Raw genomic sequence first — 72089 nt, forward strand, 5'->3', positions numbered from 1 at the left:
GGCTTTGAGTACTGGCTTTAACCCACACAGGTTGAGCAGTTGTGCAGGGGGTGACACCATGGAGCGGGAGACACTTGAGTGAGGCTCCGGTGTGCTCTGAGGCCAGCAACCACTATGTCAGGCTTGGGGCTGCTTAGTAGGAATTATGTTGCAAGCTAAGACTGGATGTCACTTGTGCCAGGCTTGGTGGGAGCTACACTGTGTTGAGGCTGGCCACCACTTGCGTGGAGCTTTTGGGAGATTGTAGTGTGCTCTGAGGTGGGCTGCTGCTTGTGTGGAGGTCTGGAGCTGCACGAAGAGGATACGGACAGATGAGCAAATTGGGCATGTTAGCCAGCAAGAGAACTGACTTTACACTCGTCTGCTTTGGGACAGCTGGGTGGGAGGGCACAACGAAGGAAGTGGTTCCCACCAGCGCATCCCTCCTGAGTCCCCTTCCTTGCCCCTATATAGTCCTCTCCTTAGTCAATTTAACTCTTCCCAATATGACCCACATGCTTCTGTGCTAGAGCCTGGAGCATGTTTGAGTCCTTTATCAATCTCTCGCTCTCCTTCATCTCTCTTGACTGTAATTCCCATTGGTTTTCAAAACCAGATATTATGGGGACTCTTCTCCGTGGCACAGATGTCCTGGGCTTGGGAGCTCCGTGCGAGGCTAGGATCCCTCACTTCTTGGGGGACCTCTGTAGCCAAGCTATCCTTCCCGTTTATAAATTGTCACACGGTGGGTGTGACACCTGCCTGGATCAAGTCTGTGCCCCTTACCTGTCTCGAAATGGCTTTTTTTTATGTCCTTATAGAAATTCTGTTCAGCTAGTCATTCAGGTGGTTCTCAGTTCTACAATTTAGTTTTAATTTTGATGTGTTCACAGGAGGTGAGTCTAGGATTTACTCACTCCACCTCCTTATGTTAACTTTTTAATATTGTTTTATAGAAGTATTATCAGGGAACTGGCTGGAAAACTCCAGATGCTAAGTGGTAAAAATGTAGCAACTTCACTACTTTAACATAATACAGAAGAGATGGATTATTTTCTATCAGCAATGCGGCTTTGGTTAAAAAGTTGTTCTGGTGAAAAGTTGTTTTTTGAGTCAGTATAGGCATATGTCGTTTTACTGCACTTCACAGATGTTGTGGTTTACAAATTGCAGGCAAGAGCCTCCATCAGCAAAAAATACTCCTGCTTTACTGCAATACTCGCGTGATTGTGGTGGTTGGGAACTGAACCCACAATATCTTCTAGGTATGCTTGTATTCATAGCCGTAACACTGATAGAGTAACACCAGCTTTTCTTATCTTCCAAAGCTGTCATGAAAATTATATTTACAAGTATGTTAGATAAGCCCATATCTGAAAGGCTTGGGCTAAATGATTTGAATTTTTCAGATTTTAGGCACCCTATATCATTAAATAACACCCTTAGCAGGGTCTGTTGTAATATCAGATAATCAAATCATTTCTCTAAGAGGAATAAATATACTAAGAGGGATCAATCAGGACCATAGAACCTCTCATCAGTTCAGGCCATATTTGGCCATCAAATAAATTTTGGTGTCAAACTAAAAAAAAAAAAAAAAAATCAACATCAAAAAATTAAAGAGATGTATATACAAATGAACCCAGCAACTGTAAAGCGTGATGCAAATATAGCTTCAAATATGTTATTTAAAAAAATAAAGCCTGTTAATATTTTATTTTAAAAACAGAAATAACATTAAAATAGATGTTTTTGCAGTACTGACATATAAAAAAGTGCAAGAACCCTCCCCCATCTCCAAAGCTCAGAGAGCAGTTATCCAGCTGTAATCTACTTTCCTGAATTTTCTCAGTTCTCTTTCTTCAGATTTTGACAACTGATATAAAATGTCTTCTCCCAGATCTGTGTTACTTGTATCCTGGGCCTTTTCAGTAAAATCATTTTCTTCATCTGAATTGTCACTTTCTTTTTCTTCTTCCATATCTACTTCATCAGGAATTTCTTCAGCACTTTAAATAACAGAATAAAATATGCATTTACTATTAAATATATTTCTAAAAAAATAACTTTCTAATTTAAAACATTTATGTAGAAATATAATCATATATACAAGGTAGACAAAAAATGTTATCTAGTGCAGTTTAAAAACTATGGGCTATTCTTTTAATAAAAGAACAGGAATTTACAAAAGTGTAATTTTGAATTATATATCAAATCCTTTAAAGTACACACAAAAGATCTCTTTTCTAATACTTATTTTTCAGTGTGTTTTATTTACTTAACTTAATAATCCTATATCCTTTAACTACACGATAAAGCTAGAATACAGAGTAATACAGTAGAATAATATTCTAATAAAGGATAACAAAAACCATCCTGTTTCCCAAGACAGAATATCTAAACATATGTTAAGAACTGCATTACCTCTTCGTCTCCTTTGACAGCAACAATGAATTTATAAACATGGAGCATAGAAAAGAAGCAGATGGCAGTACATGGGCTGGAGTGTGAAGAAGCTAGTGTGAAAACAGAAAAAGAGTTTCATTTTAAAAGATTAAATGTCAAGAACCAAACACAATAGGATTTCCCTACAGAGAAACCAAACCTAAAGAAAAATCTATTCCTACCTTCCTACACTTACACAAACAACAACTCTTCCCCTCATCCCAGGCCAAATAATCGTATCATAAGTTTATGCTATTTGGTTTGGGTATTAAAGTTACATAGTATACAAATGATTATTCAAAAGTTATCTTATAGATTGACTGTATAAAAAGTCTAACTTAGGGTGCTACAGTGCATTTAATGTTTCACATTGTTTGCCTTAATAATTACTTACCTCACTAACTGCAGGAATGTTTTCTGTTAAGGGCAGTTGTACTAGTTCATTCTCCATGGCTTCATTTAATTTTTCATCCTGCTGTTGTCTGTGCTTTCCCAATATGAAATAAAATGGCGTTGTTGGAAGACTTTCTTCTGCTAGTAGCTATAAGAATTTGAAACAAAGGGAAATGGCTTTAATTAAAAGGAGGAACTGCCTTTGATTCCATTAGTACTATAGAACAAGGGTCTCAACCCCTGGGCCTCGCTCCAGTACTGGTCTGTGGCCTGTTAGTAACCAAGCTGCACAGCAGAAGGTGAGCGGCAGGCTGGTGGGCTAGCCAAGCTTCATCTGTATTTGCAGCCACTCCCTGGCGCTAGCATCACCGCCTCAGCTCCATCTCAGATCATAAGGCATTAATTTTCATAGGAACACCAGTCCCTGTTGCCAAAAAGGTTGGGGACCACTGCTATAGAGTCCTAAAAGGTCAAGAATGGAAGAACTTTAGAAGTTATCTAGTATGAGTCTTCATTTTATATGTAAAGCCGGAAGCCTAGCAGCTCAATTACTAATGGAAAGCTAACAGTAGACACTTAGACGACATAACAAAATACCCATTTATCACTGTTTCTCCCCTAAATCCTACAAAATGACAGCAAAGGGCTTTTCAAAACAGCATACACCACAGTGAATGGGTGAAATTGTAACATATTGAAAGCTGAATTCTAAGCTGGGGAAAGCCAAGAAGCATCCCAATTTATACTGCTGAATCCTGTAAATGCTGAGGAACTGGTACTAATTGTAATGGTACCTCTGTAAAGGGCTAAAAAAACCCAGGTAGTCTGGCTGAAAGTCTACTTAGAGAACATTCAGATTCACAGCTCGCTTCTGCCCCAACAGAGGGCTGGAAGTATAGTCTTTGAAGAGTGAAACAAAAGTGTGTTTCTGGACTGCTTGGTGGGGGTAGAGTCTTCACAGTGACGGCAGCTTCACTGTGCTTTATAGAGGATGCTTCTCAGAACACTGGCAGCCAGGCTGACAACCTTTCAGGTTAAGAACTTAAAAGAATTTTATTTGGGCAATCTGACTAGCATAGGAAAAAATGACCAAAAAATAATGACATTAAAGATTTTCTTAAAATAGCTCAGACAGTGGAGGCCAGAGAATAAGTTCTACCCAGCAGAGAACACCCAAACAGATGTTTTGCTCATGCTCACTTCAGGAGAGAAAGGGAGGAAAAAAAATAGGTTAGATGGTAAAAATGAAATCTCCCAGAAAACAGGAGGAAAAAAATAAAAATATTTGAGCACCCAATCTAGAAGGTCTAACATTAAATAACAGGTGTTGGGGGGATTGGGGGGGGGAGGGGAGAGAGGAAAAAAAAAAGAAAACAAAGGCAAAGAAATAACTTTTCCTTAGTTCTCTGATCAAAACCCTTCAAGAGGCTTCACATTTCCTGAGAAAAAGCCAGTCTTTTCATTCAGGCTGACTTTCACCACCCTATTTAAAATGGGAAGCAGTATCCCTTACCCCCTTTTCCTCTATTCTTTCCCTCGTAATTCTTATCACCTTCTAAAATACTATTTACATATTTCATGCTTGTTATTTATTGTCTGTATCTTCCTACTACACTATAAACGCCACAAGTTTAGAGACTTGACTATTTTGTTCACTGATGTATGCCAAGCATCTAGAACACAGTAGATGATCAACAAAAGGTTGCTGAATGAATTCAATGAGTGAAGGATCAAGAATAAGAATGGTATTGGACTTCCAATAACATGGGAAGCTATAAGAGTAAAATACCTTTGAAGTTCTAAGAGAAAATGGTTTTCAACCTAGAACTCTATACCCAACCAACAAATCAAGTGGGAGAGAATAAAAACATTTCCAAACATGGAAGGTCTTGAATTTACCTTCCATCTACTAACAGAATGTGCTTCACCAAAGCAAGGGAGTGCCTGAAGGAGGAGGAAAACTGTGGGTTTCTATTATAGTAGAGGTGAAGCAAACACCCTGAACGATAGCAAATGTCAACCTCAGGATAGCTAAGAATTGCACAACTTGGATAGAGTTTGGGATGAATTAGGTGGGAAATAAATAGAAAACTAAGCAAATGAAGAAAGAGGCAATTACTCACTCCATAGGAAAAAAAGTTGGTCACAAAGGAAAAATCAGTCTGTTACTACGTGGCTATGAGTTGTGTTTAATAGGTTACAACGATGAACATGGACCGGACCAATTTTAGGATTTTCTATGTTGAAAAACTGGAGGAAGGAGAGTGGTGGTGTGAAAAAGAACTTTAACTTCAACAGATAAAATCTAAATCTGAAAATCCAGAATCAGCAATATAAACATGTTTCTCAGGGATATAGAGCAAATGTGGGCAATGGCAGTGGTGTTGAACAAGTTTTTCCTGAAAAGTCTTACAGAACCACTTGATTCTTTAAATCACAAACGTTTCTTATTGTATTACAAACTAAAAATTTAGTTTAAAAGAATAATATAAACTCCAAAAGAGGCAAGCAGTTTTATAAATATAATGTTAAATTCCATTTTAGGATTATGTAAAACATTTTTCTCATAGCCGAGTTCTAAAAGATAACCTTATCTTTGTAGGGAGGCAGTGCAATCTGTACCATGAGTGGCTAAAACATACCTGTTTGCTTGTCGGTGTGAGTTTCTCTTCTGGAGACTGTGTGCTGAATGTTAATAAACTCTAAAAAGAGAGATCAGTTAATGATGCAAAAGATAAACTGTAGAATGTAAATCTAAGAAAGATGTTAAAGTCAGAAAATGAGAAGGTCAACTTTTTGTCCTGATACAAAAACGTACATCTACTTAAAGAGCCTCAAAGGTGTGGGCAAGGGAAGTGACGCTCTCATACACACACTAGTAATTACTGCTGTCCTGAGCATATTAGACAATTTCTGTTGGGACATAATCCTTTAATAAAACTATTCCACCTGTCTTGGGCTGATGAGTACTCTAACTCTAAAATATTAAAGCAACTGAAAATTACATATACAGAGTGATTACCTTTTTTGAGGCCTGGTTACCTGTGATTTTGTTAAGAAGTAAAACTGGGATCTGTTCAGCCACTGGTAAGCTTCTGAGGTGAATGATTCAGGGACATCTCGTGGAACAAACACTCCCCACTGGACTTCCTCTCTACAGATATTCTTCTGAATATACAATGGCCTTGGCTCACTAGGTTTAAATACAAACACTAGAGGGAAAAAAACAGACAGACAATAACATTTTGCCCACAAATGTTAGTTCTAGCTTCAGGCAGACCATACTCATCTTGGGACTTATCCCACTGAGTAAATAACCCAGCTCATGATTATCTTAGTTTTTGATTCAACAAATATCTACTGAGCACCTACTATGTGCTGAGCATGTTAGGAATGAGGGCCATGAAGAGAAAGGGAATCCCAGCTCCAGAGGTCAGGGCCTACTATGGAAGAGAGACACCAAAATATCAATGCAGTATTTTGTCCTAATTTTGTCCTAATTACTATAACATATGTAAAAGTGCTTCAAGATCATAGGAGGAACAATTAAAGCTTCTCAAAGAAATTCAGAATCATTCAATGAGGTGAAATCTCTCATTCTGAAGGCCGAGTAGAAACTGGCACGTTGAAAAATGAGGGATGTGCTGGTGCTCTCCTAGAACTAAGTATGAATGCCTACGTAACGAGGTACTGCAGCAAGAACTCAAGAAAGGGCAGGCAAAATGGCGCCAAACACACATCCGATTTAAAGGCAGGTTGGACTCAAATTATATTAAAGACATTAAAAAGAAAATTCACTATCAAAGTAAAGTATGATCTGTACTTACAGTCTGAACCCACTGAAGACTGAGAGACTGCGGCAACATTCTCAGAATTAGAATCAGGTTCCATAACTCTAATATTTAATTTTGCACTCCATTCCACTGGGGGAGAAAAAAAGCGATTCACTTTTAAGAAGACATTTACCAAAAACTTTAAAAAAGTTATTTTAAGTAAGTAATCTTAATCTTTATTAGGACGATCAATTGTATTGTTCTCAGGAAGAGGGATTTTACGTTTCCAAATAGCACACAGAGACAATGAAGTTATCTGTGGAAGGCTGCACTAAAGCAAGGGGCAGGAAGGAGAAAAGTAAAGTATTCCTTCCAGATTCTACAAAATGGTTATTATTTCAGTGTGACTACTGTCAGGTGCTTTTCAGCTGCTGTTAAACATGGCCAAAATGTTAGCCAGAGTCACTGCAGAGAACATTAAAAAATGTTATCACACATATTCATTACTAAACAAACACTATGCCTCCCAAACATATATTTGAATAAGTAAAACACATTAAGTCCACATCTGTTATGAGGGCAACAGAAAGTCATAGGTACTGAAGATACTGGAAAAAGATGAGGCTAATGTAAGTCTGTTTACTGACAATTAGGCAGTTTATAAATAATCTAAGTCTGTTACAGGCCTAGTCCTCCAAATTGTAGTGGTATAATGTACCTTTAAAAATTACACATTCTCTGAGTAGAGACCTGAAGATGTAATCCAGAAGTCCTAACAGCCAAAGTTTAATGGCCACTTTCTACTTGCTTTTCCAAAGTCACTATACAGTAAACAAAAAACTTACATGCACAACTGAGCAGATTCCAACAGCAAAGAATGCCATTTTCAGTAGCACCAAGAAGATATTTCGAACAAGTCAGTCTCCCAAAGCAAAGGTGCCTAGATTAAAACCAGAAGGAAGTTAGCAGCGGTCGGTTCTATCATACTTACAAAAGACTGCAGACTTTGGCACAGTTTTATGCAATGCAGAATTTTAGGTAGGCATGTATGTTTTTGTTCATAATTACCTTGTAGAAAAAAAGGACTAAGGAGTACAAAAAAAGGTTTATTTAGATATGTTGTTTCTTAGGAAAACAGGTTTGATAACTAATTTTCTCTAATATTTCCTGTGTGATATAATAATTAAGATACATGCAGAGAACATATGTGAAAAAAAGTCATTTTAAAAGAACTCTTCAACAATCATTTACCTCAAGAGAAGAGTTTGCAATATGAATTCTGAAGAAAGTTTTACAAAGTAAATTCAGAATCAGAAATGTTGGGAATTAGAAACAATTTAATCAGCCATCTGCCTTTCTATCCCCAAATGCTGTTATGTGAAGTAAAACGGAAGATATTGCTGTTATTTTCATTTGCCTTACTTAGAAACAATGGGGTTTTAGCATACCATTGTTTTTATGAGAACACACAGAAGACAAGCATTGTTCGGATCCACTGAGGCTTAAGTATAGCTTCTATTACGTAGTACGACCATAAAAAAAATGTGGTATTACAAAGAAAATCTGTAGTCCATGAATTAAATGTTAATCCTGATTTCAGAAATGGGTAAATTATAGCACATGGTTGATATGCAAAGAATTTTTAGCTTCTAGCACTCTGGTTAGCTACCTTTGGAGAAAGCATAAATTATTACTAAAGTTATGTAGAAAGACTTATTTAAATTTTTTAAAAAGTACTTTCTACTCCCAAATTATTTACCTACCTTATTTTCCCAGCTCGTTGACAAAACGTACATTTAAGTTCCCATGTCTCTGAGTCCCATATTGTAACAATTTCCTCAAAACTAACTGCTAGTAAAGAGCCATCTTCAGAGAAACAACAGTCAGTTGCTTGGTATTTGTGGTAACTTCCCACAAAGTCACAGGTCCAACCAACAGCTTTTTCTGTGGAAATATAGACCACAGGGTTCATAAATGGTAAAGATAACATTTTGGGGAAATTATAAACAATAACGATTAAGAAAGAAACAAACACAAGAAAAACCTCTTCTCAAAATTTTAGTTAGAAGTGCTACAAGGCATTGACTGATTTAAAATTTATGCCTCTTCCTGGAGACCTTGACCTCCCTCTAGTGGAAGAGTGAAAGGACTATCCACAAAAGCCTTTTTTACTGTACCCTTACCAAATGGAATGGTCAGCACACATCAAGAATGTCATAAAGTACTGATTTGGTTAAAAATATAAAAATATAATCTCTTAAATCTTTTAAAATTAGGCAGTATCCTATAAAATTAATCAAGGTATAAAATGTCTTCCCAGCATGGATACAATTCATGAGATAAAAATATATCAATTCTTAAAATTGTGCACTCCTTAGATATACCATATTTAATTAACTTACTATATATATCAGAATCATCTGTCAATATCCATACTTTGAAGTGACCATCTTTACTAGCTGTAACCAAGGTAGGGTTTTCAGATTTTTCTGCATTACTGAAACAGAGAGCCGTGATGTGGTCTTCATGTGGCATGTTAACCTTTGTATTAAGAACAAACCTAGTAGGAAGGAAACCACAAATTTATTCTTACACCAGGACAACATAATATACTATCATGTAAGTATTTCTTACATATTGAACATCTTACAATAGAATCTTTTAAGAAGATCAACTAATATATTATCATCTAGAATGACAAGAATTGAGTGCTCTATTCTCTAACAGCCAGAGTGCAAAAAGTTCTAACACATTATGTTTTTTGTGTAACTTATGTAATATAGAGATGATTATGTATATGGTCAACTTACTGGTACAAAATAAATATAAAACAGGAATCATCAAAAAATGATACTTGAAAGCCTACTGTACTAAACTCAGGAAAGCTGTATAGAACATAGTCGTCTCACTAGCTACTTTTGAAAATAACAGTGGAACGACTATGAAAACCCCTACTTTTGGCAAGAAAATACAGAAAGAAAACTACCCAAACAGCCCTGGACAATATTTAATATTTATAATCATCCAAACTACCTCTCGAAGCTTGTTTCCAGCTTGACAGGGCGCATCTGTGAATGAAAGACAACTGATGCTAGCTAGCACTGTGTTCTTTGAAGAACATCAGGGCAAGATAGTGTTGTGGTTTTTAAAAAGTTCGGGTTACAAGAGGGATGACTGGAAATAACCCCTCTGGGACTGTTTCCTCATGGACAACAGGTTTAACTTACAGTGTTATTGAGAAGATTACTAAGACACTGGGTACAAAGCACTAAGCTAGTTCTTGGCTCATGGCAAGGACTTGATAAATGGCTATTATAGCCATGGTATCAAAAACTAGTGGGCTCCTTATTTAATGTAAACATATGTTACACTACATTACACCTCTGTGGTCTACCACTGCCATTTTTCCAAAGAAGGTAGTACATGTTAATAAAAGATCAAAGGAACTTAAGACATTTGGATTCTAATCCCAGATTTGCCTGGAATTACACATTATGTCCCTGGAGATGTCACTTTTCCATGTTTTCTCATTTATGCAATGAGACGTCATTTTAACTTGGAGGATACCAGTGTTTTCTCAGAGCAGAAAGTTTAAAGGCTTTATTAGATAAGTAACATCTTCATTTCTCTAAATCTAAAACTTAGCAAAATAAAACGTCTTAAAGACCAACAACTGAAACTATAAAAGTAAAATATTTTCTACTTTAAAATTATATAGCTATATAAGTAGTTATTACCCTTGAGTTTTCTTATTATATGTCCATAATTTCATTTGCAATTCAAGCTCAGTTTCCTTTTCTTGACGTTGTTCCACTGTTGCAAGCCAGTTACCATAGCAGCCAAATGCAGCCTTTGTTAGTTCAATTTGGATAAGACCGTAATCATTGATATATTCTTGCTGTACAATATCTAACTGATGGGTTTAAAAAAAATCCAAAATGTTTATTAATGTAAATACATAAATGTTAAAGCATTCAAGGAATGGTAATTAACCACATCACACATAACTAAGATCTACAGTCACAGATGTTTAGATAAAGGGAAAAATTAAGTAATAGTTATGGACATTCAACCTGCTATTAAAAACATGGAGTACATTATACAGTACTAAATCAGTGGTGATTGTTCTTCAATGACCTTGAATATTAGAGATGACTATGATGCATTTATATGTTACAACAGAACCTTTAGGTTATAGTAATGCTTTTCTCTTTTTCCTGAGAACAAACAGCATTATATAAAATCTCAGGGCTACATTCCACATCACCAGAAACATGAATAGAAAAAATAAAACCTACAATTTTTAAGAAGTAAAAAAATACAGAAATGTTGTAAGTAGGCCAGCATTTTAATTAAAGTTCTTTCTTTTATCCCATTTCCTTGTCTATTTACTAAACATGTATTAAGTGCCTACTATTCCAGGCACTGTAGTAGAAATGTACACAGATCAATAAGTTTCCTTTCTCTGAGGGGTTTAAAGGTGATGGAGAGAAAGAGATAAGTGTTAAGCTTCTATGATAGAAATGCATGAGTACTGTGGGGAACAAAGGAAAAAGTGGGAAGTCTGGATTGCATTTATCAGGCTTACAGGAAGCATTCCTCTTTAAAGGTTGAAAATTTTATCTTTAGTATGTTTACAGGACACTGGGTTCACCACAAAGGAGAGGCACATTTGTATTGTCAACCAGATATTCTCATTTCCTATCCTTGTGACTCAAAGGAACAGATATGTGACAGATGTAGTCTAAATAAAATAAAACAGACAAAGGAGGCTGCACAAGAGTGACATCTGGCTTACATGCAGACCTAGTCTGCAACTGGGGCCTTAATAAAATTATGATATAAACAACTGATAGTACTGACAGTTCGAGTAAGCACAGGCATAGGATCTTGTTTTAGAAGCCCTAAATAATTCACTTGATGCTGGTGGTGCTGTAAAAAACTTTCATTAGTCCTAAGGCTAGTTAATGAATCAAAATCTTACATTGTACAACTGTTTATCACTCTGGAGAGAATAAAACTGCAAGTGGCCAGGTTTTCCATTCAAAACCAAAGCTTTAGTTCTTGGATCAATCATCAAACCAGTAAAGATATTGCTGTCTGCAAAAGAAGTGACAAACAATAGCTGAAATCAGACAAATATTCACTTTTAAAGTGTACATAATTCCAAATTCACTGTGTTTTGCCAATACCTTTAACTAGACCTTGAATTACTGCGGATGCCTCAAGGTTTCGGTGAATAACTATTATCTCTGTGGATAAAAAAAAATAGTGACACATAAATAGTTCAGAACTTAAAGTTAGAAAAAACTTGAATTTATATTATCCTGAAATATATCAGAATACAAACAACTGAGTATGTTCAATTTACTTTGAGTGTTTTTAGAGAAATCAGGAATATATTTTCTGATTTAACCAAAAAGTTTGGGGTGGAGATAGAGGGCTTTTCTATTAGAGTCTCTAAGTTTTATGAGTTGTGCCTATGAGTACATTTTAAGTGTTAATTCAGAAACTTAAAACACCCTGAAGGAGACAGATAATATACTTTGAAATATCACTAATGGATTGCTCAGTTACATTCTTTTTTGAAGGGAAAGGAGGTAATAGGCCATGGAGTCTACATCCAGTCTGAATTCTAACAGGATGAGCAAAAGTTATGGAGGAACACAAGGCTGCCTCCATTTCTGCTGGAATCTACATGACTCTCATACTAAAATAATGACTATCTCAAAGAAGAATTCAATGTTCTTTTAAAAATGTCATCATATTGTGAGAGCATAGATAGGTACTTCAAAACCCTTCCGTTACTTCCCCAAATCGTTCTACATGAAAAAGTTTTGAAATTTAAGTGGCACAACAAAACCCAACAACATTTAGCTCTCTATTTTCTTAATACTCCTGAAAATGATGAATTCTGGTAGAATCTAGGGATAGAAAGGGGCGAGAAAAAGAGGTGGAATGGAAGGGAAAAAAATGCTCATTAAAGGTGATGCTATTCTTAATTAGTCTGAGGTCTCTTATTTTTCATTCCCTACAGATGCTAGGTAATTTAGGCATTAAATTAATACTTCCTCACAACAACGAAGTGAGACGTACTATTATCAGAGTGAGAAGTGCAGAACAAATCCCCTGCCGGTGAGACTGAGATATGTTCAATAGTAGCTCCTAAACGGGGGAGGAACTCCTTATTCTTCTCTGTTGCATCACGCCACTCTACAAGGACAGATTCGCGACCACCGCTCAGCAGACTGGTGCCTTCTCATTCAGCCAGCAAATGAAGGGACAGTATTTGGGGGAAAAAAATAGAAATGAAAATATAATTAACATTTTATTTTCCTGTCATGTTAAAGAAATAAACTATTTTTAAAAATACACAAAAAATGTGTCTTCATATTTTTTAATATACTCTCAGGACAAAAGATTTAAAGATCATTGGTTCAGGAATTCTCCTTTCCAGTAGTATCTGACTAGTCTGTTGCTGACCAACTCTTCTGCTGATAACAAGAAAAACTGAATGAAACAAACATCCTCTAGGTCCAAATGGCTTCACTGGTGAGTTTTTCTAAATACTGAAGGAAAAAATAAACCTATTTTTACTCTTCCAAGTAACAAAAAAGAAAGAACACTTCTCAATTTGTTTCACAAGACCAGCATAATCCTCTATTAAAACTAGCAAGCCAGTTTCATGGCAGATGAAAATTCCCAAACAAAATACTATCAGCAAGCTGAATCCAACAATATCTTAAAAAGATAAGACATCATTGCAGTTAGTTCACTGCAGGAATATGAGGTTATTTTAACATTTAAAAAATAAAACAATGCAATCATAGAATAAATTTATAGAATAAAGGGAAATCATAAAAAGCAAAGCAAAACAAAAAAAACCTAAAGGAAATTTATAGCAAAAATCATTTTAAGTGGTAAAATACTGAAAACCTTTCCCTTGTGACCGGGAACATTATCAGTTTTATTCAGAGTAACTGGAGGTCCCAGTGCACTGGAATGAGACAAAGACTTAAATATTGGAAAGAAAATAATCATTTCAGAGTTCACACACAGCATGACTGGGTTCAAAACACAGCCGAATAGTTTATACTGTTCATATTTACCTTAACTTATAAACAGTTTTCAAAACAACTATAATTTGTTTTATACAGATAACTAATTTTTTTCTTCAATGCACTGTCTTATACCTATACAGGGTCAATACTGATATTTCACTGACAACCATGTACTATATTTAACCATAACTTCTCATTTGTAAATATTCACAACTTAAAATATAAATTCAAGACTTCAACTTCTTAACAGGCAAGATTAACTGCAGTACCTTCTACAACAAAGCTTTGACTCAGGGTAGGGGCACTCTGTATTCCTCCTTTGCCTGTCAATTAATATAACGATTTATTCCTTCTTCTCCAAATCCCACCTGAAAAGGTCCATCTTGAATGTACAAGGGCTTAAAGGAAAGTAAGGCCCCCAGAGAAAGCTATGGCTGCCAAGTAGTATGAGAAGAGATGGATAATGGCAACAGAGAAAAGTCACAGTGACAATAAATATCAATTGGTCTTGACCTTGACTTGGGCAGGGGCCACAGAAGAGAAAAACTTGAGGAGGAAGGGCAGGAGAAATGGCCTTAGGTTAGGAGAGAACAAAGGCATTGCCAGAACCTTACTTATGTAAGTACATATGGCAATCATATATGCACTCATTTCTATTTTGGGGAGTTAGGCCGGGGAGAAGGGCTGAGAAGAGTAGCCTATACCTTTTATGTGCAGCATTAATAGCCTCTTCCTTTTCTATTCTAAATTCCCACGTCGCAAGTGTATTCCCGCTGTACTACTTTAAGTGTGTTAGGTTGAGCCCCACCTCCATATACCAATCACTGTTCCCCAAACTCAATGCATAAATAGGGTGAAGATGTCTCCTACTACTTCTCGAGGCTCCAGAAGTTAAGACCAAGCAGCCCAGTAATGATCCGGATCATATGACATTATATTATCTAAGACTTATCCTGGCAGTCTTTAGATGACCTACAGAAAGAAAAATCACTTTCTCTAGGCACATACTCTTTTCTAGTATCCAGCTCCCTTTTTTCAAGGCCAGTCAAAAATAATACTGACATAATTTTCACCATATAAGTGTGAGGGTGCTAAAAGTAACCAAAGACAACATACTCCTCTAAATTTCTGTTAAAGTTCATCCTATTTTCAAGGAGTTATTTTTACTCACTATAGCCACACTGTTATGATGCTTTAATGGAACAAGGGTCTGAATTAAAATAAAATAGTAAATGTGAAGGAGGCAATCTAACAGTTAAAACATAAGCATTTGAATTAGACCTATGTTTAAATCTCACTTAATAACCATGTGACTTTAGGTAAGTTAGTTCTTAACTATAAATCTCATTTTCATCTACAAAATGAGAATAATGTTACCCATTTTACAGGGTTAAGGGTTAAGTGGGATAATGCAGGTTGAGCACCAGCATAAACAGTCATTTGCTCCTGATGAACTGTAGCTACACTTATGGACAACACTTAGTCACGCACACATTCATTTAAAAAATATATATAACTTAAATAGGTTCTTTCTTAATAACAGAGACTGTATCACAGCTGTACAGGATACTATGAAAGGCTCTGAAACTTAAAGTACATGGTATTGTGCTGAGCAATGCCCAAAACAAAGGGTGATTGATATACAAGAGTTCAAAATTCATTTGGTTCATGCAATTCTAAATATTTCACATTATAAATACAGTGAACTAAAATACTTGATTCACGTACTTCAAAAGTTCATTTTAATGATTAAACTTGTACTTACCCGTTACTGAAAAAGCCAAATCCATAACCATATCATGGTGCCAATGTAGACATGTGTATGTGTATTTCTTATCATCATCAAAATTTCTCCTATAGGAGAAAATCAAAAAATTTAATTTCATCCAAGTCCTAAGTTAGAAAAATGGTATGCCAAATATAATATAATGAACATAATATATGCTCAGAATAATCATGATCAAGCTTATAGGTCTTGGTATGTAAAAAGTACATTTTCTATTTCTACAAACAACTGGACATTGAGGTACCCTACAGGTATTTAGGTATTCCCTATTACCACTTTTTACTTAAAGGCTGACAAAAAACTGTCTTCAATAAAACTATTTTGCCTATAGGCAAAACCCAATTTTTCACTCCCCCTAAAAGCCCAAGGTTAGAAATCTTAGAATAGTTAAGTCTATTCCATGAAGAACAGAATGATATAAAAAAGGGACAATGTCTGCAAAGCCTAATCTCTACTGTCAGCAGTGGCTTTTCAGTGCTATCATTTTTCCCAGACCCAGAAGCAGCCCTGTTCTACAGGGCTAATATAAAATAGTATATAAGTGATCACCATGCTATTCATGAATTAACTGACCAAAGACGAATTTTGCCATCCTTGTGACCAGTTGCTATGCAATCTTCCTTTGGGTGGCATGCTACACATGTAAAATTGTTCTTAGCATGTTTCTTATTTCTTGATGATGATAAAGTAAACCTAAAAAAAAAAAAAATTTTTCTTGATTATTAGTCTCTTGGTAAGTGGTGATGTAGTTAAGTAAAAGAGATTTCCCAGCCTTATCTACCAAAACTGGAGAGCTCTCAAAATTCATATATTTCAAATATTCTCAACACTAATATAATATTGAATATAAATGAAGAATTTTAAAAAAAGTTGTGATCAAAAATCAAGAATTTTAGTTTGTAAACATTTATTAATATACAATGTATGCCTCAGGTGACTAAAACATTCTACCCTAACTTGTCTGTTGAGGCCACTGACACTGAAATATAGAAAAGACAGTCCTTTTAGTGGCTTTTTGCCTTGACAAAGTTTGTTCAAATTTCTTAGTGAAGCTAAGTTTTAGCACGAGATCTGCACAAGCCTAAGAATTTATGAGACAACTGGCTAATGTGTGCAGAGATGTCAGGAACCTCATTATACTGCAAAGAAAACAAATGCTGATACTGACAGGGTAAAAAGGAAGAGGTGACAGTGTCACCTGAAGAGTGACTATGCATGCTTAGCACTAGTCTTTTTAAACATGTTACCTCATTCATCCTTACAACTCTATTAGGAAGATATTATCCCCATTTAAAATACATGTTAACTTGAGGTACAACAAAGTTCAAATGGACTAATTTTGACTCATTTTAGATCCAGATATTCCAATGCCTATATTCATTCCTGCGGCTATAATATAGCAACGATAATTAATTACCTGGGGAAGCCTTTTCAAATCAAATCCAATTTAGACACAAGTCTGCATACTAAAATCTAGGTGTACAAAGGGTTTTGGCTAGAAAGTCTCCCCACGTTTTTGTGATTCATGATCCCTCAACCCTATCCATTGTAGGTTAAAAACTGGAATCTAAAAAACAAAATAAACATAATGATGGTTGCCAGAAGGGAGGGGATTGGGGTTGGGTAAACCAGGTGAAGGGATTAAGAACTACAAGCTGGCAGTTACAAAACAGTCATAAGGATGTAAAGTACAGCATAGGGAATACAGCCAATAATATTGTAATACCTATGTGTGGTAACAGGTGGGTACTAGACTTAGGGGATCACTCTGTAAGTTACATAAATGTCTAACTACTATGCTGTAAACCTGAAACTAATATAATATTGAATGTCAATTGCAACTGAAAAATAAAATTTTAAAATGTGACAAATAATAATATTTGTCTTGGAAAGTCAAGTCACAGATCAAATAAAGAAAATATGTCAGAGTCTGCCATAAGACATAAATTAAAAATATAGTATATTATAATTAAAAGCTGACACTTATTAAATGTCACTAGGTATCAGGCCAAAAAAACCCCAATAACAACAAAACTCAATTATCTTGTAGTTTCAAAGCATTTATAACATGAAACTACTCAACGACTTTGGATTACAGGTATGAGAATAAAATGAAATTATAAAAAACTCTTGAGTAAATAAAATAACGCTATCAAAAAGGAATTCTTACCTTGATGTTTTTTTCTTTTTTAAAAAATAAACGGATAAGTAAAAGTCTCGTACTGCAGCAACATATTCTCCCTGGTATTTCAAAGAGAAGATAACATTCACATAAATAGTTAACACTCTTTAAGAAGAAATATTGTCATCACAAAATCTAATATAGCTAAATGGCTGAGTAAGTGAATGCTGTGCTCCTTTTCTCCCATGACCACCTCAAAATATGACTGAACTACAGAACCACCAGAATTGAGAATCACCTGAAGTCTAGCTGAACAGAAGTCCTATAATGAAGGATATCTAGAAGAGGCCACAAGACTAGCATGAGGGGCAGAGATGTGGAATAGCTGGCTAATCCCGACCCACATGTGGCGGTTAAAAAATCAGGAGGGATATCTGAGCTGAACAGGCCCCCCCCCCCCCGAAGACTGAAGGGGTCCCAGTCTCATACCAGGCTGCCTGGCCCAGGGTTCCAGTGCCCAGAAGAAAAGTCCCCATAACTTCTGGCTGTGAAAACCAGTGGAGATTGTGCTTACTGTAGTCCCGGGCATTCCTTTAGTCTGGTTTAAGGGTGAGGACTGGAGGGGAAGCTTTCTTCCAGATAGAAGTGCTGGCAGAGCCACTGTCCCTTTGTTGAGTTCTCCCCTCATTCAGCATGCACATGCAGGCAGGCGCCATACCTGGGTCTCCAACATGGCTAACATCATTCACCCTGTCCTGGTGCTTCTGAGACCCTGTCACACTCAACTTGTTGGCCCATCCAAGCCTCTTCCAGTGGCTTTTCCATACAGATAGCCTATCTTGGCTCATGCTGTGGGCTTTCCTAAAATGTCTTAAATGTTCATAAGCCCCAAACAAGCAGGATTTGGCCTTGCCATGCCCTGTACCTCTTACTTAGTGGCAGCTGGCCTGTTTGCAGCTTAGCCTCTCCAAAGGCACCTCCGAGAGCAGCACAAGCAGCCAACATCTGCATTATCACCTTGTAGCTTATACCAAGTGGCTCTGGGCAGGGCACAGGCAGTGGCTGACCCTGGCCTGCACCAAAGCCCCTCAAAGAGGCCCCAGAACCAATTGTGGGGTGGGCAGCTTCAGACCAGAGCAGCGCATCACCCAAAGACCTCCACAAATGAAACATCCAAAGGGCAGACTTGGCAGGCACCAAAGCCCTGCTAAAGTAAATCCTGTTCGGTAGGGTCAGCCCCTGTACAATAGCTCCTCCACTGCAGTGACTGCCAGTCCTCACGACCAATCAGCCTGAGGGCCAATCCCTCTCACTAGTATGCAAACACCAACCAAAAATCAACTGCAAAAGGGCACACATGACCCACACAAAGGGCACACCTGGAGCACCCAGCTTAGGTGACCATGGAGACTGTGCCATTGGGACCCACAGTACACCTACTATATAAGGATATTTTACTAAAACTGGAAGACATAGCAGCTTTATTTAAAACACAGAAACAAACACAGAGAGGTGGCCAGAAAGGGAAGACAAAGAAACATGTCCCAAATGAAAGAACAGAACAAAGCTTCAGAAAAAGAGCTAAATGAAATGGAGGCAAGAACCTACCACATGCAGAGTTCAAAACATAGCTATAAGGATGCTCAATGAACTCAGAGGCATGGTAGATAAACTCAGTGAGAACTTTAACAAGACGATAAAAAATATAAAAGCGGAGACAGAAAACATAAAAAAGAACCAGTCAGGAATGAAAAATACAATAACTGCAATGAAGGGAATCAACACTAGATTAGATGAAGCAGAGAATCAAATCAATGACTTGGAAGATAAGGTAGCAGAAATTACAATGAGAACAACAAAAAGAAGAAAGAATCCAAAAATACGAGGATAGTTTAAAGGGGCCTCTGGGACAATATCAAGAGTACCAACATGCATATCATGGGGATACTAGAAGAAGAGAGAGATCAAAGAATTAAAAACATATTTGAAGAAATAATGACAGAAAACTTCCCTAACCTGGTGAAGGAAATAGGCACACAAGTCCAGGAAGTGCAGAGTCCCACACAAGATGAACCCAGAGATATATGTCAAGTTACATCATAATTAAAATGCCAAAGTTAAAGACCAAGAGAAAAGCTTAAAAGCGGAGTAAAGCAGTTAGTTACCTATAAGGGAGCTCCCATAAGGCAGTCAGCTGATTTCTTAACAGAAACTTTGCAAGTCAGGGGAGTGGCACAAAATATTCGAAGTGATGAAGAGCAAGGACCTACAACCAAGATTACCCTATCCAGCAAAGCTATCACTTAGATAGAGTTCAAGGACAGATAAAAAGCTTCCCAGATGAGAAAAAGCTAAAGGAGTTCACCAATACAAAACCAATATTACAAGAAATATTAAAGGGACTTCTTTAAGAAAGAAAAAAATAACATAAAATGAATAATAAAATGACATTACACATCAACAGTTACTTTTCATGTAAATGCATTAAATGCTCCAATAAAAAGACACAGAAGGCTGAATGTATATGAAAACAAGACCATTACATATGCTACCTACAGAAGACTCACTTTAGATTGAAAGACATAGACTGAAAGTAAAAGGATGGAAAAAGACATTTCATGAAAATGGAAATGAAAAAAAAAAGTTGGGGTAGTAATACTTATACCAGATAAACAGACTTTAAAACAAAAGCTATAACAAGAGACAAAGAAGGACCCACTAATTCCACTTCTGGGTATTTATCTGAAGAAACCTGAAACACTAATTCAAAAGAAATATACATTCATATATACACTGCAGAACTATTTATAATAGCCAAGATATTTTTATATCTAAGTGTCCATCAATAGATGAGTGGATAAAGAATTGGTACATATACACAATGGAATGTTACTTAGCCATAAAAAAGAATGAAATCTTGCCATCTGTGACAACATGAATACACCTAGAGGGTTTAATGCTAAGTGAAATAAGTCAGACAGAAAAAGATGAATACCATATAATTTCACTTACATGTGGAATTTAAAAAAGAAAATAAATGAACAAATAAAACAGACAGAGAATGTTTTGATGGTTGCCATATTGGGGGTGGATTATAGGGTATGTGCAAAAGGGTAAGGGATTACGAAGTACAAATTGGTAGTTACAAAATAGTTATGGGGATGTAAAGTATAACATAAAGGATATGGTTAATAATATAATAACTATTTATGGTGTCAGATAGGTATCAACTTAATTGGTGTGATCATATCGTAAGTTATATAGATGTCTAAGCACTATGCTGTATATCTGAAACTAATACAATATTGTATGACAACTGTAATTGAAAAATAAAGTTATTTTAAAAAATGCTGTTCCAAGGCAGGGTGGGGGTATAGAATATATTAAGAGGAAAAAAAGTTAATACAGCAGCAATAATTTTTTTTTGGATATTAAGAGTATATTAATATACTACTGTTTAGCTATAGAAAGGGTAATCCTACTTTTAAAATAATCATAGAAAATTAAAAGACGAACTGAGGTCCTAAATCCTAAAACTAGGCTATCTAGGTTTAAGTATAATGATTTAAATTTTTCTATTAAGGCATAATTTACACGTAATAAAATGCAGTGTTTTACATGTGTGTACATCCATGTAACCACCACCACAATTAAGAGTTAGGACATTGTTGTCTTCACCTCTGGAATGTTCCCTCATTCCAGTAATTCCCCAAAGCCCCCATCCCTGCCAGCAACTACTGATTTCTATCACCATAGTTTACTTCTTTGCATATTATAGACATCAAAAATATAGAATCATACAGTAAATATTTTTTCGTGTCTGAACTCTTTAGCTCAATATCACCTTTCTGAGATTCATCCATGCTCTTACGTGTATCATTAGTTCCTTTTCATTATGAAGCAGCATTCCGATGAATGAATATACTGTATATCACAAACAGTTTATTCTCTTGTTGATGAGCATTTGGATTATTTCTATTTTGGAGCTATTGTGAGCATTAATCAATCTTGTACTTGTCATTTTGTGGTCATATTCTTCTCCACTTAGGAGTGGAATTGCTGGATCACGGAAAAACTGTATGTTTACCTTTGCTCTATATTCTGCCAACACTCGGTACTGTCAATCTTTTAAATTTTAACTGTTCAGGTTATGAAGTGATATCTCACTGTGGTTTTAATGTGATGACGGTAAGGCTGAAGAATGATTTTATGAAGAGTTTTTTCTACTCTTAAGAAATTAACCCTTTTCAAAACAAAGCCAAAATAATGCTACAAAATTAAAGAAACATGTCGCCACATTAACATCTAGGGCCTTTTGGTGGTACTTGATTTTAATAAACTGACTACTAATAGGGGATAGCTAAATAAATCATGGTTTAAATATCATAAATCATTTCTGATGAACATTTAAGTACACACCCATGCTACAATGTTAAGTGAAAAAAATAAAAGAGCCTTCGGATACTAATTTAGCTTCGGAAAAGTTATTTTATATGTTTAGAAAAGAAGTCTAAAAAAAGATTCCTCAAATGTTACCACTGGTGAGAATTCCTTCATTGTTATTTTTCTATAATTTCCAAATTTCCTATAATGGGCACATTAATTAGACAGGGAGGTTGTATTTTCCAGATACAGGCTAAACTGAAAAGATTTTAGTAGCTTTTACATGTGATAGACTGAGAAATACAGCATAAATACCAAAACACTGATATATTTTATACAGTTAGAGGCTTTACAAGAGCAATAAGACAACATACAAAATTAAGATGATCCTAAAAATCTATGCCATAAACACATGCTAAGGCAGTGGAACAGACTTCTTAGTTACTAACAAAAATATTATAACTCAAGGCAAAAACAAATCACTGTAACAGAAAACATTTGGAGGAAAGATTGTCGGCAAGAGATTTTATGTACAAAAAAGAACAACAACAAAACAAGTTTACCTCAATTCCAAAGGCAATGCACTTGGGTGACTGGTTTACATAATCCAAAACACAGGAGACCTCCTCAGCCTCTACTTCCTGGCTTGATGATTTTGGCAGTTTCACTGAAACCAGCTGAAATATATCTAGCCAAAAATATCTATATTAATATAAAGCTTCTCTAGTAAAAGACATGCATTCATTCATATGAAACTGTTAACCAGTACTCTAGTATTAATTTGATGTCAAAATAATAATTCTATGCTATCTTGAGCAAAATGTTCCTTTTTCTGGACTCTTCATTTGAATTATACAAGTTTTAAATGGAAGTTTAATTTCTTAACTCATATACACACATGCTCTATAGATATAGAAATAGAAAACAAAGGATATTACTGGTACACTAAGCTGAGATTTAAAATGGAGATGGAATATGCACTGGTGAACCGAACAGCAAAAAGCAACAGTCTGTGGGAGTTTTTAGAAATGCTATGGACTTGCCAAACATTGATAGAATGTCTTTTTCTGTAATATTGACACACTTCTCTTTATATCCCATTTAAAAAATTTCTCTGAGAGGGGAAACTGCTATATTTCACTATGCTCTCTCTTTAGCCTCCTAGATTTAATGAATATAAAATTCTCTAACACATGGATCTACCGTTTTCCGCCTGCTCATTATATGCTCTGAACTCTTGATTTTTCTACCTTTCTCAGTCCTCTCAAATTTTACATATCCAAATCTTGAACTCTCACTTTTGCTTTCTAAACTTAAGTCTTCCCCCACATTGCCTACTGTGGGAAATGGCACTGCCATTTACCTAGTTGCTTAGACAAAGCCCTCTAGTGATCATTGACTTCTCTCTCTTCCTTACATCAAACCGTCAGCAAACCCTGTTAGCCATATCTTCAAAAGATACCCAGAATTCAACCCCTTCTCACCACCTCCACCACTACCACCTAGTCTAAAGCTATGTTCATGTGTCAGATCCTAAGTGTCAGGAGCAATAATCTGTTAATAGTTCTTCCCACTGTCGTCCCCCGTTAGTCTATTCTCAACACAGAAGGTAGTGATTCTTTTACAACTGAGTCTTCTTTTGCTCAAAATCCTTCGATGACTTTTTATCTACTTGGAGTAAAAGCCAAAGTCCTTTCACTGGCTCATTAGGCTCTATATTATCTATTCTCACTTACTTAGCTCGCTCTAATCCAGCCTCCCTGCTATTTCTCACACATGTAAGGAAGGCTCCAGAATATGCTTCTCCAACATGGCTGACCACTTATTTAATATGTATTCCTCCAGTGTTGCTGATTCTCCTCCCTGCTATATTTTTCTCTAGAATACCTTTCATCTTATTGTATCACATGACTGTTCTAGTCAGCCTACTATTGGATTTATTGTGTTTTTTCTCCACAACTAGAATAGTATTTGAATGGTAGGTGGTCAATTAGCTGTTGAATGAATTAATTACAGGCAGTCAAGAAATGACACCATAAAAGATAATGTATAAATAAAAGGTTAATTTGTGTTTAAACCAGAGAAGTATATTTCAATGATTTATACAATTTTCTGTCAGAGACTCTGGTTCTGAACTGATGAACAAAGATGAAACAAATGAAGAAAGGACATATACTTATATAAAGTAGATCCTTGAACAACATGGAGTTTAAGGGTTATGATCCCCTGAGCAGTTGAAAAATCCATGTATAACTTTTGAATCTCCTAAAACTTAACTTCTAATAGCGTATTGTTGACCGGAAGCCTTAATAGTAATATAAAGGTTAACACATATTGTGTATATGTATTTAATATTGTAGTCTTACAATAAACTAGAGAAAACAAAATGTTATTAAGAAAATCATATGGAGATGAAAATACATTTACAATATTTATTGAAAAATACCTGTCAGTGGACACACACAGTTCAAACCCACTTTGTTCAAGGGTCAAATGAATAATATGAGACACCGGTCACACAGAATCCTCTGAAGCCTGTTTTGCATTTTTATGTAACAGATAAGTAGATTTTTACATGCTGAGTGCCCGTGATGTGCCAAAGTACTGCAGAATAATGCTAGACCATAGCATAAATAGAATTTGGATTAGATTATAGCATTTGAAGTTTCCACAGTTGGAAACTTGGTCAAAAGGCTGATGACCAAGATCTTTACTTTATATCAGTAGTTTGCTACCCTGACTTACAGTACCCACTAAGGTGGGTACTATTTCAGTAAATAATTATGCCCCACCACAGAGAATCTTAACATTTTAAGTTCCTTGGAGTGATTCCAAAGTACGAGCAGTGTTATGAATCACTGGTTTCCCTGATATAGATAAAAAGTTTTGTTTCTGCTATTGGCAACTACCCTTCCAGTTGAGGAATCCTGGGTACGAAGATTGCTTATCAAATGTGTGTGATGAGAGAATCACCTGGGGAGATAGATATTAACAATGCAGATTCCTAGACTAAATCTCAGACATAGTTAATTAACTGTCGGTCGGAGAGATTAGGAAGGTGAATTTTTAGTAAGCATGTGGATAAATGTTAAAAATCTACATATTCATCTAACAAAATAGCACCTAAATAGGAGTGTTACCTTTAAAGTAGTCATGTGGAAAGGCAACTTAATTATTTTACAATGTTGCCATTTCCAGAACAATTTTTAGAATGTCCTTTACAGATGATTAATGGGGTATATAAGAAAAATGAAACTTACTGCTCTTTGTTATTTCATGTCACATTTTTGATAAGATACAATATTATTAACAGACAGCATCAAGTGACTTTTACCTTAAAAAATTCATGGGATATAACAATTTACAAATGTTCCAGCCAAAAAAACCCAAAACAGAACTGTAAAGCAAACATACAACGTTGTGGAAGGATTCCTGTAGCTAATGAGCCGTGAACCAATCTAGCTGACTGACTTGTAACCACCTTAAAGCTGCTTTGTACTTTGAATTCTGAATACAATATTTTATGGAAGACACTACAAGGTGCAGTGGTACAGCAGCATTCTTGAATTTTGAGATTAGAAAAGTTCCTTGGATATATCCTTTATGTCAATATTCTAATGCACTAAATTCTCTGCTAAAGGACAATTACTTGTAATCACTGAAGATATTCTAAGAATTCCTAAAATGCTCTGAAATACGGCAGTTTCAATGGATTAACCATCCAACAATAATGAAAACATAAATAATAAAAATTTAGTCACATTATTAGTCAATATCAACCTGTTTTCTATGCCTTTTCCTATATATTCAAGATCAACATAGAGGGGTGTCCCATGGGGTCAAATGATAGTGATGTTTAAGAACAAAAGATTTAAGTTCAGTGGGAAGATCAATTCTAGCTCAAAACAGCTATAAAATTTGAGGTCTTCAGTCTATTATTACCACCATATAAAATCATTCCTTCATTGTATGTTTCCTAAATTATACAAAGCCTCTCCAAAATGAATGCAACAATAAATGAAAAAAGTTTAAATAACTCCAAAAACTAACTTCAGACTAAAACCAAAATGTTAAATTTGAGAAAATGTAAAGAGCCACTCAATGCTATAAAATAAAATAAACTAATTATAATGTACCTGGTTTGTCTTTATTTATTATAACAAAGACAGAATCCTCAGCACGGGCATGAGTAAAGAGGGCATGAAGTTTATGTCCAACTATGAAAGTCTGAAAGATAAAAGGCACCATATTGTTACAGACAGATCTACCTGTTTCTTTTTAACGATTACATTCTATTGCATGAATATTAAATTTTAACCAAAATCAAAATTATATTTAATTTTTTTCCACTACAAATGGTGTTTTAAGGACTATATATATATATGCTATTATTTCAACAAGAGGTTCTTTAAAGTAAGATTGCTGGAGCAAAGGTATTTCTTCAATTTGTTTTACTCTCATTGACTGTGTAAAAAAGTATCACTTTCTTTACACTTTACTCATCAATCTGAAATTTGGCTACACTAGAGGGAAAAATGCTGTCATCTGTTTAAATTTACATTTAAATATTGATAAGGTTAAGCATCTCTTCATGTTTATTGGGTATCTCTTGTATTTTCTTCCCGCTTTATTGGTCATCTCTGATAGAATTTTAAAATTTTTATATAGTTGACTTTGTCTATTCTTTTGCGGTGTGTGAATTTTACAACTTGTTTAGGAAGGCTATCCAACAATCAGGCCTTCTAGAAGTAATATATCTGTCATCAAATTATGTTGTCATGTCTGTCATTAAATTATGTTGCCATTCCTTTTCACGTAATGAAAATGGAAGATCGATCTACATACCTTTATCAAAATGCCATCTATATAGTCCCATAGTTTAATTGTGCCATCAAAGGAACAAGAATACAGCTAAAAGGGTAAAAATAGTATAAAATTGATTAAAAAATAGAACTTCATTAAGATATCAAATGAATTAAGTGCCAATACAGAAGACATTTTGTTCATTAATTTATTGTTAGCTTTGGAGAAGTGGAGTTATTTATTTATAGTTTTTGCAAAGCTTATATTGTTTGTGACCATCTTATCACAGCTCTTTGGAGGAAGCAGATCATCACTTTCAAGTTTTAATTAAAATGAGGGGAAAAAAACCAATCCTTTATCTTCAAGAGAGAGATGATATGGTTTTGAGTTATGAAAAGCACTTAAGAGCTTGTTGCTAGTTTTGCAGAGCCTAGTCCTTTTTCATTAGCAGAACTGCTTTCGTCTTATATGGGTCTTAAAGGACTACTTCTCAAATAATCTGAGAATGTCTTGTTTGTGTTTTGTAAATTCAAAACCATCAAGGATCAATACTTTAGAAGTTATTATGTATTTGGATACAGTGGCAATGTCAAAGTGCTCTAGTTTTGGGATACTCAATTTCTATACTTATCTTACTGCAGACTGGTAACTATTTGTGGCAATGGGCTGTGGACCATACTTTGGTAGCACCAGAACGCCTCGGCAAGACATTTTTATTTTTAGACACAGGATTTTTTGTTGCTATTACTGTAAAAACACTTTGCTTATAACATTTATAAATCATTTTAAGTTTTTTGAAAGGAAATGGCAATTTTAAGATTTCTGCCAATAAGGACAAGGAATCAGAGAATAGAAATAAAAAATGATGAAGAAAATATCTGAGTAAAAGAACTATATTAAGTAGAAAATACACATTACAATTACTACATATAAGAATCATGAACATGGATTAGTAAAATATAATAAGGCAAATATTTAATCGCTGTCAAAACAATAGTTAATACACAAACATTGTGAGTCCATAGAATTTCTGGAAGTTGACTCACCTCAATCAGATGTTAAAATTGTCCTCTAATTTTATCATTTTTCAGTTCCATGAAATATACCTTTTGTGCAACTTTTAAATAGTTTTTCATTGTGCTATAAAACTTAGTAACACAGACTTCACAAATTCCAATTTGAATGAAAGGATATTTCTGCTACAAACATTCAAATACTGCACATAACAATCAGCTGTTATCTGAAACTCTCAGGAGACAGTGAGGATAATATATGTGCTTGAACTCTGCAAAAAGCTATTTAACTTTGATTTTCAAGAGTAGTTCATTTAGTTTTGGAAAGAAAAGTGTTCCTTTATGCCCTACTTCCTTTGTGATAATGCACTGAATGGCAAAGCAAATCTATTCTTAAATCAAGAAATAACTTCTTTGCCTTGAAAGGAGGAAATTGATCAAAATCTAGAGCAAGAGCAAAGTATTTTTGACATAACTCTAGTAGATTTGTTGAAACTTATGAACAAAATCAAAATGGCCATTTCATTATTCTTGAATTTTGAAAAGCAAGGGCTGCATTTAGAAGGAATGGGGAAGGCCAGACTAAACTAGATTCCCAAGTTTGTCAATCCACTGACTAAAAAAGCCCTTATGCTAGCCTTAAGAATAGGTAATTTCTACATTAACACTAAAGAAACTCGCCTCTAAAGTAACTGATCTATGATATCAATACCTCTTGGTTAACATTTCAAAAATGTGTTCCAGAAACCAGAATTCAGAGGTCATATAAAGAAGTTTGAGAAATACCGAATGCTAAATGCCCCCTTTGGATATTCACGATGCATATAAAGGGACCTGAGAAGACCAAGAATCGAGAAATTCACTCAACTGAGCCAAATTTCAGAAACTCATATAGCCAAGAACCCCTTTGTGGGCAATGTAGTTCTGGGCAGTGACCTTATTTTAATAATTAAAAATAAGTGAAAAAGTATCTTGAATCAGAAAGATCAACACATATATTTCCCTGATCACATGCTAGAAAGTTTCTCAGTCAAATTTAATTCAAATTTTTCTGGCAACAATAAAGCCAATATTAAAACATTCAATTATAAGTCATTTGACACCTGTAGATGGTTGTTGGGGTTGAGCTGAATTCCTGTCACCAGATTTCTGTGTCCTTGCAGTATATGTACACATTCTTCTGTAGCCGTGCTATAAACTTTAACGAAGTCTCCAGATACACAGAAGATATACCTGGAAATAAGAGAGAAAAATAAGTTTCACATACTCCATAAACAGTATAATCATTTTATTGCCTATTAAAAATTATTTTAACATGCAACAGGGTTCTTTCAAAAGAACAGTTTAAGAACTGTCTATTCACATTTGTGTGCTGTTTAAGTCAACAGGGATATCTAAGACTGATTAGTTTACTAACTCTGAAAAGTAGATTAATGAGGCCAAAGTATTTCTGTGACCGGTTGCATGGGCAGAGGCTCCACAAACTTATTCTGCAATAACTGCCAATTTAACCATGTTGTCTGTTCACTAATGGACTCAGACACTGCTATGTGTTCACTCACTATCAGCTGTTATGATTCAGTGGTTTTGCTAACAGCAGTCTTCCCATGTCCTCCAGCTCTCATTTGCTGAGGACACCAGTATACCGACATTAAGTCAAAAGTTCTCTCTAGTCAGGGAGGCCTTTTGTAAAACAAAGTCAAAACACTTCATGGCAGTTCTTTTCTTGCTGCTAAAATGCTGGTTTCGCTTTTGTCTTTCTGGATTTGTGGCTTTCTTCCATATAGCAGAGGCTACTAAATTATTAAGTGGTTTAGTTGGGGTAATTGTGTGACTATTTTCATAACAGATGAAACACAGAACAAAGTTCAGATGTGCAAATCTCCTAGTATCAAATAAAAATGTTCTGTGTCTATATCGTACACATCTAACAGTGTTTTTCCAAACACTATAGAAGTTACAAATCACAGAGGCTGAACCTCTTCTCTGTGCTCCCAAAGTACTTCTCGTGCATTGCCTGATCCTGGTATTTTCATATTGTGCTGAAATTACTTGCTTACATCTATACCATCTCCTGTATCTGCCCATATCCTATAGAGCAGAAGACTTTTTATCTTTGATTCCCAATGTTCAATACTGTTAATTGAACAGAACTTGCCTGAACCTCCAAGGTTTTATAAACTAACCAGATAAAGTGAACCAATAAACAATTATTATAAATAAGAGTAAATCTGATGCGGACTAGGGTCACTATTATTTTATCAATTCAAAGACACCTGATTTTTCACATGTTCACCTCTCTGAAATCAGAATGGATCATATAAGGGCTGTAGCCAGGAGGCGGCCATGGCATGGTTGTGTGCAACCGTTTAAAAAAGATCAAGAAAGTATGAGCAACAAAGCATCTGAGGTATACAGTCTCCTCTCTGGTTGGATCCTCTTCTCCATTCCCCTGAATACCTTAGTTCAGAGTCTTAACATCTCCAGGCTGGATGCCTCTAAAGCAGAGGTCCCCAACCTTTTTGGCACAAGGGCCTGGCGCTCCTATGATAATGTAATGCCTGATGATCAGAGGTGGAGCTGAGGCTGTGATGCTAGCTAGCACTGGAGAGTGGCTGCAAATACAGATGAAGCTAAGCTTGCAGCTCACCACCTGCAGTGCGGCCCAGTTTCTAACAGGCCACTGATTAGTCACCAGTCTTCGGCCTGGGGGTTGGGGACCTCTGCTCTAAAGGACTCCCTACAGTGATAAGGTGTAGCCCTTCATTTAATCTTTCTTATTCATATCAGACTAACTTTGCAAATATTATCATATCACTTAAATAAAGATAAAATTGAAATCCTTCAATGTTTTCCCACTGCCTTCAGGATATGATCTAAATTCCCTAAAGTCTTTGGTGGTTTGACCCTGTCTCACTGGAACTAGTTTTTCACTGTAATAGTGTCAAGTGGTTCACAATTCCAACAATCCCCGCCCAAGACACACCTCATTAATAACAAACAGGTTCTTTGGGCATCAGTTTCCTTGAGATAATGGTGGGTGAATGGTTACTGTTTGCCAAGAAAACTCCCTTTAATTGATTCTGATATGCTTCCCCAGAGGAAAAAATATTTGCTTTCTTATTGCTCCTTAGCTGAGAACGATGGCTTTAACTATTTGAATGCAAGCCCCTGAAGGAAACTTTCCATGCTTCTGCATATTCTGCTCTCTACACCAAACACTTACTCTTTCTGACTACTTTAAGATTCAACTCAGTGTATTTTCACTGAAAGCCTTCTCTTATCTTCTCATTCCAGATCAGCACCAGTTCTACTGTGCTTCGTACAGGATGGTGAACTTAGCTCTATCATAGCATTCACCAAGGGGCATTATGAAAGAGACTGTGAGTTCCTTGAGGGAAGGAACTGGGTAGTTATTATAAAAATAGAAATACTGTATGGTAGAAAAAGAATGCATGTTTAAGAAGTCAAACACAAATGGGTTCAAATGCTAGCTTTACCATGTACTGGTTGAATGATGTTGGAGAATTAATCTCTCTAAATCTCACTGTTCCCCATTGTAAAATGCAGATAACACTTTCTTCATAGTGTTTTTATGAGGATTAAATGAAACAATGCATGCAAATGTAAGCTTAGCACACATAGAAAACACTCAATAAATGCTTTGGTAAAATGAGAATCCCTAAACCTTGCCAACAGGAGTGTGTAAAAAGTGCCCACCACAATGCCTGTCCCACAGGATTCAACTGTCTTTTGATGAAGTAGTGAAGTTAGAGATGGTTTCAAGCAGGAACCTAGATTTAAAAGAGACTCTGAAAGATGAGTGATTTAAGGGCTGGGCAGGAAAAAGTATAGCAACATAAAGGGAAACAGGGAAATCTTTCACATGACACCTACCCGACAGGGGCTGTACCTATTTAATAAGAAAAGTGTGCATAATGGGTAATATCAGGAAACACAATTGGAGTAGAGTTGAGCCAGCTGGCCCTGAAAGCCAGATAGAAAAGCTATGATTAAAGAAGGAAACTGAAGAACTACAGGGTTCTAAGCAAGACTAGAAATAAGAGTTAAAGTAATAATGTTGTGATATCACTTTAGGAAAATTATTATGGCAGCAGTTTCCAGAATGATCTTCAAAGTAAAAATATTTAGGGTCAGGGACATAGCTTTGTGCTAATTTAGGAATGTAAACGGCAAGAATAACACGTATTTTTGGTTTTGATACCATATCAACTTAATGCTATAATGCGCAGCACCTATAACTGTGAGCAGCAACAAGATATGGGGCAAACAGTGCTAGACTGGGGGATCAGTAATATCTGATACGGGAATGCCACCCGCTTTCATGTACACTCACTTTTCTGCTTCCCTCTAACAACCCACTCAAATAGAACAGTTTTTGTCCTAGTTCTAAGAGGATCTAGTGACCAAGAGGAATATGCTTAAATCCCACAATTCTGTTGTTTCATTTACGGTATCAGCTTTCTTGATAAGCTCCTTGAGGTAAAATACAAAATTATCTTATTCTCTTTGTAAAGCTAGTCAATCCCTTTCAGATAATATTCAAATCCTTGGTGAGTTCATTATAACCCCATTAATTTGCTAGAGAATTGGTGTTAATTATTGGCTTCTATGTAGGTGACATAAAAGAAGCATCTCTAAATCATGGCCAAGTCCCCAAACTTTAGTCCTGAATTTCTGCCTATTATGTTCAATTGGTTGTTTTACAAGTACCTTAAATTCAACAGGCCCAAAGGGAACTCAACATCTTCTCCTTCTTAATGCTAATTGCTAAGTCATTCAAAAACTCTTTTCATCTTCGATCCCATCTTAGTTCATGCCAAAGTCACTGTCTGCATTAGCCTTCCAAGCTCTGGTCTATACTCTTCCAGGTTCTTCTCCCACCACTTTCCTATACCTTACACTGCACTATACTTACTTTACACATATGACACCCCCTAACTCCAATTTCAAGGTGTTCATTTTGCCTGGATGCCCTCCTCCAATATCATTGGTGGGGCAAACTCCTTAGTCCTACAAGATCCAATGAAGGGAAAGTTCCATTGTGTAACTTCCTCTTTTATGCTATTACTATACCTTGAGTATGCTAGCTTTCATCTTTACACTCTCTCAACACATATTAATAGTTTTCTACACAGTTTTCAGATTAATATTTTTGAGGAAACACAAACATGCCACCGCCACCTTATCAAAAGAATTGAAAAATATAATCTTTGGACCAAAGAATAACCAAGAGCCAGCTCCATATTCCTTTCTAAACTCATTTCCCACTAGCTCTCTTTCTATACCATTCCTACTAGCTAATTGTACCAGCCTGTTCAACATAAATAGACTTCTTCACTTGCTTATGCAGACATGGCTTGTTTTATTGTGCTTCATTTATTGTGCTTCATGCACATGGTATATTTTACAAATTGAAGGCAAGACCCTACATCAGCAAAAAGGTTATGTATGACTTGCTTTATTGCGGTGGTCTGGACTGAACCCACAGTATCTCTGAGGTATGTTTGTTTGGTGCCCCCTATGTGGGCACCAAATATCCCCTAGTCAAAATATCATTCATCTACCTAGGCCTAATGTAAATGTCACTTCATCAGGAACTTTTCCCATCCTTTTCGGTTCAAAGTACTCTCTCTCTTTATTAGCTCCCCAAGTACCACACCATGAAACATGTTACTGAGTATTTCATTTTCCTCACTGGACTGTAAGCTCCTGAAAGCAGCATTAATACTGAAATTATATTAGTTTTTGTCATCTCTGTTTGTTGTAAATAATACACAGCTAATACTTAAAATGAATTATGGAACTTAGCAAATGAAACGCAACGGATATCAATATACGTAGAAACAGTACAATGAAGGAAGAAACTGGAAACCGAAGTCCAAAGTGGCGAACTTTGGCAACCTCTTGAAGCCTTAGTTGCTTCCTCTGACTCATATCAATTAACAAAGATCTTTTTACTATAAAGACCAAAGATTCAATACATTTTTTCGCCTCTAAGGCAATTTATGAACGCCCCTTCACTCAGTCGTGCATTTAATAACTATCAGCCATACACCCATAAGTGAGCAATTGTAGGGGATACAAACTTTCATAGGACTGTTTCTACTCTTTTAAGATAGGGTTTTTACTATTTTTTATTCTATCCTTAAGTGATTTGAAAAACTTTCTACAATGTATCATTTCTACATGATACTGGCAATATATCACTAGTGCTGACAGCTGACACACACATTAAGTGCCAGGAACTGTTTTATGTGGTGTATGTGTATTAAGAAATTTAATCCTCAAAACAATCCTGAGTTGGGTTACTAAATATTATTCTCATTTTACAGAAAAGGCAAGTGAGACAAAGCTTAATAAACTTGCAAAGGTTACACAATGTTAGAACCAGGTTTTTGAACCCAAAGAATAGTTTGGCTTGCAGCTACACTGAACATCTGAGAAAGATCGGTGCTTATGTATGCTTTTATCGCGCATAGAATCTAATATGACTTTTCACTCAAAGCTCCAAAAAGGTTGCCAAAATGCAATCGAGGGTGGGAGGTGGAGGGTGTAAGGAGGGAGGGTAGAGGAGTGTGGAGAAAAAGGAATCTTTAATCGTTCAGTAAATCCAAGCCACGACTCCAACAGAAAAGATACTCCTCGTGGTACTGCAACCGCAGTAGTACACATCCGTGCCCGAACCATCTTATAGCCGAGCTGATTCTACACACGTGGGTCCGCCCCGGGCCGCTCAATCCACCTGCTGGTAAACTGCACCCCAGCCTGCGAGTTCAAGGTGCTAAAGCGTTTCTCATCCCTCTACAGCACACAGGCAGCGGGTCCCTCCCGCGTGCTCTGGGGTCTACCCGACGCGTGCTCCTTTGAGCCTCGACTGGACGGCTAGCGAGTCTGGACGCACCTTACAGATCTTTCCCTCTGCCCCTCCACCGCCCCAGGCCTCGCGCCCCTCAGCCCAGACGACGAAGCGCGGTGGCCCCATACTTAGAATCCGCAGAGAACACCGCTCTCCTAAAATTCAACTGGCTGCCGCCACAACGAACCACGCGGAGACTCTCCTCCTCCACCATCTTCGCGCAAACGCAGGATCTCGCGGTGGCGGCCCCGCCCCAAACTCCGTAACGAAGGTCCGTTGATAGGACAGTGCTCCAGTCCACAGAAACCACGCATGGGCTTCTCCAAGCCAGAGTCTTTACGTAGGACCCAGCGCCGGTGTCGCCATCTTTTCTTTGGGCAACGTCCAATTAGGACGCAAATAAAGCCAATGAAAAAGCGAAACGAAGGCATGGAGACAATGAATTTATATTGGGTACCTCTAAACTCTTATTTAGTACAGATAAATTTTTCTTTGGCTTTGACAATCTGATTCTCTAGCTTTTTCCGCCAGGGGCAAAAATGTGGACCCAGACGTATCACGTGACCTCCAATCTGGGGCCTCCTCACCCCTCCCCCGCCGCCGCCGCCGCCGCCACGCCTCCGCCCCCCCACCCCCCTCCACCCTCCCATCCCCCTCCACCCCTCTTTTCCGTTACTTTGCTTCTGGCGCCGAAAGATGACGCCAGCGTCCCGTGCCCTCTGGTTTCCCGGAGGCGCGATTGGCTTCTTGGGTGGAAAGGTAGCATTCTGCTTTTTGCACGGTTGTTGGCTCTTCTCGTTAGCCGTTACTTTGAACTTTCTCGGAGCATAGCGTACGTTTATACTCGTACGTGTTATTCTTTGATGTATTGAAATATCCCTTCAGTCTTTCCGGAGGCCTATGATTATTGAAAGACTTCTATATGTGAGATAATGCAACACAGATGGGATCCCTTCTGTGGGACAGAGACAATACAGATGTTTAACAAAATAATCATAGATTGCTGAAGAAAACAGTGATATGAGAGCGAATAGTTTGCTCAGAGGAAATTTAGCTGTAACTTGATGAATATGTGTTTGTTAAAGTTGTGCAGGTTAACAATATTTTAAAAATTCGACGTTAATACAGATTTTATGTAAAATAATTCACTACAGAAATAGAATAATCCCACCCCATCCTTACACTTTATGGGTCGCCACCATTAATAGTTTGGTGTATACACTTCCTGATACTTTTCAGGAATACGTATACGTTAAGATTTTTTGATGCAATGCATTATATTTTTCCTTCTATATAAAGCATATATAGTCAAAGCTTGTCTCCTGTTTAATGACTATAGTATTTTGTAGAGTAAATGTGCCGTAATTGATCGAATCTCTCAAAGGTGGATATCTAGTAGTTTCCATTTTTTTTAAAAGTAGCAAATAGTGTTACAGGACATATAAAATTTGTGTCAGTACTCCTGATTCCCAGGATAGATTCCTAGGATAGATATTGTGAGGTTAATGGATATTTGCATTTTAAAACTCGAGTGAATGTTTTTTTTTGGAATCGAGACATGTTACTCGGAAACCAGTAGGAATAACAAATGACGGCCAAAAAAGGAAAAGTTTTTTAATCTAAAGTTTGGGGAAAATTCATAAGGAGAGAGAATATTGTGAGAGTATGACTTTTAAAGAAGAAATGAGGGAAAAATACTGCTTCAATGAGCAACAATTGAAACGTAGCAAGGGCTGTGCATCCTTTAAAATTTAGATTGTAGTATAGAGTTTCACTTTGTCAAGAATTAAGTATGATGAATTCTGCTTCTTAAGTCTAATATTTTCTTTCATTTACTGGCATTTGTATATCATACTTTAGTCCTTGTTGATTGGTCCTGAAACACCAAAACGCAAGCAAAATTTTCTAAAGTGTTTGGAGGATTGGAAAACATATTACTGAAGATATTAGAAGGTGGTTAGATACTCTCTGCACATAATATTAAATTATCAGATACTTTCCTATGCATTTCGTGGAAGAGGGCAAGGAAAATTTGGCTCATTTGTAGAGAAGGGAAGCTGAGTATCTTTGGTAGGTCTCTGGTTCTCTCTAGCTTTCCTCTTTTCTTTCTGAGTTCTCACCAGAATCATCTTTAAAAGTCCCTTTGTGGCAATATTGACGTTTTCTAGCACACACCTTGAAACTCTTTCAGCCTCTGCCTTTATCCAGTTTCACAACTGCTTTCACATTTTAATGTATCTGTTAGTTATAGCAGCATCCCATTCTTGTTACCAAAATCTTTATTAGTCAGGGTGCTCCAGAAAAACCAAGAGTAATAGTCATTCATTCATTCATTCATTCATTCCATTCATTTATTAAAAGGAATTGGTGCATTCAATTCTGGAGGCTGAAAAGTCCCACAATCTGCAGTCTGCAAGATGGACACATTGAATAGCAGATATGGTCTAATTTGCTTTGAGTCTTGTTGCCAAATCATCTCCTAAAATTCAGGTTCATGGGTCTGGTTCACTAATAAACCAAAACATTAAGACAGTGCTTGGAATTAGAAAATTTTTTCAATTTGGCCAAAGTGAGAGGACTGGGGAGCAAGAGCTCTCGAATCTATCTCTCCTTCAAAAAATAAGAGTAGGGAGTTTTTATGCAGCTGAGGAGTAGTGGAGGGGAGTTTCCAGAGAACTGAGAGAGAAATCGGTGTCTCTTTAGTTATAGATGATGCTATTTCATATCAGACTCCTGGGTGTCAGCAGATGGTCACAGCTACCTTGAAGACATTCTTCTGCAGAACAAACTCATAAATTCTCAGGACTGAAGTTATTTCTTTCTGCTTGACAGTATTATGTGAGCAACACAAAATTATATTGTGAGAACAAGGGGTGCTGGGTTGAAGAACCAAGATTCTGCAAAATATCTCAATTGTGCAACAATGACGTTATCTTTAAAGCAAAAGGCAGAGACTAGACAACTTGTGACTTGCCATTGCTCAAACTATCATTGTTTCGTGCTTAACACGCTATATATTTCTATTATCTCAAGCAAAGTGTACTTTTAAACATGAGTCCTAGAACTTGCTTTACAAGCAGTCCTTCAGAATGTGACTAACATACTTTTTAAATCTTTGACTATAAACTAGGTAACAACCAAAGCAATAAAAACATTTAGTTAAAGCCTATACCTATATCTTAATTAAGAATTAAGTTATTTAATTCTAGCTGCCAAAAAATAACTAGGGACATTAAAATCACAGGCTTTGCTTCAGTCCGACGGCCTGAGAACTAGAGGAGTTGATGGTGTAAATCCAGTATAAGTGCAAGAGGAGACTGATATATCAACTCAGGAGTCAGGTAGAGGAGGAATGAATTCTTTCCTGCTTTTACTGTTCTATTAAGACCATCAATGGGTCCTGAATGATGCTGACCCACATTGTGTTTGTGTGTGGGGGGCTGTCAATCTGTTTTACTAAGTCCACAGATTCAAATGTTAATCTCATCTAGAAGTACCTTCACAGACAAACCTAGAAATAATGTTTAGCTAAATATCTGGATACCCCATGATCCAGTTAAGTTGACGCATAAAGTTAACCATCATGCCAGGCAACCACTGATCTGTGCTTCTACAGTTTTGCCATTTCCAGAAAGTTGTATAAAATGGTACATAGACTGTAACCTTTTGAGTCTAGCTTCTTTCACTTAGCATAATGCGTTTGAGATTCATGTGTAGATCTGTAGTTTCCTCTTTTTAATTGCTGGGTGGTATTCTGTTGTATGGATAATCAACAGTTTGTTTATTCATTCTTTTGTTGAAGGAAGTTTGTTCCCCCCCCCCCCCCGCCCGCCCCCCCACCCCCATCAGTTTTGGAAATTATGACTACTGATGCTCTAAACATTCATTTGTAGGTGTTTGTGTGAACATAAGTTTTATTTCTCTAGGATAAATGCTAACAAGTGGGTTTGCTGCGTCAAATCATATATTTAAATTTTCGAGAAACTACCAGAGTGTTTCACCAGAGTTTCCCTACCATTTTGCATTCCAACCAGTAATGTACGAAAGTTTTAGTTGCTTCATATCCTTGTCAGCATTTGGTATTGTCAGTATTTTTTATTTTAACTATTATAACTTTATAGTGGGATGTCATTGTTTTAATTTTCATTTCACTAGTGACTTTGGGCATCTTGTCATATGTTCATGCCCCCTTCTGCCTACCTCAAACAACCCAATAGAAAATAGACTAAAAAGAATATTAACAGAAGAGCAAATCCAGTAGCCTACAAACATGTTTTCAAAAGACATAGTCAAGAACAAGATACAGAAAGTTTGAAAATAAGGGCAGGAAAAAACATAATATAAAAGATGTGTAGGCTTAGCAATTTTTATATCAGTATAATTTAGGGAAAAAGTCTTTTAAAGGAGAAAGAAATACTTTTATATATTAAAAGATACATTCCATTAAGAAGATATGAATCATGAACATGTTATGAATCACCAACATAGCTTCAAACTACATTTAAAAAGACTGATAAAAATTAAAGGTGAATCTGGCAATTACAAATCAGCTGATCAAGTGGTCAAAAAGTAAAGATGAACAAATGTGTCAATAACACAATTAGCCATGTTGATCTAATGTACATACATACCCAACAGACTTTCCCCTCAAACACACACTGTAATATTCACAAAAACAGACCATCATTTAGATCATAAAGAATATTTGAACAGCACACATTACCAGACACTCTGCTGTTAAATTTCTTCTTCCCTACAGCATACACTCATCTCAGAACAGAAGATTGTAGTAAAACATTAGGAAGAAGTTTTCACATCTCTTTGGGCCCAGCGATCATCCTTTTAAATATTTATTTATTATTTTTTTCCGCTCTAGAGTTTTGGCAGTGATGTACTGGTTGACTTTATAATTTCAGGGCTCTGTTACCTCACATTTAGGGTTAGGGATTAGAGACTCTGAGCTGCTAGTTTTGCAGAAAAGATCCAAAATCAGATTGGCGAGAAACCAAACAGCACCCAGAGAGTTGGAGAATTCAGATTTTATTATGCCAGCAGTCCCAGAGGAGCTAGTGCTCCGAAGATCTGCCCGAACTCTGTTGTAACATCCCTTATATAGACCTGTTTTGGCATGCCTGATGGGTTAATTTGTCCTCAGTTACAAAGGGGTTGCTGTGGTTGCAGGTAGTTATATTGTGTTTTTAGGGCAGGAGTTGCTGGGGGTGCAAATAGTTACATTTGTTGCTTAGAACAAGTAAAGGGAAGGTGAGTCTTCAGTCAATTTTTAGTACAGCCGAGCAGCAAGCATATTTACAGAACAGAAGCAGAACAGAGAGCTGATTAGCTTTTTGAATGAAAATTCCTCTTCACTAGATTATTCTAAGTTTGGGAAATAAATTATTTCATGTAAACTTACAGATATTTATGTGGCAGAGAGATTATATTTACAATGGGAAAAAATATCTTGAATCAGTGACTCCCTATGACCTGTAGGCTAAAATCCAGATTTCTTGACCTGGCAATAAAGGACTGCCACAAGTTGTCCTGACTTATTTTTCTAATATTTTTCTCTCCTGTATGAACCTCAGTATAGGTTTGGTCTCCCTAGCATTCTAAGACAACCAAGAGCTTTAAAATTTCTTAGTTCTCCAGGAACATTACCATGTAGTGTCTTACTTTTCACACAGAACACTTAAAATTTTCTTTATCACTCATTGTCATTCAAGTATAATGGCTCTTGAATTGTATCATATTAATTAATGCTTTGTGTTTTGATCTCAACAGATGTATGCTCTTGAAAGACAAGACAATATATTGTTCTTCTAGATATCATAATGCAATGCTTCCTGCATTGTGGATTCCTAGTTACAATTTATTGGTTGATGATTCATTAGTATGTAAATTACCTGGGAACAGACCCTCTATTCCTAAAATCTTTAATAGTATTTGCATTCCAGAGGTCTGAGCTGATAATTATGACTTCGAAACTCTGAAAATAATGTAAAAACTTAAAGTACAACTGCAAAAATATAGACCTACCACATGGGGGCAGCAAAGGTACATCATTATTTTTGCAGGTTTTATATTACACTTCAGTCTCTTAGAAATTATAATTTAATATTAGCGCAGTGAAAAAATATTTTAACATCTAACTAATAAGTAAGCTTAATGGAATGTTATGAGATGAGTATTTTTTTAACATAAAGAAATTTACAAAGCTCTTTGGATCTTTAATTGTCTTTTATAAGGAAAGGGTCTCTTTAAATTCTAGAACTCCTCCATATTGTTTTGGAACCATATTCCTCTCCCCTCACTCTCTTATCCCTCTCTACAATGAAAGTTTCATGAGCATTAGGAGCTGTTCTTTGACATTTGGATTTTGAGACTGGGGTCACTGGTGGCTCACAGGACATTATGTTGTGTGGACCTATACAAATAACAGCTGTTGATGGTACATGTAGTTCTTTTGCAGACAGGCTACTTAGGCACGCTGCCGAAGTTTAATTTCCATGTGTAGAGTCATACTTAAAGTATGTAAACTGAAACAGATGTTAGTACTCTGAGAATGCATTTGGTGCACGAAGGAACAGTTTCTTAGCCTCTGCTTCCATCAGCACTTTATTTTGAAAGCCTTTTTGAATAGAAAAGGGTCCCTGGAGAACCATCTAGTGTCTTTGACCCCATTCACATGTAGAAATTCATTCCTGGGAAACTGTTGCCCCAGATAAATGTTAGAATCCGCCTTAAACTCCTTTTTAAATAACTGTATGATTTTCTTTCTTTTCCATAAGCTTTGTTTAATTGTTCTTTAACTAGGAAGCTATTTACCCTAATACAAGTTTTCTTAAAATCAAACTTACTGATATTATTTAAATAATAACTCCGAACTTTTATTTATTTAAAGATTAGCAGTCAAGGCAGATGTTTGTGCAGAATCTATGTACCTTCTCACTGCTGTGGTGCCAGATATCAAAGCATACTGTATTTGAATGTCTTCCAATATCTGAATTATGTTGGTGATATTTCGTAAATAGAACACAAAAGATAATTTGTGCTTCCAGTAATCCTCCGCTTCCAAAAGGTAGTTATTAGAAGTAACATCTAACTACTTTCTATCTTCTTTCCTTCCTAGCTCCCTCTCTCCTTTTCTCTACCTTAGGTACTATGCTAGGCTGAAAAAAAAAGATTAAGGTAGATCTGGTCTTAACAAATATTCAGTATAACTTAGAAAAGAAGTACAAATTAAAAATATCTGACAGCACAGAAAAACCAACCCAAAATCTGGAAAACTAAAGAAGGCTTCATAGAGAAGGTGATATCAGAGCTAGGCATTGAATAATGGAGGGGACTTTGCACAGTGAGGGGAAGCAGATTTTCTAAGCAGCCTAATGGAATGAGTGCTAGTATGATGGGTTTCTGGAACATGAAGGACTCTGATCCCGATTTCTTACAAATATGTGGGGGAGCTGATTAGGTGATGAAAATAGAAAGAGGGTGAATCCAGTTTTAGCCATGCATAGTGGTTTGGAAGTGTAAATGCAAAATTTTTCTTTAATTAAAAATTAATGATTATAGTTTTAAAGTTTTGATGAATGTTTTGATTTATGATAAACTTTCGATTTGTTACTTCAAGGTGATACTATATGACCTTTTTTCTGCATGGTAAAAATTAAAATAGATGTCTTAATAATTGATATTCTTAAAGTTAATGAGTTATGTTCTACATGTAACAGTAAAATACATCAGTTGATTAAAAATTAATGCAATTCCATGAATACTCACATAATTTTTGTTTTGTTATGTGAGCGTAAAAAAGCCTCCTTGAATTTGTCTTTATGTTTAACAATTCAAGTTCATAGATATTCAGCCTCTAGGTTAAGAAGCAAAGCTTTAGTGAACAAATGTTTATTATGAATTTGTATAATTACAGTACAGATGTATAATTATCATGCTGTATTGGTAATTAATTGATGATTTAACCTTTAGTAATGGCCAGTTTAGATAGCTATTAAATGATAGCTCTAGTATACAGTAAATGTAACAGAAATGATCTAATTATCTATATAGCATTCCTCATAAACTAAAATCAAATTCAGAGTATGGAAAACTTAGGTTCAAAAAATAAATTTTGTGTTAGTTTGTCTAGATTTTAGAATCACTGATCGAAGTGTTTCAGTAGCTCTCTGTTTTTTAGATATGTAGTAAGATTTTACTATTTTATAAATATAAGTTAAATTGCCTACTTCCGGTTTTAGTGTGTTTAATTCTCAAATCACACATCTTTTCGTCTTGACACTACAGTCTTAGATACAGGGAAATAAATTATGTTATTTATTGGGATGTATGTGGATATCTTTAAAAATGTTGTTGGAAGTTTGGCCTGAGAATACTCTATGTATCTTATTTTTCTAATGTAGCAGAGTAAAACATCTAAATTAAGAGGGAAGCATTCATATTGCTCTCTTCCATTTAATGCCTGATGTTGAACTCCTTTATTTTTTCAATCTGAATTATAATTGTAAAACAAACAGATTTCAAGTGCTCTACTTTCCACTTTAAAGTTTCCATCAAACTTTGGTCAGGGAGTAGATAGAAAATTATTGTGACATTCTTTAGGTTTTCTAGTCTGCTTGAGTGATTTCATAAACAGTAAAGCTTCCAGTAATTTCATTTATAAAAGCTACTTGAAAAAATAATTGGCTAATTATGTCAGAAATAAACTCAATCATATATAATGACATTATAAAGATTATCTTACTTTTTACAGTAAAATCTGTTTTTAGGGTAAAGTGAATAGTTTTTAAGGAATTGGTAATTTTAATCTGAATTTTTGCAATTAAGATTTCTTCGCCTCCCAATTAGAAGTAGAATCTAATTCTTATTTTAAGGATTTCTCAGAGAAAGTATGAAGGAGCAATTAAAGATAATTTCCTTGTTTTATTAACCCCTTAAACATTACTGTAGAACAATTCTATTTGAGAAATTAGCTTTGCATTTCTGATTGACTAGGACATATGCCCTAGCATTTAGTGGATTTATAAAAATTAATAAAATGTAAGGGTATTTTGATACTTCTGTGAGCAGAATCTATCCTGTCATTTAGTGAGTAATTTTCTGTTGAAACAAATATTCAGAAAGGAATATATCACTAAACAAGAATAAATGTCCAAGAGTAAAATTTTTATAAACAAAACTTTCGGTAAGGGAATGGATTCGTGCTAATTTTCAGGTAAATGACTGTAGTCTTGAAAATTAAACTAGTAAGGTACTCAGACCTCAGTTCACTTCCCTTCAATTGTTTCCAGACTGGGTTTTTACAATGGAAGTTAAGAGGACCCATTGAATAAGTAATCTAGTTCATTACATCAGAACACTTGATAGAATCACAAATATTCCTGGATAGCTCAGAATAATGTGGTTAAATCATTGTGTCAGGATTTCCGTGGAGTGCCTTTCATGGTTAAGGCCTACTCATGAGGTCAAGGAAATTGTGGAGGTGGTGATCGTAACTTGCATGGCTTCTATCCAGTGTTTAGAAAGAAAATTTAAAGTAAGGCTGGTGGTAAAAAGAAATTAGGATATATGAATCATGGTATTTCATTTTTATTATATTCCAATATATTTATTTAAAAATTCTTATTTTTGAGATATAATTGATATGCAACATTATATAAGCTTAAGATGTATAACATATTGATTTGGGACTTTTATATTGTATTCCAATTCAAAGAATGACTATTAAAAGTCACTATGATTTTATTGAGGCATAATTCACAAATAAAAATTATATACAGTTAAGGTGCACAACTTGATGTTTTGAATCAAACATGTTTTTAAGAGTCTGATTTTAATGTAGTATGCCAACTCTATTTACTTGGAAATGTGATCTCTGCACTTTATTTCAACATCACGCCATCTCAGAATTCAAAAAGGAAGACTGCATACATATATTTAGGCACTATACTTTATAATACAGTGAGTAGGATATTAATATCTGTGATGTGGAATTAACTTACCTTTAACGTCAGCTATAAGCTCTTATTTCAGATAACAGTTTTATTTTTACTCACATGTATATTCACTTACCTTAGCCCTTCACTTAGAAACAGTAATAGCTTTCTGACTTGAAATGGGTCCCTTGTGCTAAATAATTGGCTAAATAAAATAGCACAAATTTTTACAACCCCTATCCCCCCTCTCCTGCCCTACCCCACACACATGCTAAAGTGGATTTCATCTTCATTTCAAGCACATGAATCTGGGTCAAGGGTGGCCAAGTAAACAGAACCAGTCAACCCAATCTTGATTTGAACAGCCTTAAGTAATGCACTCTACTTTCAACATCAAAAATACTGCATCCATCCTTAATGAAATATCCTTAAACTGCTATAATAAGATCTGGAGTTTAAGTTGCTGATACTGGAAAGGTTTTAATATTTTCCTTTTCCCAGAAAATGAAAAACAGAGAAACCCTCATTTCCTGACTACATGTCAACTGTTAAAAATGTCTTACAGCAAAGAAAATGGAGGCCTCTTTTGTTCAGTACAATAGTGCTAATAGAGAAGTATTGTCTTGCTGTAGTATTCCTGCAAGTTAATTTATTTGTTGCTTTAGAAAGAAATTCTGTTTCCATTAAAATTATGTCTCTGGGTAGGTGATTCATAAACAGAGGACCTGGAAATGGAATCAGTCTCTTGAGCCTATTTACATTCTTAATCATACACAGCTGCTGGGTTGATGGAGAATTTTGGATTTTTTTAAAGGCAGAGACTTATCTTTTGTGATTAAAATGTTAGATCACTGGCACATTAAAACAATGCCAAATAACGTGCAGCTAAATTTCGAAGAAGGTGGATATCCCTTTCAATGTGTCGAGAACCTTTTTTAAAGGTATCTTGAACTCAGCTTTTAGCACATTTTAAAAACTTTTCCTTTGATGCAAAACAGCTGTAGCTATGTTTTGAGTGATATAAACATTCCTTTCCACTTCCTCCTTATTTTTACACTTTCCAAGCTCAAGGCAAAGGATTTAAAAACTTTGCAATTTCTTCTTATCATGCACAACTTTTACCTTTTTAACTAAATAACACTTTATAAGAAAACTTTTACAGAGATGGAGATTGAACAGTTACTTGAAGCAAATAACCTAAAAATGGTTAGAAAACATTAATAATTTTTTTTTGAAAATTTAGTGTAACCTCAAAACACCTTCTTATAGTATATAGCCATTAAAAAATTTTCAATACATTTTCTGCTTGAGAAGCAGACACATGCACAGACAGTACAAATTAATACATGTTCAATAGATATTTGGGTTGAAACAAGCAAGCCAATTAACAATTCTTTTCTGTTTGAGTTTATAGGAAGAAATCCTTCCAGTTTCTTCAATCCCTATGAATTATAGCTCACTTTTGTGATGATTGGTCTATGGGCTCTTTGAACAGTGTTAAGACCTTGCATCATCACCGGTGAATTTCTCACACCTTAGAAGCTGTAGTAATAAATTAATAGCTGTTTCTTAGTATCTCGTATTTGAATAACATCATGCACAAGTGGCTTTGAATATATAAGTAATCCAGTCTAAACCAATTTTCAAAAAATTTTCTTAGTCAAATGATAGAGGTCAGAGCTGGGTCAATCATGTTTAATTAGAGAATTTTTCCAAATAGAAAATGTCTTCTAAAACCACAAGGAATACATTTTCTGGTGGAGTTTAGCAAGGGAAAGAACTTGAAAGACTAAAGAGAAGCGTAAGGATACAATTTTAATTTGTAGGAGGAAATATGCACTAAAACTAAATTTTTAGATTTTAGCAAAAACAAAAAGCTTTTTGACGGTCTTAGAAATTTCTTAACAGTCAACTGTTGGTAATGTCTGAGATGGTATTATGTCAGAGATAGAAACTACCACCTCTTTGTTTTATTTGTAAAATATGTTGTTACCAAAAAATGCAGTACATTAGAAGACATATTTCTTTAAAAGCATTAATTTTATGTTTTTAGAAGTATAGCATAAACACTAAAATGAGATTGAAATTAAAATTGGCAATTTCCAACACATTAGTAATGAATTTTCTTTATGTTACTTTGAATTTGTGAGATTTCTTTAGTCATTTATTTACTAAAAGATTTAATATTAGCATTTGGAAATGTGAAAATTAGGTACTGTATACTTTGATCTTAGCTGAAATATGTTACATGTTTTTCTTTAACTACTCTATGAAGTGATTGCAAATACTCTAGAAAAAAACTAAGTTACTTATATTCATTGCTTTGGAAAGAAACTAAGAATTTCAAATGATGCAACAGATTATTTCATTAGTCCAAAAAATAGTTTTTAAAGGATCACGAGTATTAAGTTTTGACAGTAGTTTTAAAAGTTGTCAGAAGAACCTTGGGACAACAGAGATTTTTGACTGAAATGTGCTGTAACTATATATTGGGTTCATGGTTATAGATACCCATCAGGTCTTATATGCATTTTCCACTGTGAACATGAAATAAATTGTGTGCAAGTTTGTCTTTTTTTTTTTTTGGTTTAGCACAATATTATGTTACATGGCTCTGCTTTGTATTTTTAACCTAGTGTTTTTGGATCTGTATTTCCTGCATGCCTCCACAGTGGCCTATTTGTAGAATGTTCTATAGAATGCAATAATCGTTAGCAAGTTCTGTGACACTAAATTCATTAAAAGGTAATTTAATTGCAAATATATGTCCTATGTCATTGTGTGTTCTTTAAGTGTTTCTTTTTATTTCTTTTCAATCAATTCTAATACTTTCCAGTTCGTAATAATTATATTGATAATTATGACTAACTAATAATCTCCTACATGCCAGCAAAGTACTTTACTAGATTATCTGATTTATTTCTCACAGCTACCCTATAAAGTAGATATGGTTATTGTCATTTTGTAGGTGAGAAGACTGAAGCACACAGATATTAGATAATTCATCATGTAACTAGCAAATGGCAGAACCAATATTTGTATCTGGTCTGTCTCCAGAGCCCTTGCTCAGCCTCTCTTACTAGGAAAAAAACTGGATGAATGTAAATATTTGATAATGGAATTAGTACAACCCACTTAAGTCTTCTTAGTCACAAAACTTAGTTTTAAATAAGAAAAGCCTTAAAATAAATTAAAATATTTTGTAAAATGTAGAACCACCAAGTTCTACATTTATTTTAGAGTTTGATTTGAATAGAAAAGGCAGTACATGGTCATAAATGAAAAAACAAAATAGACATTAACAAAAGAAAAGTGTAAAAAATGTCCATAGTCCTGTCCATCTGAGTCACATTATTAACTGTTAACACTAATACTATATGGCTTCCTTTAGATACCATATATACATATATATTTATTACAATATTTTCTCAAACAATTCATTATATCGCAATATCTGACAGACTCATAAGTATACTTGGTTAACTTGAGATAATGTGGTCAATTGACTGTGTTAAGATTTCCCTGGGGTGCCTTTCATCACTACGTATCACCGTAGTTCTGTTCTATATGAGGTCAAGGGAATAGTAGATGCTGATTGTATGCTATATGGCAGATAACTAGATTTTTATTTCTGTTATAACTATTCACTAGATTGTTTCACTTTTACATTATTATAGCAAAAAGCAGGATTAGTTTACTAAAAATTATATTTTTATATAAGTAAAAACCAGAATACCTCCAAATGGTAATAACGTTTCTTATATTCTGAAGGAAGGGGTCTTCGTTTCTACTCTTACTAAAATTTCCTGATTCTCATATAGTATATGCTTTATTTATCTTTGCAAATATTATGTTCTGTATGAACAAAACAAAAATGTAGCTACCACTTTTCATGCAAAATCGTGAATTAGTTAATAGTTTTTTAAGAATGACTTTCTATACTATCTTTGTTTCAAATTTTACTTAGAAATTTGAATTATCAGCTATATTTTCTTAAGACTGTTAACTAAAACAATTTAGTAGTGATAAAAATATTACAAGTTGCATCTAGCATCTCTAAGACTAAAAACCGAAAGGAGAGTTTATGGAGCTCATTGAAGCTTATATATGCTTTTTGTTATGGATTCCAAGTGTATGCCTTCAAACGGTTTTAAAAAAAGAAGAGGAGAGACTAAATGTGGCCTACAAATTAAGATGCAACATTAGTAAACTATTATGTGATGAAAATTCTTTCATTGTTTTTCTGCTTATATTTACACTATGCTTTTCTTTATAAATATATTTTATTCTAATTCATAATGTAAACATTCCTCTTGTTCAAAGGATTATGAGAAGTGTTAAAAAATCAGAAATGTTAAAAAGTGTGCAGTAAAGTATGACACAGAATTTGTAAACCTCGTAGGCATTTTTGGACAGGTTCTCATCTTTTATTTAAATTAGCTTATTCTTGTAGCATTATATGAAACTAATTTTATTGACCTTGAAATTCTTTTTAGATGATTATAATAATAGCAACTCACATTTCTCTAGCATTTTTTTGTTTTTTAATCTAAATAGCTTTGTGCAAGCTTCAATAATGAGTGCTGTGCTCTAAGAAACTAACAAATTCTGGAGCTACTGTAAATCATCTCACAAAAGACAAACCTAAAATGAATGACTAAAGTAAAGTGTATAAATCCAGACTAGTTATTGGTCAGTCTGGTTTAGAATGTGTATAGTGCCATAAGCAAAACGTGACTCTGGGAAAAGAACACTTTTCAGTTGGGTAGAATTAGCCTTCAGTAAGCTTCACTTCATTTTGTTCCACACCTTTTCCCTACTTTATCTTGCCTCAATCTTTGTGTCTTTAAAGCCTTTATAAGTACAGAAAAATGTTTTTTAAGTGTCTGACTTTGTCATGTGATTAGTTTGCTGAGGTAACTCATCTTAGTTGGGGTTGTTTAACAAAATACCATAGACTGGGTGGCTTAAAAAAACAAACATTTATTTTCACAGTTCTGGAGGTTGAAGCCTGAGATCAGGGTGACAGCATGGTTGGGTTCCTGGTGAAGGCCCTCTTCCTGGTTTGCAGATGGCCATCTTCTCAATGTGTCTTCTGATGACAGACACCAGAGAGAGGAACCAAGCTCTCTTATGTCCCTTCTGATAAGGGCACAAATCCCACTATGTGGGCTCAACCCTCATGACCTAATTACCTTCTAATGGCTCTATCTTGAAATACTTGCGCATTGGAGATTAGGATTTTCAACATACAGATTTTGTGGGGACACAAACATTGAGTCCATAGTATAACCCTCGAAGAGTATTCATATTTTAAAAGGAAACCTTCATGTGAAGAACTTTAAAGGAATTGCTTTTTTAGAATCTTCCTGATAGTCCTTAATTTTATCATGTAATTATCTTTCATAGTACATGCAACTAGATTGAGATCAGCATCATCTAGGAATAACTTGACTCTTCTGCTAGATGGAAAAACCTTTGAAAAGAAAAGAAAATAATGACTAGTAAGCTATTATAAAGGACTAATTGCCATGGGAACTGGTGGTTGGAAGGTGTACCCAAGGGGAGGTCTGATTTAGTTTTTGATTAATATAGTTGAATGGAGGGAAATGGTCCACTAAGGATGGGGAAGCATAAACAAATGTGGCCAAGAAGTGAAAATTAAATAGACAGATTGTCTTTTAAGGCACTAATGGCAGGCCAGCAGCTGGGAGCTAGTGTTGTGATGAAGGCTGGGCATGCTGTCGAAAGCCAGGCATTAATATGCCTTGCCATATGTCTTGCTACTGTAGCTGAGAAATATTGAGGGAATTTTGGCATAAAGTAAAAGCACACATCATTTCTTTTTGCATTCTAGGAATAGCAGACCAAAGAGAAGCTGTAAGGATGGAAGGTTAGGAACTAGTTATTGAAAGAGCTAGTTATTACTTTATGGTTAGTGTTTTTTTTTTTATAGATTAGAAAAGAGTTTGTTTGCATCACTCTTGTCCAGGGGAATTCAACTTTGAATCTCTGCTATAAACAGCATTCCTCAAACCATGAACTCATCCCAACAACTATCAGACATTATACAGACACTGCTTTGGCAATGACTTACATTTTCTCTCTGGGTAGAAATGAGAGTCTCATAAAATTTAAGTATAGATGTTAGACAGTAGAAAGACAGGTCTCTGTAGTTCTAGCCAGTATTTAAGCTGACAAATATTAAACGTAAATGGGAATGTGTAAAAACCTTAAAAATATGAGAATTTCCAGCTACTATAAAAGGGGATGTAGTCTAATCCCATTTAGTTATTAGTTTTCTTTCATTTTACAGTAACTTTTTAAAAGTACCTAAAGAATAAACATATATGTTGCTAGACCCAGGACTAGAAGATCACAGGTAGAACCAACTTCTTTTTGTGTTTTTCTGTAAAAAGGGTTTGAAGATTTCAAAAAAGTATCAAACAATGGGAGATTATGAGTTCCAGGAGCACAAAATATGATTCTAAATTGGCATTGCTTTGTGGGTGGAGTTTATACAGTAAACAAGAATAATACGACATGACTGTAATGTGGGCAACCTAGATATGACTAGATTACAGCCTTTTTTTTTTCTTTTTTTTTACAAATAGATGTGGCATCTCTTAAGTTAATTCCCCTTGCCTACTCTCAGGGTAGGTAATTAGGCTGGCCATGTGATTGGATAATTCATTACTAGACTAAATCCAAAGAGATGATGCTCAGCAAGGCTCCAAGCAGAATTTGAAAGTAGATGGTGTTTCAAATGATTCTCTGCACCTTGGTCCATGTGGTGAGCTCAATTCACTGTGCAAACGATTCCTACTACTAGTACAGTGAACTCTTATCTAGTCTTACCCCTTTCCTCCTTCCACCCTGCTGCAAGGCTGGGTCCAAGCTGTTTGCAGTCTTGGAGTGATGGGATAGAGAGAAGCCACATCTACTGGTGACAAAGTAGGATCATTTGCTTCTTTAGACCAGGGGATATGGAAGCACATTTGTCCTATAAAGTTGGAGGATGAAGGAAAGAATATTCTTTATCGCTAGAGGTAGGAAAGTATAAACTCTGATTTTGTTTTAAGAGCTGCAAAGGCACAGGTAATCATTTGAGATGAATGTGAAAGTTTGGGACAACTTGGAGCACAGGAGGGCGTTAACTGCCCCTGTAGAGGATAGAGTCGAAATCAGCATGGCATTTTTGAAGAAGCATTTCCTGACTATTGTATACGTAATCCTAGTTCTGGCTGAATCCAAACTCTGTCAGCAAATCTATAAAGATACCCACAAGTCCTCATTGGCAGTTCTTCACATCTCTAAATTTTTCTGTCCAAGTTTATGTGAAATTTTGAGTGGTTGAATTAAGCTCAATATCTTTAGTTTTCAGGTATTTAGTAACTTGATACATAAAAGTAAAAATGGGTCTATACTCTCCAATATTAAATTTGCTCAAATTAGTTTACTTTAAAAATAGTGAGAGTAAAGGAATATTATGGTAACTTGGCAAAGAAATATTTTAATAAAGGGTAAACGTATATCAACTGAGCAATAATAACTTACATAGACTAGTTACCTAGAGGGAACACCATTTCAGTATGTTGTCAAACTTAGTAACATTGAGATGCACAAGTAATGTAAGGAAAATATGCTCATTTAAATGGAAAGAACTGGTGGCCAATTAGCAACAGCATCAACAACAAATTGGACAATTTTAGCATGAGAGTGAGCTAATGTGATCTAAACCTTTTTTAAAGCAAGTTTTCATAATCTTCTTTTTGTATTCCAGAATGAAAAAGAAGATACTAAATGAGTTTTATACTTAAAAAGACAATTTCCATTCATCTTTTCAGAACAATCAGCTATGTTCCTTATACTAGTGGGAGAAATCTGGTGGATGCCCTTTGAGAATAGTAGCCTTGGGATATAGGTGAGCAGAGCCTATAGCACCTTATTGTGACCCTTGAGAGCAGGGTAGCCACTGTGTTTGGATAGCTTCTTATCCCAGCTTTCAGTGCCTGGCTTTTCTCTTTCTGTAGCCTTTACCTCACAACTTTATTTTCTCCTTCCTTTGTCCCAAACCTTACTAGGGAGCAATAGCTGGATTTGACTTGATTCACATTAATTCTAAGTTGTCTTCTGTTTCATTCATTTGGGGCCTTTTTTGCATTAGGGTGTGTGGGCAGTCAAGTTTACATTTACTCTTTGATCCTGAAGAAATTTTGCTAAAATTTGGTAGTTTCAAATCATCTTGGCTTTATTTAGTAAAATAAATATATTATTTATTAGACCTGTTTTTGTCCTTATAAATGTTTTTGGTGACTCTTGAGTCATACCACGTAGGTATGTTCTACTGTGACTATGCATGTCTTGGCTTGAAGGACCAAGCTGTCTTGGCATATGCTGTTGTGGTTTGTGCTGGTGAGCTCCTGGGTCTGGGTTGCTAAGGTGGTGAGTCTGTAGTTAAACACAGAGCCATCCTCTGGGGATTCATTTTATAACATTATGCTCTATTTAGGTAGTGTTTTGAGCTAGACTTGCTAGATTTGGGGCAGGCCCTAGAGAAGCAGGTGGTCCTTAAGAACTTGTGTCTGTTCCAGGGGTCAATCATCTTGTTCATTAGAATGATGGACTGGTGCACCTCCACTGACTAATGTGTTTTCACAATTCAAAATGCTTCACAATATTTCTAGGTGTTATGAAATTTAATGAGAGACAGAATGTGTTGATGGAATCTAGCTTCTTATTGCAATAATACTTTCCTTCCAGACTTCAGATATATTTAGATTTGTTATAAACTCATTAATGCTGGCAGGTCAATAGAGGTTAACATTTCCCATTGCAGTGATCTTCAGTTTAGATTGGACTAGCATTTGTTTTTATTAATGATCCAATTAATGATTACAATGTGTATGTGGTTGAAGTGTGGGAATTGAGAGTTTTAGCTGATTATATTTTACTTCTCCTGAGGATACAATGGGAATGAGCAATAATGCCACAGCCCCTTCAAAAATTTCAAACAGATCATACATATGATTGTAAAGCCAAATCGCTTTTTTCCTATTTAATAATTTTAAAGTTATTCTATACTAAAGATTGGACTGACAGTATAGATTTGGCCATTCTAAAGACACCAGAGCTAATAAACTCTGAGGGAGAAGGTAAAAGAGATCTTGGAAAAAATTCTTAGAATCTTTGCCAATTGTCCATGATGACTTCATTAAAAAGTTTTTTTTTTTTTTTTGGTATGCTAAATAAAATATGTCCCCATATTTGTGTCTCTATATTTATTTCTGCAAATTCCTTTCCAAAAGTAAATTTTAAAAAAACTCCTAAATAATAACAGAACTATCATAGAATCATAGATTATTAGAACCAGAAGAGATCTGATTTATAATATTTCATCAGAGCTTTGTTATAGCTTGAAATAGGATGTTAAGAATTTTTCAGTGGTTCTTCCATTAGCCTACCCTGGGATCAGAACTGACTAAAGCACGGGGGATAATCTTATGCCCTGCTGAATGGCATCAGTGCCTAGAACATAAAAGGTGCTTAGAAATTGTTTGCAGAATGAATGAATGGAAAGGAGGAAATATACCGGATGTACTGAAGTGCTACTCACTGTTCAGCATTATAATTATAATTAATTGTAATAATAACTACTTTTAAATTAAATTTTTAGGTTGACTGGTTAATAACATTATATAAATTTCAGGTGTACAAGTCTATAATACATCACCTGTATATTGCATCGTTTGCTCACCAGCGAGCCTAGTCTCCTCCCACCATCATATATTTGACCCCCCTTTACCCTATTCAACCTTCTCCAACTGGCTTCCCCTTCAGTAACCACCATATTGCTCAGCATTATTATTAATGTTATGAAAATGAAGGGAGCATAATTTACTTTTAGTTGGCAAATCCACTAGGCTCCTAGTTCTTAATTTCATTTTCTTCCTCCTTTAACCTTATATGCCTACAATTTATTTTTTACACAATAGTGAGTTCTTAAATCATATAATGTCACATATCTGCTTTAGAATCTTTTAATCCTGTAGTGTATTAACTGTATTTAGTACGAAATCTAACCACTTACCATGGCCTACAAGTACATGCTTAGTCTGATCCTTGCCCACTTACCCAGTCTCATCCCCCACAGTTCTTTTCTTCTCATGCTGGCTCCTTCCTTTCATTTAGTTCTCATCAAAGGTCACCCCTGAAAGATGCCTTCCTTGACCACCCCACACATTTCATGACAGGTCAGTCTCCATTTGTATGCAGCAGTAATTAATGATATCTTCCAGGAGAGCCATTTTTACTGCTGTGTCCTCAGTGTCTGGAACAGAAACTGGCACAGGTTGAATGATTAAATGCTTTTTTTTTTAATTGAGGTATAATTAATATATAACATGTTAGTTTCAAGTGAATGCTGTGTTTTTTATTGTTTATTATGTGTTTTTTTTTTAATTAAGTTTTAAAATGCTCTACCAGAAAAAGTCAGGAATAAACTTTGAAGACTGATCTTCCTCTCTGTCTGAGCTCCCTCAGTGCTCTGTGCATATATGTTAATAATTACCATATTACACCCTAGCACAGTATGAGCCCATGTTATTCACCAACTGTAATCCCCTAGTGGGAAGAGGGATCTCTTGTATCTCATGGTGTTGGATGTATTAGGAAATTTGAGTATGTTAATTTGGAGAAAATAGGCGTAAGCTTATTAAGCACCTGTTATGTAACAGAATGAAAGCAGATATTCTTTTGGGCCATATTTATTTAAGGGTTAAGACCATAGACTCATGTAGGTGATGGAGTTAGGGAAATAAGAGGAGCGCTGACTTCCTTTTTGGTCTAGGGGTTGGTAGACAAAAGGGATAGGAAGAGGGAAAATGCAGAGCCAATTAAATACATGTCCTGATTTTCCCTTTCTTGGCTTTCGCCTGGGTTGAAGAAGTATGGGATATCAATGGCATGCAACTCTTCTTTGCTCTTCTAACTGGGACTCAGGGAGGCTGTTGAAGTGGGGAGACTCTGACCACTTTGGAGAGGGGAAAGAGTTGGACACCAATATGAGAGACAGTCAGTATAAGGTGACCCCACAGAAGGGCTTGAAAAAAGGCAATCAGATCAGGGAACTGGGTGGAGGCAGTGGGGTGAACCAGATGTCTGAAGTCAATAAGAATTAAGGAAAAGCTGAGTTGACAGAAGGAAGAAGTCAGTTTCTTCTGGTAATAAAGTCCAAACCAAAGGAATGGATCATAAATTTGCTGGCCATAAATTATAGCAACAGAGGCCAGCAGGGCAAATAGTAACCAGGAGGACATCACTTTAGAGGAGCAAATGCCAGTGCAATGACTGGCATGAGGTGGAGGCCCCTTCACCCCAACACCAGGAGAATATGATACCTAAAATGGTTGTGACTTTACTAGGGATCAGATAGGAAGAGGCTTTTTTGAGACTGAAGGTTTTTATCCAGATGAGAGACGAAGCATTATTTGAAGGGACTGTTAAGTGACCAGATTGGATCTATGTATGTCTATATCTATATCTTTAATATGTCTATATCTAATCTTGCTAGGTATTAGATAAACAGATTGCTTTTAGAAAATAAAGAACTTAAGTTCTTGCTGGAGATCTGAGTTTTAATATCAATTACATTTTTTAAAAAATTTTTATTAGTTTCAAGTATACATACATTAGTTAGCCATTTATATACTTTATAAAACAATTGAACCTGTTTCGTTTGTTTGCTGCAAGAGGAGAATGTTGGCCTAGAAACTCTCCAAGGTTCCTTCTAGCTGTTAAGGTATCAGCATATTTCCATTATTTGTCAAACTTCAGCAGTCTCCTTAGAGATCTTCCTACTTTCCCACTAATCTTTCCTTCAGTATTCTATTTCCAGTGTTGGAGCAAGAATGAACTTTCTCAAATGCCTCTTTATTCATGAGATTTCCCTGCTCTGAAGCAGACTCTCTTGACCAGATGAAAACTTTTTTCAGGGATATCTATATTGTCCACACCTGTTCTTCTGAAACCCTTTGTAGGATTGGATGTATTTACCATATGTTGAAAACGCTTCATTCTCCTGGTCTTGGTCTTCTTTTCCAAAAAGACATCTCTGTCCTCCTTTAAACTTTTTGAACTTTAAACTATGCTCAAAATTTTTCTTTTCCATGCTAACATAAACTGGCATTTGATTAGATCAAACCAAAAGTTTTACACAGCAAAGGAAACAATAAACAAAATGAAAAGGCAACCTACAGAATGGGAGAAGATATTTGCAAGCCACGTATCTGATGATGGGTTAATACCCAAAATATATAAGAAACTTTTACAACTCAATAGCAAAAACACCATGTAACCTGGACAAAAAAAGGACAAAGGACCTGAATAGATATTTTTCCATAGAGGATATACAAATGATTAACAGGTTATATGAAAAGATGCTCACAATCGCTAATCAGGGAAATGCAAATCAAAACTACAAGGCAATATCATTTCATATCTGTTAGGATGTCTGTTATCAAAAAGACAAATAACAAATGTTGGCAAAATTGTGGAGAAAAGAGAATTTCTGTGCCCTGTTGGTGGGAAAGTAAATTGGTACAACCATTATGGAAAACAGCATGGAAGTCCCTCAAAAAATTAAAAATAGAACTACCATATGATCCAGTGATCCCACTTGGGGTATATATCTAAAGGAAATGAAATCAGTATCTCGAAGAGATTTCTGCATTTCCATGTTAATTGCAGCATTATTCACAGTAGCCAAGATATGGAAGCAGACTAAATGTCTGTTGATGGGTGAATAGATAAAGAAAATGAGGTGTATATATTTGTTATATATATATAATATGTATTTATAATATATTTATATAATATACTTTTATTATATTTTAATATAATGTAATAATTTTAATATATTTTATATTTTCATTATATTAATAATAATGTAATATATGTATATATTATGTAATGATACATATATATAATATGTAATAATATTTGTATGTATAATATACAATAATATGTATGTATAATATAAATATATAATGTATATAATATATGTAATATATTCATATATATTTTATTATATATATATAATGGAATATTATTCAGCTATAAAAAGAGGGAAATCCTGCTGTTTGTGACAACATGGATGAACCTGGAAGGCATTATGCTAAATGAGATCAGTCTGATAGAGAAATACAAATACTGTGTAATCTTACTTGTAAATGAAATAAAAAAAAATTTATCGTATAGAAACAGAGTACAATAGTGGTTGCCAGGGGTTGGCGTGTGAAGTATATGCAAAGATGTTGGTCAAAATGTATAAACTTTCAGTTATAAAATGAATAAATCCGGTAATCTAATGTACACCAGGGCGACTGTAGTCAGTTATACTGTATTGTACATGTGGAAGTTGCTAAGAGAGTAAATCTGAAGTGTTCTCACCCGTTAGAAAAAGTAACTGTGAGATGATGGAGGTGTTAACTGGATTGTGATAATAATTTTATGATGTATACATGTATCAAATCATGTTGTACACTTTAAGTATATTACTATTTTATTTGTTAATTGTACTAAATAGCTCTGGAAAAAAAAGTACTCAGAGATGTTGTATCCTCTGAGTTTGTGCATGTTATTACAAATTATAAAATAAAATACTTGGGTTGTAGTTTTCCTCTAAGAACTTTACAAATATTACTCTATTATCTTCTGTCACTGAAGATTGCTGCTGAAATGTCTTGAGGCTAGCTTAATTTCTTTCCTCCTGTGGTGATTCATTTTATTTTCTCCATAGGAGGGTAGATTCATTAAAAAAATTGTCATAATTAATATAGCAGAATTATCAGATGGCACAAATACATGTATAAATTATAAAAAGATATACATTATTTGTGCTTTTATTATTTTTAAAATTAATTTTATTTTTTAAAATGGGACATACCATTATGCTTTTCATATACAACTTAGGGGCAATTTTCTCTCGTTCTTTTATATTGACTTTTTCTAGTGTGTTTAGTCATTTTATACTGTTTCAATTCTGATTTTAGCTTTAAATCTTTATAACTTTTAATGTTATTTTTAGTGAGGTGGTTTTTTATTTTGTGTTATGTAGCTTAAAATAGTTTACTTTTTAATCTTTTTAGTTAATTTACAGGAAAATGGGAGAAGTTTTATGTGACAATTTTTAATTAAGCACAACTCACATTCCAAATAAGGGAGATTAGATGCTCTGTTCAACCCAGTAGGTTCTGGAACAGCCCATCAACCTTCCTTCCATAGACCCTTTATTCCATTCCATTTACCATTGACATTCCTAAAATATTTCATGTGGATTCCAAAAACCCACAGGCCAAATTCCTTGCAAGGATAATCCCTACTTACGTGAATAGCATTTTTTTAAGCAGCTGACACTTTCTTTTCACCATTTGTTATCATTCCCTCTAAGAGGAGTCATATTCTAAAATCCATGAACAACTAGTATATATTAACCAAGTCAAGTTAAATAAATCATTACATAACTACTGAAGAAGTAGATAGGAGACTCCTTTGGAGAGACTCTTAACATAATGCTAGTGATTTAATTTTAACAAAAACCCTCGATCTTATTTACCTTTCTGAGATTTATGGAAGGAGTCTTTTAGGGTGTAGAATTTCCCAATGACTTCCAGTATTAGTGTGCAAAGCAAGGAGTAAGGAGGATTGTTAACAGGATGTACTAGACAGACCATACATAAAGCATGGAGTTATAAATCTCAGATTAAATTTCGGCTTTGTCACTACTAACTATGACAACTTGGGCGCGTTATCTAACATTGCAGAGCTTTGATTTCTTGATGCTTACGATACTGAAGTGTCCAATTTGTTGTAAGAATTAAATGTAAGAATTAAATATAAGAATTAAAGTACTAAGGACATAAAAAGCATTCAGTATCAACTACCATTTCCCGACCTGGAGTAAATCTCAAATATCTCTTAGAAGGAAGTTTCGTTTTGCCTTTGGTACCTGTGTACTCTGCCTCTGTCTGGCCTTTAATAATGAGATGTCAACTTTATGATCTGAAAATGCAGTTCCCAGAAGCTAAGTATCCCCTATCGTCTAGTCAGAAAAAATACCTGCAGAAAGTGACGTTGCCTCAATAGCAACTGTACTGTTTAGTATGAGCAAAGTTACCTTCAGAGGATGGAATTTGCTGTGGGTATTTTCAGAGTGTTGACCATGAGAAAGAAGATGCCTATCAAGAAGCACTCCCAGTGGTTAACTGAGCTCAAAATTAAAAATAGCCTAACAACCATTTCTAAACAGGAGCCTCTTGTGCAAACTGTATTTCAGGGAGAAGTCTACACTAAGCTGTCTGCCTCCAGCACTGAAGTGTCTTCCCGCACTGTGTTCCTGCTGCCTCAGGAACTCTTATAAAGGCGTCCTGGAATCCTTTTCAACTAATAGGACTGAGGCTTTCCCCACTCATTTGGAGCTGCACAGCTATAGTCCCCCAAGCATCTTCAGCCAATCAGAGTAACTCCCCTTCGACCAATCAGGACATTGCTTTCTGGACCAATCAAACTGTGAAAATTTGGAGTCCTCATTTACCAAGAATAGACCAGTCAGGGACAGGGACAGGGACTTCTCTCTACATAAGTCAACTCCCCTCTGGTTTAGGAAGCTCACTTTCCCTTTACAGCAAACACTAAAGAGTGTTTCCTTGGCTGGAGCTGAAACAACGAAGATTTCTAGCTAGAGCAGAATGGAGTTGAGCAGAGCAGACAGAGTGGAGCAGGGTTGATGGGACCAGACTAGCTAGAGAGGGGCCTCACCTGAGGGTTGCTTTGCTCCAGGGCCACCTCGCAGTCATGCTCTTCCAGAACTATGCACTTTTATAATTGAGCCATAATACTATTGAGCTCTTCCATAGCCATCTGTATTACACTTGAACTATTTGCACTGAATAAAATTTCCTTCTTTACTGCACCTCAAATTCAGGATTCCTGTTGGCGTTGAATTGGCGCTGCAACCATCAATTGACAAGAGTCACTCGGCTTAAATATTTTAAAATTTCAGTGACGCTGCAGCCTTGAATCATTTACTCCTCATCTTTTATCAAAAATTTTGTCTGAAATTGATATGTATGAGAAATTATTTAAAGGCTGTGTAATCCATCTATATCCTAGTCCTTGGGACCTATGGATAATCTTTAGAGGGTCAAGGAACTCCCTGAAATTATATACAAAGTGGGGTATATATGTACATTTTTTTACTGGGAGAGGCCTATAGTATTCAAGAGATACTTAAAAGGGTTCAAAACTCCTAAAAGGTTCAAAGCTCTGATAGAATTCAGAGCCACTTTCCTAGATACTCAGAACTATCTTTGGAAAAATTGGACCATGAGATTTTTTTTTTTTGACGGGGGCCATATTAACTTAGTCTAATGTATAATCATCTTCACTTTGTTTTAGTAATTTGCCTGTAGAATAGAATAAAATAAATAATAGTCATAATTTTTCCAGCAAATACTGTAAACATAATTGTTGAGGGTAAAGTTCAGTGTTTCATATTTCATACATACAAGTTTCAATGGTAATTTTTCTTTAGAATTCAGTACCAGAGAAAGTTTTGCTTCAATATCTGCCATGTTTCTTTTCTCTTTTAAATAATAAGAATTAGTTACTCATTTTATCTTTCATTTTTACCCTTTCAGACAACTAAAAATCAAAATTTAAACTAAATTACAGCATTTAAGCTGCTCTTACAATTTTTATGTTTACTTCATTGATTCCATAGCAATCGTTTTCTATTTCTAATTATATTTTTTATATGTGTTTTTGTTGTAAACTGCATCGCACCTTTTATGTGAACAGTAGGACATGAGTAGATATACATTAAACAAGCAGTTACTTTTGGAACAGGCCATGTAGGAGTAAAGGAGGGGAAAATTTCCCTCGTTATAGTAATCAGGGAAAATATATACTTTGGGGAAGAGAGAAAATCATAAAAAGGATGAGAAATAATAAACAGATTATTTCTCTCCAAGTTTAACTCAGATAACTCTTGAAGGGATTTTCTCAGTTGTTGGGTGCCACTTACGCCCTTAAGAAGTGGGTCAGCTGTGTACCTAAACACACTTCAGGCCTCAAAATAATCTTGCTTATTTACTCAATACGAATTATTGGATCAGTGATTCACAAAAGGAAAAAAGTCTTCCAACTAATGTGTTCTGCAATGATACATGGTTCTTTTCCTTCTAATTCAAAATCTTACAGTGGTATTCACTACCTGTTTTAGGTATGGGGAAGAAAGAGAGAGTGGAGGGATTAAATTGGGTAAATATAGAAGCTGTATGGTTGTTACTTTTGAGTTAGACTTGCAAAAATAGCACAATTACAAATTTGATAATGAATAGAGAGATTAGTGTGGACCTAAGAAGCCTTTTGCTTACAAACTGAATTAATTTTAAGTTAGTGTATGATTTATTCGACCATTCGTTTATTCATTCAAAATATATGTATGGAGTTTCTACCCATGTAAATACTGTCTTGAAATGGGACACAAACATGAAAGCACCATTGTTTCCTGTCTTTGAGGATCATGTATGTAGTTTATAGGAGATTAATTATAGTTTCATGACCTAGCGAGAGCAACATAAGTCTGTACAAAGTGCTCTAAGAACACTAGGTGAGAATGATTGATGTATCTAAGTTCAAAGAAAGCTTCAGAAGAGCTAGTTTTCACCTGGGTCTTAACAAGTAAGTAGGACTTGTAAGCAGAGGAAGGAAGGATGTTGATAGCAAAAGGAATGACTTTCAAATGCGTGAAGAAGTGAAAAGCATACTATGCTTGGGTATGGTCCAGTGTGGTTAGAATGTAAAATATGTTTTGATGGACACATGGTAGAAAGTAGTGGTGGATGCAGCAGATTCAAGAAGTTGGGAACAATTGCAAAGGGCCTTGATCAATATAAGATGTTTGGGCTTTGTTCTATAAGATATTATGAACCTCAGTTACACTGTCACTCACATTTAATTGGTGAGGTGCATATTAAATATATCTTATAATTTACAACAAAATGAAAATAACCGCTACTTATTTTAAAAATTTATCTTTTTAAAAAAATCTATTCTCTAGTTATGGGAGTTGGCACATTGCATGCTTTACATATTTCAGGTAGATGAAAATGCTTTGCCTGTGTTGCCAGTTACCAAAGGAAAAATAGACTGTTTCAATATGTAGTTCATTGAAACTGAGAACTACTAATCTAAGATTTTCATACCTGCATAGTTAATATAGATTCAAAATTATAATAACCTTTCTATATAAGAGAATATAAATATGGTTTTATTCCTGTGTCAATATTTATAGAGTAGTAGTGGTTGCCTGGAGCATTGTTTTGAAAAAAGATTTTAAGGCTGCATCTGGTGTAGAGGGAAAGAGTACATTTATAATTGATTAACAGTATATTCTGTGTGCCAGAAAAGGGGAAATGTAGCCGCATTTTTGCTACTCTTGATTGCTGCACTTTGGGGGACAAATCAAGACTCATTATTATATTTTATTTTGTTTTTAAAACATATCAAGAATATGGTTTTAAAAATTAGCCAACTGAAGTAGCCTGGAGGCCTCATCTTCTTAGATCTTATGCTGGGTAAACTATGGAAGATACCATGTATTTGGTGGTGAAATAATTATATCAGTTCTTCATTGTTTATAGGCTAGAAAAGGATAAAGAGAAACAGAATTTAAAATGCATCTTAGGCAATTATCAAAAACCAATACAAACCAAAATGCAAAGATGATAAGCATAATAATTCAATTTGTCTATGAAGGAGAATCAAAGAATAAAATAAAGTGTAATATTTTATTGAGACTAAAAAGGCAGCATTTGCTTACACACATTGTGGAAAAGCTAGATTCATGAAGTCACCCTGTGTACCAGAAAAATAGAAAACAACAAAGAGATCTATTCTCCCTGTGGAGGACAAGAAAAGTGAGAGCCAAGTTGAAGTTTGGGCTGAGTTGAAAGCTTCTCCAGGAAGGGCTGTAGATTTTCCACTGTACTGACCTCCCCTCCCCTGATCTTGGAACTTTGTTAACATGTTTGTAGAAAGGGTCATTCAGAAGAAACCTAATTTTTTCCTTTTTATTTACTTTATTCTGAATTCCAGATGTCTAAGTAATTATTTTCAAATGGCATAATTTTTATTAAATTGTATTGCTTATTAACTAGTTTGATACTATCTTGAGGCAAGATCTTGGACCAACTTAGCCATGATATCTTTTCCAGACCTATAAGTCTACTGTAATAATCAGTAATACTATACTGGGCAAACTCTCATATTATTCTAAAAGCCAGACTAATTTGAAAAATTAACATTCTCTCTGTAGGAATTTAAGCATTGGTAAACTGTGTACAACTTATACTATAAACAAAATGCAGATGTATTAGTTGACAGAAGAAGCCATTGCCCCCATTTTGAAGATAAGAAAACAATCATAAAATTAATAGATTATTTATAATCTATACATATTATTGCTTAATGAATAAACATGGGATCACCAAGCTACCTGGCAAAATACAGTTATAAAGTATTGTTATTTGGTAAAGTAGATTGAGGTAGAAATAAAAAATAAGTATTTTATTCAATATCTTACATTTATGTTCATTTAATTATCTCAGTAATAAAAGAATGTATGCTTATTTTGAAAAGTATAGAGAGGCTCCTGTCCCTTGTGGATCCTTAGTCTTCAGTGCTCATATTGAAATTTTCTTTAGATGTTTCTTTCCCTTTTTAGATGATGAATGTTTTGATAGCAGAGAACATTTAACTGTCTTTTTAACTCTTAAGCTTAAGCAAGTTTGTAGTATATAGGATGATGGATAAATGTTGAACTGAACTGAACTGAAAAGAACGTTTTGTAGTTACCGAGCAGTAACTGTAACCAATACTGTAATGTTTGGGACTGAAAAGGCTATTATAAAAATTAAAAGAGTCGTATTTTCCCTGCTGAGATTTTAATGTCTGCTTAGTTTGAACAGAAAAAAAAGGCATCCTCTTGGGGAGAAAGTGAGGTAATACAGAAATTAATTTTGCCATGAAATGATCCAGAACAATCTAGGGCATTCTGAAGTTAGTGCCAAGTGTAGTATATGAAAAACTGGTTTTTAAAATATGTCAACTTTCCCAAAATGTGAAGTCATTGCATTTGGTACTAACTGATTGGCCTGCAAAATTCACCCCCTGGAATAGTCCTAACTTCAAATGTGAGGGGTGCGAGTTCATGAAAGTATCCAAGAAATAAAGCTTTTTTGTATAAATATAATAAAGTCTACAAACAGAAGGTGAAGTAATGACTTAAGTCAACAAGTCTTGTCCTTTGAAATGTAATTTTTGAATATACTAATGTAAAAATGCTTCATCAGAAAAAAGCATACATATCATTTTATAATTACTGTATTTTTTGGAAAATTATATTTATTGTTTTTGCTGATATATGTGACTAATACATGGTCTTTGCGAAACCCTTAAACAATACAGAAAGGCTTAAAATTAAAAGTGAAAAATCCTACTAATGTACTTGCAGAAATTTTATGGTTTCTTACATATAATTATAGAACTTTTTAATGTATTTAGACAAATATTGTAAGATTTTTCATCCATTTTAATGTTATATACATAATATACAAATTCGGAATGACATTAAATCATTTGAAAAAAAATGGACATACGTAAGCTTGAAATATGTCCATGAAATAGTTTTATGCTATTTATAATAATACAGATTTTACTTAATCCTGAAGTCAATTTTAAAAGTTTTACTGAATTGCAATTCATAATTACTACACAATTAATAACATAAAAATAAGAACATACAGATACTAAAAAGTCTTGCAGAAAGATTTTTGAATAATTACAACCAAAACGAGTATACTAATTCCCCCAGTTAAAAGATAGAGATTACTAGATTGAAAAATAAAATACAACAAACATAAAATCAGCTATATGCTATATACAAAATATATATCTAAAGCATAGGGACACAGAAAGTTTGAACGCAAAAGGATGGAAAAAATAAATCTTAACAAAGAGAAAGTTGGCATAGGTATATTAATGTCAACTAGCATATTTAAAGATTAGTAGAGGGTATTGATATTAATCAAAAGAAGTTGACAGTTTTCAGAGTCAAATTAGCTTGGGCCAATTAAAAAAAAATACATCCGTAATATTATCTATGAGCATTAGCAATACATGTTCTAAGTAAATCTTTGGTAAATCACAATAACTTTCTTGTTCCAGTTTAATCTGGACTTTAGTGCATTGTTTAAATTCTGGAGTTTAGTATGTTGTCTAGACAAAATAAATATTTAGTGTTATTATTTTGTTGTCAACAATAATAGAGATGTTTTCATGGCACAAAGGAAATCATTTCTGCTTACTATTTTGTAGTGGATGAGAGACTTCTACTCGAAGTAACTTCAGAAGGATGGAACTTCTCAAATGATGCTACTCTCCCTTTTTCTTTGTGATCGATCACCAGAATATGCCACGTTAATTGTGGTCCACGAGGTGTTAATTTATGATGCCTCTGCAAAATGGATAGTACATAAGAATCTACATCATGCACTAGGGAAAAGAAGAAAGTCTCATCTGTGGCAAAAAGATTAATGACTTTCCTTTGGATATAAGCTCATCCAGCTCCTTTTGACATTTAATGCTACCGTATATTTATTTTATACCAAGTTTGGGCATTATTCCAATTTAATACCATAATGATTAACTTTTTTAGGTGGACCGGTGATTTTGTATAATAGCCTGTTCAAAATTCTCTTCCATTAGAGATGTTGACATCATTCAGTGTTAGGTAATGCACATTGGAAAGCATATTAGCAGGAATTTAATTGCCAAATGATTTTGATATTTGCTTAAATGTGAATTGGTCTTTTTTCTTGTGATGAATTTTAGTATAATTGTAGTATGTTTTTTTCCTCAGATAACTAGTGATTTTTCTTAACATAAGCCATTGATGTATGCTGCACAGTGTGATACATTTCAGCAGTTGTCACTCAGCTCACAGTTATTTGTATGGGTGTTTCATTAAGGATGTTATCATGGCAAACAGGATACCTAAGGAACTAGGAATTATTGAATACAGCACTGCATTTAAGATGTGTTTTTAGACTGCAAACACAAGAATAACACAATTATGCATACTCACAAGGAACTTGTGTATCTTTTTTTTTTTAGCCTTAAAAAGTTTTCTCATCTATAAAAATGAAGAGGACAGTAACTGAGCCAATTGATAGGGTTGCTGTGATACAATGAAAAACATATAGAAATATTTGTTTATATAAACTGGAATGGGAATGAGAGTGAGGGCATTATAATAGATACTTGAAGGTAGAAGAGTTGAAAAAAAATCTCTTTCCTAAATGAAAGTGTTTGACTTAAAAGCTAAAATCTGTTAAAATCCAGATTGCTTAAAAGCAAGACCTATCCAAGTAAAGACTGTCATAAAAAACACACGATTGATTATTTTTAGTAATTCAAAGGGCCTTGGTGGGCAATATGAGTTCTTTTTACTGCATTGTGAAGATGACTTAAACACGTCCAAAGTACTTGATACCGGAAACATAAATCAGAGAAATGTACTGAATTACTAGCATCTGTGACAGCACTGAGACCGGAGGGTCACAACTATAGATATTTTTTTCCTCTTTTTTACATATGGACTTTTACTGCTCTTTCTTGAAAAGCCTAGTATTTCTCCATCGAATTGCTCTTGCTTCTTCGTTAAAGTTTTGTTGCATACATATATGTGTGAGTCTATTTCTGGGCCCTCTATTCTATTTCATTGATCTATGTGTCTTTTCTTTCACCAATACCACACTCTTTTGATTACTAAAATTTTTTAGGGATTATTGAAGGAAGGTAGTGTCAGTCCTACAATTTGTTCATTGCTTAGAGCTTTGAACTGAAGAACTTTGTTCTTCAGGATCGTGTGGGCTATTTTGGGTCTTTTAACTTTCTATATAGTTTAAGACCCAGTTTGTCAATATCCGTAAAATAGATTGCAGGTAGTTTGATTGAGATTGTGTTGAATCTATACATGAATTAAGAATTGATATCTTAACACTAATGAATCTTTTAATTCATGAGCGTGAAATATACACAATCCATTTGTTCTTATATTTTGTTTACTTTTTCCATTAGAGCTCTTATCATATTATTTATAGTTATTTTACATTCTCTATCTGATAATTCCAAAATCTGCCATATCTGAGTCTGGTTCTAGTACTTGCTTTGTGTCTTTGTGTGCTTTTCCTGTCTTTTAATATGGTTAAAAAACCTTATTTTTAAAATTCTTTTGTTGTCGTTGAAAGCTGTACATGAGTATCATGTAACAGGAATTTAGGTAAATAGGCCCTTATTGTGTGATTTTCTGTTAATCTGGCTGCGAGTTTAATGATTATTATAGCTGTAGGTGCCAGGGGCTTCAAATTTCTCTGGTGTTTTTATTTGTGCCGCTGCTGTTATTTTTGGGTTTCCCTGAGAAGTTCTTAAATAAAGTCTTAGCCCTGCATTTCTTTCAGCTCTAATTCAGCGTTATTATATTGCAAGTAATAATGGGTGGAGGAGGAGAAGTATTCTATAATCTTACAATTAAATCTAAGTATTTTAATAGGCCTGTGTCCCTGAGCTGTGAACTTCACAAGTTGGATAATTGCCCTTCTACCTACAAACCTATATAGTTCAGTCTTTTTCACTGGAGAGTAGTTCTTTGTTATGGTGAATGAGATAGGCGTATTTTGTAATGGTTACTTTTCTCCTCTTACTGCCAAAGACATGAGGTGATTTTTCTTGGCTCTTTACTATGAGACTTGGTGGGGTTCCCAGAGTTGGGAACCCCTAAAATTGCAGTCCCCAAAAGTTTCTTACTCTCAGGCTAGTCCACACTCAGCCTACAGAAATTTCTCAAAATTACCTTTTAAATTTTCCTACCAGTTTATGATTCCAGCACTTTCTGCTCCAGGTAAACTGATCTCAGCCATGTTTCTCAGCAGTTCTCTAAATTACAACCTCAATTCTCTGATGGGCCCAAGAAGTCATTAATTTTAAATTTGTTGTATTGTTTTCTTATTCTAAGCTTGGGAATGATGTTTTTTCAAGGTCTTCACATGTCAGAGCTGAAACTGGAAGTTGCTATATGCTTTTAATCATCTCTTCAAGTGCAGTTTTATAATATATTCCATTTATAGGATGAATAGAAAGGTGATTGAGTCTCTTGCATGATTAGTCAAAAAATTGTTATTGATAATTGGAATACAAAGTAATTCACACACACATAAACTCATAGTTACTGGTGAAGCTACAGGTTTTTTTCTCACAAACCTAGGAATTCTGATAAATACTATTTCACAAAATTCAAGAAAGGGAAAAATGTGTAGTGTCTTTATAACTGTATTAGTGGCATTATCATGTATATTCATGACAGGAGATTGCTTTTGTTTTGTTTAGGCATGGGCAAGAACTGGGTCCTCTTCCTACAATTTTACAAATATGTGATTAGCAGATTTTTCCCCAGATGCATTTCTGGCTGTGTACATTTAAGGCCTTGGTTCCTTTCCTTTATGCAGCTATTTCTTACTAGGTAATGTCAGACACTCTGCCTATGCCTCTGTGTCACAATGACAGGTGGGTCAGCACATGGGTCAGTACAGTGGATTGTAGTAGGATTCCTGGAAGTCATTCCTATTCTGAGAAGGCTAGCAGCCACTTTACTACATGTGAGAGTGGCTGTGAACCCAAATATACCCAGTAAACTTAAAGTGAATGAATCACCAAGTCCAGTTCCCCTTAGCCAAATCCCAGCACTATCCACAACTTGAGATAAATCATAATGTAAAGAAACTGATTTTATATTTGATGAATCTTTCTGAAATCTCTTATTAGTCCTAAGAGGCTGTTGACAGTATATATTCTTCTAGGTGGGTGATCACATAATTGAGATGATGATTTCAATAAATAAATAATATTGAATAAATTCATGATAAATTCATAAATAACATGAATAAAAAATACATCAGTCAATTAAGGTTTATCCTAGGAATATGAGGAAGCTTCAGTATCAGAAAAATTTGTGAATAATTCACCACATTGACTAAAAGTAGAAGTATATAATGATTTCAATTATATATGAGGAAAAACATTCAATAAAGCTCAGAACATATTTATGATTAAAAAACTGTTGGAAATCTAGAAGAAAGAACCTTCTTGGACTTGATAAATGTTATATATATTAAAACTGAATGGAGAAACTTTAGATGCATTACCTTTGAGATAGGGGAGAAGACAATCATTTCATAATTACTGAGAATATTCAAAAGCATGTTGAAGGTCCTAGATAATCCTAAAAGGACATTTAAAAAAAAATTTATGAAAGATGTCAATCTTGAGAAGAGAAAAGAACTATTTTATAGACTTTAACTTTTTTATTGACTACCTTATAAATGTCTTCAGTATTTATTCTTCATTTCAAGATCTCTATTTCTGTTTGTACAACTTGTCATTTTATACTCTTTTGGGAAACTATGCATTTCCTCTAGGTTTTAAGATTATTAGCGTATAGCTCATCCAAAAACTTTTAATTTCTCTTTTTCATTTTGTATTTTGTGTCAGATACCTGTTATTCTTATAAGTCTTCTCAGACATTTTGTAAAAATATTTTTTTGCAGAACTATCTTCTGTTTTTGTTTATTGTACTTCTACTCTTTTATTTGTTATATTCTCTTTTTTTTATTTGAGTTTCCTGTTTCTTCATTTCTAATTTTTTTTTGTGCTGGATTTATTTTTAAGCTATATTGCTTCCCAATATATAATTTTCTTGCATTATATACTAAGAGAATCTGAATGATATTGGTCCTTTTGAATTAATTGAGGCTTTGTACCCCAGTACCCTACTTTGTTTTCATATAATTATGGGCATTTGAAAATAAAATACTTTCTGTTTTTCATATGTATAGTTTTATGTCTTATATATAACTGCATTGTTTAAGTTTTCAGTATTTCTGCCCATTTATTTTTCTGCTTGATCTATCATTTTTGAGGAAATTGTATTACAGTCTTCTTAACTATTGCTTTATCTTCTTCTGCCTTGTATTTGTTGCTGCTTGGTATAATCTGAGTGTATATTTATAAAAATTTTTTATCCCATGTTTTTCATGGATATGTATTCTTTATTATTTCTTTTATAATAATATAATGTTCCAATAACATGCTAAGAACTGATATTTAAATAGTATATAGTTCTCTTTGTGGCTAGTTTGACTTTGATCCAGAACCCTAGAGGTCTGTGTTGCAGCTGTCCTACTGGGCTTTGCAAGAAACTCTACATAATATTAATTATGTAGATTATTGTAAATTCCTTTAGTAAGATGAGGTCTGATGGGCTCTGTGGCCCAAGAGACAGGGCTATTCGTACGTTACCATAGATATACTACAAAGCCTCCTTTTGAGTTGCATGAAAGTGGGTTGAAACAGTATTCACAAAGGCATCCTACTGCTATGCTTCTTTCTATGTGGTAAGAAGCACAAGATGCAATTTATTCTTTATTTTGAAAAGGATGATTTAGCATGCCCCAGACCACTGGACCTATCAGGACCTTGAGTCTTTGTAGTACTTGTTGCCCATTTTTAGGAGCTCATGTATATCACTAGGATATTCAAAATACTTGCTACTTTCTGCTCATCGGATCAGTTTATCATGATGTTAGCACTATGTTGGCCCAATGAAATGTTATTAGGAATGTCCAGATGATTAAGTTTCCTTAGGACTATGCAATAACAGAAGAAAGGTGATTCAACATACCCCTGGGTTATGCAGTAAATGTATGTTATTCATTTAAGGTGAATGAAAAGTGCTTCTGAGCTGCTTTTCTGTCACGTATTCACCAAATCAGTAGCTCTGTACCACACCCTAGAAGCCATGTTGATTTGTACAAATATCACATTTAGCAAAACAATAAAACAAAAGCAAAAAACAAAACAAAAACCTAAAACTGAAATTGTGACTGCTATTTAATGAAATAGTAGAGTCCACTGTCACCAGTAATGGTCCTTCTGAGTTTTTTATGGTGAGACTGGTGAATTTAAATAGATTCTTAATGGGAAACACCTTTCCCTTCACTTTTCAGGTCTTTGAAAGTGGCACTAAACTCTGTTATTACACCTGGAATGCAGTATTGTTCTTCATTTCCTATCTTACCTGTGGTGGGGTGTACTATTATGGTGCCTGTTGTTAGAGTCAGGGACCATAATAGTATGAACCATAATAGAATTCAATAGCCCTCAAAAGATCCTGGTTTCCCTTTCTTCAATGTAATATTATCTGATAAATGACCCTAAGTCACTCTGGGGAAAGGCAGATAGAATACTAATCTCGCTTACTATGGAATTCTAGGGTCTTTCCTTATGAAGATCTGACTTCTCTTTTAATTGATTAGTTCTATTCTAAGA

General features: G+C 34.9%; 1 protein-coding gene across 1 annotated transcript; it reads right to left on the minus strand.

Annotated features, from left to right (window-relative positions):
- Positions 1–1663: 1663 nt before the first annotated feature.
- Positions 1664–34962, minus strand: WDR75 (WD repeat domain 75). The gene is made up of 21 exons (XM_016148700.2): positions 34767–34962; positions 28862–28991; positions 26788–26853; positions 26079–26169; positions 22506–22630; positions 17608–17678; positions 16011–16130; positions 15417–15505; positions 12687–12845; positions 11783–11842; positions 11575–11690; positions 10328–10503; positions 8993–9150; positions 8354–8534; positions 7436–7530; positions 6645–6740; positions 5860–6029; positions 5460–5519; positions 2819–2965; positions 2404–2495; positions 1664–1988 (listed from the first exon to the last, which is right to left on the minus strand). The coding sequence occupies exons 1-21, from the start codon at positions 34850–34852 to the stop codon at positions 1784–1786; spliced, it is 2493 nt and encodes an 830-aa protein (XP_016004186.2). The 5' UTR covers positions 34853–34962; the 3' UTR covers positions 1664–1783.
- Between the last annotated feature and the right edge of the window lie 37127 nt (positions 34963–72089).

This window comes from Rousettus aegyptiacus, unplaced genomic scaffold, assembly GCF_014176215.1.
Source record: "Rousettus aegyptiacus isolate mRouAeg1 unplaced genomic scaffold, mRouAeg1.p scaffold_m13_p_2, whole genome shotgun sequence".
Classification (NCBI taxonomy): Eukaryota; Metazoa; Chordata; class Mammalia; order Chiroptera; family Pteropodidae; genus Rousettus; species Rousettus aegyptiacus.

Excerpts from the sequence above, each read along its gene's own strand:
- WDR75 (XM_016148700.2), bottom strand. The coding sequence starts at position 34,852 with ATGGTGGAGGAGGAGAGTCTCCGCGTGGTTCGTTGTGGCGGCAGCCAG. Across the intron at positions 7,531-8,353 it reads CAACGAGCTGGGAAAATAAG|GCACCTTTGCTTTGGGAGAC; the intron begins GTAGGTAAATAA and ends GTTTTAATCTAG. Across the intron at positions 5,520-5,859 it reads ACTTCTTAACAAAATCACAG|AGTTTATTAACATTCAGCAC; the intron begins GTAACCAGGCCT and ends CTCTCTTTTTAG.